The following is a 66,843-nucleotide window of genomic DNA, read 5'->3' as shown; positions in this document are numbered from 1 at the left end:
CCAGTCTATGCACACGAGACCTGTCTAAAAAAAGAAAAAAGAAAAGAAAGAAAGAAAACTGGAAACAATCCAAATATCCATCAACAGCAAAATGGATAATAACAGTATATTGATATAATTGGGCCAGGCACAGTGGCTCACACCTGTAATCCCGGCACATTGTGGGTGCATCACTTGAGCTCAGGAGTTCAAGACCAGCCTGAGCAACGTGACAAAACCCTGTCTCTTCAAAAATTACAAAAATTAGCCAGGCATGGTGGCGCAAGCCTGTAGTCCCAGCTTCTGGAGAGGCTGAGGTGAGAGGATCGCTTGAATCCAGGAGGCAGAGGTTGCAGTGAACCAAGACTCGCCACTGCACTCCAGCCTGGGTGACAGAGTGAGACCCTGTCTCAAAAAAACAAACAAACAAACAGTATGTTTATATAATTGACAACTATACAGCAATGAAAAGAGAATGAACTGCTGCTACACACTGCAACATGAATGAATTGCACAGACATAAAGTTGAATGAAAGAAGCACGCTGGAGAAGAGAGGATGGTATGATTCCAGCCCTGTAACATTCAGACCCAAGGAAAATTTTAATAAATGGTAATAAAACACACAGTGGTTAACTCTGGGAGGGTGGGGAATTATTGACTGAGGGGGGAAATGAGGAAAACGTGTGAGGTGTTGGAAAGGTTTTGTATCTTGATCTGAGTGGTGGTCACACAGGTATATACATGTGTAAAATTTCATTGAACTGCACATTTAAGACTTGTGCATTTTGCCAAGTGCAGTGGCTCACACCTGTAATCCCAGCACTTTGGGAGGCCAAAGTGGGCAGATCACCTGAGGTCAGGAGTTCGAGACCAGCCTGGCCAACATGGTGAAACCTCGTCTCCACTAAAAATAGAAAAATTCGCCAGATGTGGTGGTATGTGCCTATAGTCCCAGCCTCTCAGGAGGCTGAGGCAGGAGAATCACTTGAACCCAGAAGGAGGAGGTTGCAGTCAGCCAAGATTGTGCCTCTGCACTCCAGCCTGGGTGACAGAGTGAGACTCCATCTCAAAAAAAAAAAAAAAAAAGGGCCGGGCGCGGTGGCTCAAGCCTGTAATCCCAGCACTTTGGGAGGCCGAGGCGGGTGGATCACAAGGTCAGGAGATCGAGACTATCCTGGCTAACATGGTGAAACCCCGTCTCTACTAAAAATACAAAAAACTAGCCGGGCGCGGTAGCAGGCGCCTGTAGTCCCAGCTACTTGGGAGGCTGAGGCGGGAGAATGGCGTGAACCCGGGGGGCGGAGCTTGCAGTGAGCCGAGATCGCGCCACTGCACTCCAGCCTGGGAGACACAGTGAGACTCCGTCTCAAAAAAAAAAAAAAAAAAAAAAAAAAAAGACATGTATTTTTTACTGGACATTATGTCTCAATGAAAACATTTTTTCTTTTCCTTTATTAGTGGCTCAAAAAATAATGGAGTGTCTGGCTGGGCATGGTGGCTCACATCTGTAATCCCAAGACTTTGGGAGGCCGAGGTGGGCAGATCACGAGGTCAGGAGTTCGAGACCAGCCTGACCAACATGGCGAAACCCCGTCTCTACTAAGAATACAAACACTGACCAGGCATGGTGGCACATGCCTGTAATCCCAGCTACTCAGGAGACTGAGACGGGAGAATCACTTGAACCCAGGAGATGGAGGGTTGCAGTAAGCCGAGATCACGCCACTGCACTCCAGCCTGGGCGACAGAGTGAGACTCTGTCTCAAAAAAAAAAGGAAGGAACGAAGGAAGGAAGGAAGGAAGGAAGGAAGGAAGGAGAAAGAGAAAGAAAGAGAGAGAGAGAAAGAAAGAAAGAAACAAACAAACAAACAAACTAACTAACTAACTAACTAACTAACTTCCCTCATCTCTGTAGCTATTTGTGTAACTTCTCCTATCTGTGTAACTACCATTAACTGTGCAGCTGTGGGCATGTCTTTAGGAAAGCACGTGTAGCTTCTTTTGTCTCTGTAGTTGCAGTTATGTTTTAGGTAAGTCCCCCCATCCCCCTCCCTGTGCAAGTTCCCACAGAGCTCACCATTTACTTGCCTGAAAAGGGGAGGAAACATTTTCCCGGGAGCCCGCTGATTATGCAAAGAACAAAGACCTCTATCCTGGGCCTTGCTCCCTTATCTGTGCAGGTGCAGCTTGATTTTTCCCCAGGCTGCTCTATCTGTGCCTGTAGCTTTGATTTTTCAAAAGAATTTTACCAAGGACTAGCCTTAGCTGTCTGCCCAACTGCTTTTTTCCCTTTCTCCTCCCTCAACATCCTATAGGAGAAAGTCACCTTTGTCTGCAAATTCCTTGGTCCTGGTTTTGAAAATCCTGCTGGCACCTACTGCTGAAGGCTGTGGCTGGAGAATTCAGTGAGCTACTCTGATCTGGACAGGGTCTGATGGTCCTCACTTGACCTAAGCTGAGCTGTCCCAGGATGTGAGCATCCCCAAGGTCAGCCTGTGACTTTCACAGAAGTTCTGACTTCCAGAGCCTTCCCCCTGCTGTGGCCTTTGGGGTAGAGTGGGTTACATGGGCCAGCACCATCTGCCAAAGTCAGGGCCAGAAACCTACCCATGGGAGCCAGATTTAGCTTTTGGCTTGGGCTAGTATTGACTTTGGGCACATTCTCATCCCAGAAATAATAATATGGGGTGTGGGATTTCATGTTGTCTTTAGCACAGCCTTGAAAGCCACGTGTGCAGGGTGTTTTCTTGCTAAGATAGCAGTCGGGCTATATTTGAGCAGTCAAAGCAGTTTAAACTACAGAGGCATCTGGATATTGTCACAGTCTTGTCTGAAGTCAGTAGCTTGCAAGTGGTACGCTGAGAGTCATATTGGGGAGTCTGACCCTGTAATGACCCCCTCGTCACTATGATCAGAAATAATGACACCTGGAGTTGTATTTTTCAGCACAGATCGACTTTGAATAATAAATACGTAAGAATATTTCTCCAGTTACACACACACACACACAATTATGCCATTTCTCATCTTCCCTGAAGCACACATGGCCTTTTGGCCTCTCTTTTATTTTCATACTTTTTTTTTTTTTTTTTTTGAGATGAAGTCTGGCTCTGTCGCCCAGGCTGGAATGCAGTGGCACAATCTTGGCTCCCTGCAACCCCTCCTGGGTTCAAGCAATTCTCCTGCCTCAGCCTCCCAGGTATCTGGGATACAGGTGTGCATCACCACACCCAGCTAATTTTTGTATTTTTAGTGTGGATGGGGTTTCAACATGTTGGCCAGGCTGATCTTGAACTCCTGACTTCAGGTGATCCACCCACCTTGGCCTCTCAAAGTGCTAGGATTACAGCCATGAGCCACCATGCCCGGCCTGTCATACTTTCCTTCAGAAACAGAAGATTAGTTCTGTATTTCTTTTTTTTTTTTTTTTTGAGACGGGGTCTTGCTCTGTCACGCAGGCTGGAGTGCTGTGGCCGGATCTCAGCTCACTGCAAGCTCCGCCTCCCAGGTTTACGCCATTCTCCTGCCTCAGCTTCCCAAGTAGCTGGGACTACAGGCGCCTGCCACCTCGCCCGGCTAGTTTTTTGTTTTTTTTTTTTTAGTAGAGACGGGGTTTCACCGTGTTAGCCAGGATGGTCTCGATCACCTGACCTCGTGATCTGCCCGTCTCGGCCTCCCAAAGTGCTGGGATTACAGGCTTGAGCCATCACACCCGGCCTAGTTCTGTATTTCAACATTAACAATGACAACACTCTAACATTAACAATGACCACACTCTGACTCAATATTGGGGAAGTTTTGAAACTAACCCAATAGTCCCATAGACAGCTTTTTTGGATAAACATAGAAATCAACCCATCTGATCTTAAAGCTTGAAACTTACATTTGTTTTATCTGAGTTCCCCTCTCAGGAAAGGACCCCCAGTCCTCTCAAAAAGTATCAGAGAACTGAAACCCACCAGATCATCCCATCCAGACAATGAGACTCAAGGGCCTTCATTCATCATTATTTGCTTCCTTATCCCTTGCATTAATTTTCCCACACACAGTTACATTTCTTCCCTGCTATATAAACTCCTAATTTTAGTCCATTAGGGAGATGGATTTGAGACTGATCTCCCATCTCCTCACCTGCAGCACCCAATTAAAGCCTTCTTCCTTGGCAATAATTGTCTCAGTGATTGCCTTTCTGTGTGGTGAGCAGCAGGACCTAGACCAAACCTGTGGTATTTTAATAACAGTTTGAAGAGTGTGAGTTTCACCTGAAGGGAGAAGCCATTGATGGCAGGCAAAGATGTAGGTCCTGGTTTGCCGGAGCTTCAGACTTTTTTTTTTTTCTTTTGAGACGGACTCTCGCTCTGTCACCCAGGCTGGAGTACAGTGGCGCGATCACGGCTCACTGCAAGCTCTGCTTCCTGGGTTCATGCCATTCTCCCACCTCATCCTCCCAAGTAGCTGGGACTATAGGTGCCCACCACCACACCCGGATAATTTTTTGTATTTTTAGTAGAGAGGGAGTTTCACCATTCACAGGATGGTCTCGATCTCCTGACCTTGTGATCCGCCCGCCTCGGCCTCCCAAAGTGCTGGGATTACAGGTGTCAGCCACCACACCCGGCCAACTTTTTTTTTTTTTTTTTTTTAAGATGGAATCTCGCTCTGTCACCCAGGCTGGAGTACAGTGGCGCAATCTTGGCTCACTGCAACCTCCGCCTCCTGGGTTCAAGCAATTCTCCTGCCTCAGCCTCCTGAGTAGCTGGGATTACAGGCATGTGCCACCACACCAGCTAAGAGCTTCAGATTTTTAAAGAAGAGAGAAAACAGAACTTTTTATTTATTTATTTATTTTTTCGAGATGGAGTCTCACTCTGTCGCCCAGACTGGAGTGCAGTGGCACAATCTCGGCTCACTGCAAGCTCTGCCTCCCAGGTTCACGCCATTCTCCTGCCTCAGCCTCCCGAGTAGCTGGGACTACAGGTGTCTGCCACCATGCCCGGCTAATTTTTTGTATTTTTAGTAGAGACAGGGTTTCACTGTGTTAGCCAGGATGGTCTCGATCTTCTGACCTCATGAGCTGCCCACCTTGGCCTCCCAAAGTGCTGGGATTACAGGCGTTAGTCAAGAAAACAGAACTTTTAAATGATGTTTACATGTCTAGCTTCAGAAAATGCTATGCAGGTTGTTGGTTTCCCACTTCCAGGGTAACTGGATAGAATTTCGGCCTTCATGGTGGTTCCAGCCTGAAGTGCCTTGAGACCAGAAGTGAAGAGATCCTTCCTCCTGCAGCACTGCTAGGTTTCCTGGAGAAGATGGTCTATAGGCGGGGTTCCTAAAAGGTGGAGAGAGGAGGAAATTACTTTCTAAAGAGAAGGAAGATAGGGGGTAACTTAAGTGTGGTTTTTGCAGAATTGTTCATGACAGGAATCCTACAGGCCCTGCAGTTTCCAGCAGCACAGCTCCCAACCCCCACTGTCTCACACCCTTAGCTTCCTGGTTCTAGTCTCAAGAGATTCTGCTCACTTCTGTCCTCATTTTTTTCTCCCTGGGAACCAAGTAACAGCTGAAGAAGTCCCAGGAATCCTCCCATGTCCTCTCAGCAACCCAGGCTGGAGCCTACTCCCTGGTGTTGGCAAAGGGAACCATCTTTGAAGGTGAGGCCTTTTTTTTTTCTTTTTTTGAGATGGAGTCTCCCTCTGTTGCCCAGGCTGGAGTACAGTGGTGCAATCTCAGCTCACTGCAACCTCTGCCTCCCGGGTTCAAGCGATCCTCCTGCCTCAGCCTCCTGAGTAGCTGGGATTACAGATGCACACCACCATGCCCGGCTAAATTTTTTTTTGTATTTTTAGTAGAGACGGGGTTTCACCATGTTGGTCAGGCTGGCCTCGAACCCCTGATCTCATGATCAGACCTCCTGACCGTGCCCGGCCCAAAGCTGAGGTTTCTTACTGCTGTAATAAAGAGAAGAGAGGGCTGGGTGCAGTGGCTCACACCTGTAATCCCAGCACTTCAGGAAGCCAAGGTAGGCAGATGGCTTGAGGTCAGGAGTTCGAGAACAGCCTGGCCAACATGGTGAAACCCTGTCTCTACTAAAAATACAAAATAATTAGCCAGCTGGTGTCACACGCCTATAGTCCCAGCTATTCAGGAGGCCGAGGCAGGAGAATTGCTTGAATCCAGGAGGCAGAGGTTGCAGTAAGCCAAGATTACACCACTGCACTCCAGCCTGGGTGACAGAGCAAGACACCATCTCAAAAAAAAAAAAAAAAAAAAAAGGAGAAGAGAGGAGGGTCTGAAGACTTCCTGCTGGCTGAGTGTTATCTGCCTCAGGCTATCCTGACTTTTTCACTGTTTTTTACTTTTTTTTTTTTTTTTTTTTTTTTGAGATCGAAACTCACTGTGTAGCCCAGGCTGATGTGCATAACACAGCAGCCTTGAACTCCCTGGTTCAAGTAATCTTCCTACCTCAGCCTCCTGAATAGCTGAGACTACAGGCATGCACTACCTCTCCCAGCTCACTACTTTTCAGAAAGGGTAGACCAACTACAATAGCTTCCTGGACACCATACTTGGAGGAGAAGGGGAGGGGAGGCTGCACCGGATTCTGTCTTCTAAACTATGCTATCTTCTAGTTTCAACATTGTAAAGAGCACAGCAATCGTATACGATGGGCCTCCTGATGTGATGCAAAAATCACCAATGTAGTATTCTTGACAAAAGTATTTACCATGGATCCAATCTTGAAGAAGCAATCAGGTAAATCCAGAATATGATACTAGAAAACTGGCCTGGCCTGAACTCCTAAAAAGAAAATCAAAGACATGAAAAACAAACAGGCTGAGTGTGAGGCAGATGATACTCTTCTATATTAAAAGACAATAGAGAGACATAACTAAATCCAATTCATGAAACTTGTTTGGCTCCTGGACCAAAATAAGAATGCTAAAATGGGCTGGGCGTGATGGCTCACGCCTGTAATCCCAGCACTTTGGGAGGCTGAGGTGGGCGGATCACCTGAGGTTGGGAGTTTGAGACCAGCCTGAATAACATAGGAGAAATCCATGTCACAAAATAAAATAAGCTGGATGGTGGCAATCCCAAACTTCCTCAGAGAGCTAGAGAGCTGGGAGAATTGGCAACCAGGGCAAGACTGGTGTGAGCAGGATCATGGCCTTCAGCTGAGCCGCCAAAATTCATCTCAAAAAAAACAAACTCCAGGCTCATAAACAGGAATAAAAAAACAAGAGAGAACAGATGCACTTGGCCATTCTTAGAACAAAGTCAGGAGTTAAATGCTATAAGATTATTGGGTGTGGTGATAGATTGTTTTTCAGCTATGCTGTAAGCAACCTCTACTGTTAACATTTTGGTGAACTATTCTTTTTTTTCTTTCTTTCTTTCCTTTTCTTTCTTTTTTTTTTTTTTTTTGAAGCCGGGTGCCTCTCTATGCCCAGGCTGGAGTGCCCAGGCGGCGGGATCTGGCTGCCACAGCTCCGCCTCTGGGTTCCGCATGATCTCGGCTCCTGCTCAGAGACCACGGGCAGCCTCCTGCTTGAAGCAGTTTTGTGGCTTTTTACTAGTAGAGCGGGGTTTCTGTATTATGGATCAGTCTGGATCTCTGACCTGGGGCGTGATCCCCACCAGATCACAAACTCCCAAAATTTTTGGGTTACAGGCTTGTTGCTTCCTTCTTTCTTTCTTTCTTTCTTTCTTTCTTTGCTCTTTCTTTCTTTCTTTCTCTTTTTTTTTGGGGGCGGGATCTTTTCATGTTACTGAGCTGCAGGTATACAGTGGTTTGATAATCTCACCTTCCCATTCGGCGATCCTCCAAACTCAGCTTCCCGAGTAGCTTTGGGATACCGTTCCGTTGCCCTGGCTATTTTTTATGTTTTTGTAAGATGGGTCTCACTTTTTTGCTGGTGGTCTTGAACTCTTGCAAGGCACTGGTGGATTCTCCCAAAGTGTTGGGATTACCAGCAACCCCACGCCCAGGTAATTCTTTCTGGTGGGATGTTTAACAGCAGTTCTGGTCTCCACCCACTAGGTGTCAGGAGCTCCATACCTCTTTAGTTGCAACAACTAAAAATGTCAAATGTTTTCCAAATAGGTAGTGGTGATGGTTGCATAACATCGTGAATATACAAAAAGCCATTGTACTGTACCCTTTAAAATGGTTAAAATGGTGAATTTTAGGTTATGTAAATTTTCCCAATAAAAAATGTTATTAGGCCAGGTGCGGTGGCTCATACCTGTAATCCCAGCAGTTTGGGAGGCCAAGGCTGGCAGATCACTCAAGGTCAGGAGTTTGAGACGAGCCTGGCCAACATGGTGAAGCCCTGTCTCTACTAAAAATACAAAAATTAGCCAGGCGTGGTGGCATGTGCTTGGAATCACAGCTACTTGAGAGGCTAAGGCAGAAGACTCGCTTGAACTCAGGAGGCAGAGCTTGCAGTGAGCTGAGATCACACCATTGCACTCCAGCCTGGGTGACAAGAGCGAAACTCCATAAAAAAAAAAAAGAAATGAGTTTCCTCCTGCATAATCCCAGAGCCCCAGTGAGTCCCTGCTCTACAATGCTCACACCCATTGTGCTGTTACTGCAAGTCAATGAGAATGTTGGTGGACTTCTCTCCACTTCACAGAAGAATGAATGGAGGCCCAGAACAATGGCACTAACCTGTCGTTTCCTGGCCTTTTGGTTAAGATCAAGTGCAGTGGTGTGAACTGACCATAGTCATAGACAAACAAGAGGCAGAGACATTGTCTTAGTTTGAGTTCCCACTTCAGAAAACCTTGAGACAAACATTGTAGCATAGGAAGTTTATAAGAGGATACAAGCCAGGCATGGTGGCTCACGCCTGTAATCCCAACACTTTGGGAGACCAGGCTTACAGATTACCTGAGCCCAGGAGTTCGAAACCAGCCTGGGCAACATGGGGAAATCCTGTCTATAAAAAATACAAAATTTAGGCTGGGCGCAGTGGCTCAGGCCTGTAATCCCAGCACTCTGGGAGGCCGAGATGGCTGGATCACTTGAGGTCAGGAGTTTGAGATCAGCTTGGCCAAAATGGTGAATGAAACCCCATTTCTACTAAAAATACAAAGATTAACCAGGCATTGTGGTGTGCACCTGTAATCCCAGCTACTTGGGAGGCTGAGGCAGGAGGATCGCTTGCACCTGGGAGGCAGAGGTTGCAGAGAGCCGAGATCATGCCACTGCACCCAGCCTAGGTGACAGAGCGAGAGTCTGTCTCAAAAATAAAAAATAAAAAAAAAAATAGCCTGGCATAGTGGCACACACCTGCAGTCCCAGCTATTAGGGAGGCTGGGGTGGGAGGATTGCTTGAGCCTAGGAGGTCAAGACTGCAGTAAGCCATGAGCATGCCACTGCACTCAGTCTGGGCGACAGAGCAAGACCCTGTCTCAAAAATAAATAAGTAAATAAAAGAGGATACAAAGAACAAGTTACAAAAATACAGGGAGGGAAGACAGCCACTATAAAGTGGGTCATAAGCAGGGTTCCACCGGGGATGCCTGGTCCCCCCGGGATGTGGATGGGGAACTCTGGGCTGCAGTGCAGAATGCATGTCTCAGAGAAATTCCACCCGAGGCAGGAGGAAGGTGAGTAGATATACAGCAACCCCCTCTCAGTCCCTTGGAGGGTTGTTGGGGAAGAGTTAATTCCTGGCACTTCTGACCAACTTGTAGAGTGAGCTCAGAAAGCCCCAGGCACATCAGAGGCAGATACCAGCTGTGGACACCAAGAGTCTGTTCCAGGTGTGTCTAAACATGTTCATCCCCCAAAATTTGGCACCCACACCAATAGCATCAGCATAAGTTAGGAACTTGGGAGCATGTAAGTCTGGCTCTCCCCCAACATAATGAATCAGAAACTCCTGGGTAGGGCTCAGCTGCTAGAGTTTGTTTGTTTGTTTGTTTGTTTTGAGACGGAGTCTCACTCTGTCGCCCAGGCTGGAGTGCAGTGGCTCCATCTCGGCTCACTGCAACCTCCACCTCCCAGGGTCCAGTGATTCTCCTGCCTCAGCCTCCTGAGTAGCTGGAACTACAGGCACGTGCCACCACACCCAGCTAATTTTTGTGTTTTTTAGTAGAGACGAGCTTTCACTATATTGGCCAGGCTGGTCTCGAACTCCTGACCTTGTGATCTGCCTACCTCGGCCTCCCAAAGTGCTGGGATTACAGACGTGAGCCACTACACCCAGCCAGCTACTACAGTTTTAACAAACCCTTCAGGTGGCTCTGATGGGACTGAGCTTTGAGAATCTCTGCCCTAACCCACCGTTTCTAACTCCAAAGCCCAAGGCCTTTCTGGTACCAGATGATGGCTGAGGCCTGCAGCCAATGAGTTTCGGGGAAGGGCTGCTGGGGATGTTAGAGGCAGAAGAATTAGCAGCCTGACACTCAGCTCCGGGAACACCAAATAGGTAGTGGTCATTGGAACCCAGTGAGCAGGCATAGCTCATTCCTTTATTTTGAAATATGTCCTGAGCACCTACTGCATGCCAGGGCCTGGTACAGATACTTAGGGCCTACCCGGAACCTTGGGGTGGAGGGAGCAGGGTTGATGTGAAGGCTGGGGATTGAACACAAATAATTTGGATCTTTTGGGGCTCCTGTGGTCTGGTCCACTCCTCAGAGATACCCACTAGGAGACGACTCAGCCTTCCCAGCCTAGGAAGGCCCCCACTTCTTTTTCTGTGAGCCCAGCCATCACCTTATCACCTTCAGCATGTCCTGAGTGGATTTTGTCACTGTTGCTGGGGCCTTCTAAGCACACAGCCCTCGTGGTCCAGCTGAGACCACCTGGCCACAGGTCAGCCCACAGCCTTACTTGCAGGGTGAACCAAAGTCAGGGAGGGGTCCTGGGTCCGAATGCCACTCACCACTTGCCCATGCCAGGAGATGACACTTATGTGGACACCCCAGGGATTCCTATGGATTACTCCAACCCATCACCTTTTCTGGAGCACCCCTCCCTCCTCCCTCTGGAGTCCCCCACCTTTCCAGCACTGGCTTCCCAAGTTCCACTCTCTGCAGCCTCCATGTGTGGCCTGGACCCCAGGATCCAACCCCCTAAACTCCTTCTAGGCAACCATCTTGTGCAACTTCACCCAATGACAACCTATGCTCCTCCTGATATTGACAGCCCTGAAAAAATGGAGTTCAAGGTCATAGGCCCCATTGGACCTGATATCTTCACCAGGCTCCTGAGAACCCAACTGAGCAGCCCTGTCCTCAGATTCCAGCTGGGACATAACATCAGGGGTCAGAAAACTGATTCCCAAGGAACTGGCGTGTGGGTGCCAGCACACAGGATGGCTTCCTCACCATAGGCCAGAGTCTGGCAAATTCAGGGTGGCCTACAAGAAGAATGAGCTGGAAAGAGCTGTGACCAACCCAGGGAGGCCCCAAATACACCAAGTCCCAGGTCCTCCTGCTCTTGTCACCTTACTATAGTGGTAAGACAAGACACATTGTGTCTACAGTCCCAGCTCAGAACTTCTGTCAGGGAGCCTGCAGTACTGCAAAGGTTGAAGACAGTAGCTTACACCCAGCTCAGTTCTTTATTTATTTTCTTTCTCTCTCTCTCTTCCTCCTTCTTTCTCTTTCTCTTTTTTTCTCTCTCTCCTTCTTTCTTTTTTTTTTTGTTTTTGAGATGGAGTTTTGCTCTTGTTGCCCAGGCTGGAGTGCAATGGCACGATCTCGGCTCACTGCAACCTCCGCCTCCCGGATTCAAGCGATTCTCCTGCCTCAGCCTCCTGAGTAGCTGGGATTACAGGCGCGCACCACCATGTCCAGCTAATTTTGTATTTTTAGTACAGACGGGGTTTCACCGTGTTGGTCAGGCTGGTCTCAAACTCCTGATCTCAGGTGATCCACCTGCCTTAGCCTCCCAAAGTGCTGGGATTACATTTTTTTTTCTTTGTCATGTGTCTGTTGCCAAGGAAATAAGGTGGGGCAGGGGGATCAGGCAAGGGCCTGATTTTTATATATATATATACTTTTTTGATTTTTAATTTTTTTTTTTTTTTTTTTTTGAGACAGAGTCTTGCTCTGTGCCCCAGGCTGGAGTGCAGTGGCGCGATCTCAGCTCACTGCAAGCTCCGCCCCCCGGGTTCACGCCATTCTCCTGCCTCAGCCTCCCAAGTAGCCAGGACTACAGGCGCCCACCACCACGCCCGGCTAGTTTTTTGTATTTTTTTTTTTTAGTAGAGACGGGGTTTCACAGTGTTAGCCAGGGTGGTCTCGATCTCCTGACCTTGTGATCCGCCCGCCTCGTCCTCCCAAAGTGCTGGGATTACAGGCTTGAGCCACCGCGCCCGGCCTGATTTTTAATTTTTTTTAATTTAAGGACAGGGTCTTGCTATGTTGCCCAGGCTCTTGAACTCCTGGGCTCAAGTAATCCTTCTGCATCAGCCTTTCAAAGTGCTGGGATTACAGGCATGAGCCACTGCGCCTGGCCAAGCTCAGTTCTTTCTGGGGATGGGCTTGGGAAGCCTTCCTCAGCAGTGATCCAAAGGCCTAGGACAGAGGAGAGGGGGTGCAGACAAGAAGGAACAAGGCCTCAGCCTCCTATTCTTGGCAAATCTAAACCTGACAACCAAGCTGATGATATTCTCATTTCACAAAAAGTCTACTTTTCTCAGCTGGGGAGCAGGTGTCAGGAGCACTGGAGCCTGACTCTCTCCCCAACCCGGACCTGCTCATTTTCCCCCCTTGCCTGAGGACCCTGGGGATGGAGGAAGAGCATCAGACCAGGGGCAGGGTCTATTCTGGGCCAGCACGTGGAGCGGAGGCAGAGTTGGCCTCAGGCCCTTGCCTGATCCTCCCTCCCCTTATCCCCTTGGCAGCAGACACATGACATAGAAATCACTGGTTCCACCAAATACTGCATAGCCCAGATGCTGCTGGCCTGATCGGGGCCAAGCTGAGTCACCACTTTAGGGTACGATTCTGCTTTGTGGACTATGAATGTACCCTCATCACCCCATGCTCAACCCCCAACTGAAGGCTGAGGTTACAGCAGATCCGTGGATATCACAGGGTAATGAGGCACTAGACCACCTGCTGCCTATTCCCTGGCACTTCATTCTTCTGATAATGGAGTATGAGAGAGAATGGGACATGAGGTGGACCCCGATCAGGCATGTCATAGACAGGAGGGACATATACTATCACTGGGCATGGCACCCTAGATATTGACCCAGAGGGAGGTTGTAAGTCTCGGCCCTGGGGTGCAGCCTGATGAGGAAAGGCAAGAAAAAAAGAAGGGGCCAGGCGCAGTGGCTCATGCCTGTAATCCCAGCACTTTGGGAGGCCAAGGCGGGCAGATCACTTGAGGTCAGTAGTTGGAGACCAGCCTGGCCAACATGGTGGTGAAACCCTTATAAATATATGTATATATATATATATATATATATATATATATATATATATATATATAGCCACACTGAGTCCCATCCTTGGAAAGTCAGAAAAGCCCTAAGATCTCTAGGCTCCAGCATAAGGCATGTCCCCAGTACAATGACTGACTCTTCTTTCTCCCTTTTCTCTCTTTTTTATTTATTTATTTTTTTGAGACAGAGTATTGCTGTTGTTGCCCAGGCTGGAGTGCAATGGCACAATCTCAGCTCATCGCAACCTCTGCCTCTCGGGTTCAAGTGATTCTTCTGCCCTAGCCTCCTGAGTAGCTGGGATTACAGGTGCCTGCCACCATGCCCAGCCAATTTCTGTATTTTTAATAGAGACGGGGTTTCACCATGTGGGTCAGGCTGGCATCCAACTCCTGACTTCAGGTGATCTACCCACCTCGGCCTCCCAAAGTGCTGGGATTACAGGTGTGAGCCACCGTGCCCGGCTTACTTTCTTCTTTTCACATGATAGGTATGCACTGGTAATAGAATAAAATAGGCCAGGTGCAACGACACACATCTGTAATCCCAGCACTTTGGGAGGCTGAGGCAGGCGAATCACCTGAGGTCAGGAGTTCAAGACCAGCCTGGCCAACATGGCAAGACCACATCTCTACTAAAAATACAAAACTTAGCTGTACATGGTGGCACATGCCTGTAATCCCAGCTATTCAGAGGCTGAGGCACAAAAATTGCTTGAACCCAGGAGGCAGAGGCTGCAGTGAGCCGAGATTGCGCCACTGTACTCCAGCCTGGGGGACAGAGTAAGACTCTGTCTCAAAAATAAAATAAAGTAAAATAAAATAATACAATATAAATTGTCACTGTATGATGATACAGTTGGCCCTCAAACTTATCAAGTTGTGGCCAGGCGCAGTGACTCATGCCTGTAATCCCAGCATTTTGGGAGGCCAACGCTGGTGGATCACTTGAGGTCAGGAGTTTGAGACCAGCCTGGCCAACATGGCGAAACCTCGTCTCTACTAAAAATACAAAAATTAGCTGGGCATGATGGCACACACCTGAAATCCCAGCTACTTGGGAGGCTGAGGCAGGAGAATGGCTTGAACATGGGAGGTGAAGGTTGCAGTGAGCTGAGATCATACCACTGCACTCCAGCCTGGGCAACAGAGCGAAATTCCATCTCAAACAACAACAACAACAACAACACGATCAAGTTGTAACTGCAAAACTGAAATTTATTTATTTATTTTGAGACGGAGTCTCACTCTGTTGCCCAGGCTGTAGTGCAATGGCGTGATCTCAGCTCACTGCAACCTCTGCCTCCCGGGTTCAAGCGATTCTCCTGCCTCAGCCTCCCAAATAGCTGGAATTACAGGCCCCCGCCACCACGCCCAACTAATTTTTGTATTTTTAGTAGAGACAGGTTTTCACCATGCTGGCCAGGTTGGTCTCAAACTCCTGACCTCGGGTGATTCATCTGCTTTGGCCTCCCAAAGTGCTGGGATTACAGGTGTGAGCCACCACGCCCAGCCCAAAACTGCAATTTATAGTGCACTGAGCTGCAAAGCAAAGTGACAGAGCACCACTTACGATCTCTGTTCCAACAACTCGACTCTGCTGTTGGAGCCCAAAAGCAGACACAGGCACCATGTAACAGATGAACCTGGCTACGTTTCAATAAAACTCCATGTCTGCACACTGAAATTAGAATTTTAGATAACTTTAATGTGTCACAAAATAGTCTCCATTTGATTTTTTTTTCGTGGTGGTTCACGCCTGTAATCCTGGCCCTTTGGGAGGCCAAGGCAGGCAGATGACTTAAGCCCAAGAGTTAGGGACGCAGTCTGGGCAACATCAGGAGACCCTATCTCTACAAAAAAATGTTTTAATTAGCTGAGTGTGGTGGTGTGCACCTGTAGTCCCTACCTTTTGGGAGGCTGAGGCAGGAGAATCGTTTGAGCCCAGGAGCTCACTACACTCCAGCCTGGACAAGAGAGAGACCATGTCTTGGAAAGAGAGATAGAGAGAGAGAGAGATGGAGGGAGAGGGAGAGAAATATAAAAACTTCAGAAAAACTTCAGTGATTCTTAGTAGGTTAAAAAAAAAAAAAAAAAAAAAAACTCCTTGGGAGGCTGAGGCTGGAGGATTACTTGAGCCCAGGAGGTTGAGGCTGCAGTGAGCTGTGATCCCACTACTGCACTCAGCCTGCATGACAGAATGAAACCCTGTCTCAATAAATAAATAAATAAATAAATAAATAAATAAATAAATAAGGCCGGGCGCAGTGGCTCATATCTGTAATCCCAGCGCTTTGGGAGGCCAAGGTGGATGGATAATTTGAGGTCAGGAGTTCAAGACCAGCTTGACCTACATAGTGAAACCCTGTCTTTACTAAAATACAAAAATTAGCCAGGTGTGGTGGCAGGTGCCTGTAATCCCAGCTACTCAGGAGACTGAGGCAGGAAAATTGCTTGAACCCAGGAGGTGGAGATTGCAGTGAGCCGAGATCATGCCACTGCACTCCAGCCTGGGAGACACAGCAAGACTCCCTCTGAAAGAAAGAAAAGAAAGAAAGAAAGTGAGAAAGAGAGAGAGAAGGAAGGAAGGAAGGAAGGAAGGAAGGAAGGAAGGAAGGAAGGAAGGTTCTTGACTTGTGGGTTATACAAAAACAGGCAGGGTTCCACTCCTGACACTAGGTTTGTTATTCTTTCCCTCTGTTCAGGGTTATGCCACACAGGGAGTAGGAGGGGCATTGGTCCATGGTTATGTGTGCTCACAGATGACCACTGAGAAGGCCACCATGCCTGGTCGTCACAACTCTAGGCCCAGTAATTTGCTGAAACCTCTGCAATGCTGGGGACCCAGGCATCTTTGTGAGGCTGTCCACACCCTATCTGCCTGTGAGGCCTGGGCAGTCCATCTGGGGGTCTGGCTGCCTCTCCTGCATGCTGCTGGGAGGCTGGGCCTGACTGTCGTTGCTCTATGGCCACATCCCCAGCCACACTCTTCTTTTTCTTCTTTCAGCCAGAGGGAGCCCTGAATTGATGCAGAGGAGTTACTCTACCTTCCATCTGCTTCTGCATATCATCTTGTCTACTTACATGCCCCTCCTTCCGGATTTATAGAACAGTATGCATAATATGACCCCAACTGCATTCCAAAAAATAGATGTAGATGTAAGTTAGAGATGCAAAGAAACTTTTTGAGAGAGTTCACTATGCTTCTCTCTGGTGGTGACACAGTTCAAGGAGGTTCTATGGGGTGTCATGTTTACCTTTCTCTTTTATCCCTCTGATCATTGAAACGATGCTTTGTGTGTGTGAACATGTATTATTTTTATAATTAAAATAGAAAAATTAATTTCAATGGTACAAATGCTTGAAGTCAAAGTCGCCTGTTATAACTGCTGTCACTAATAGGGCAACTGTTTGAAAATGCTGCAGAAATATGAGAAATGTTCATGAAGTGACCCTGTGGAGGCTTCCGGTCACAGGATCATGTGAGTGCCATGATCACCCCAGGGGTGGAGCAGATGCTAAGTGTTCACCACACCCAATTCTCTTCCTGGACACATAGGAAGATGACATTTCCCAGGCCCTTTGCAGTTAAACTGAGGTCTAGTGACAGAGGTCTGGCCAATAAATATGGACAGTAGTGACATGCCCACCTCTAGGCCCTAGTCTTTTTTTTGTTCAAGGGTCTGAGTCTCGTTCTGTCACCCAGGCTGGAGTGCCGTGCTGTGATCATGACTCACTGCAGCCTCAACCTCCTGGGCTCAAACACCTCAGCCTCCATAATAGCTGACGTTATAGACATGAGCCAGTGTGCCTGGCTCAGGCCCTACCCTTAAAAGCATCCCACCTGATTCACCAGCCCCCTTCTCCTCTCTCTCTGTAAACTTGGAAACCACACATTCCAGATGGTATAATTTACAGCATGATGGAAAAAGCCAGCTCTCCATGGGAAGCTGGCCAGTCTTCACTGGAGTACATTTTTATCACATGAAGCCAATGAGACTTGAACATTAGCAGAAGCAAATATTGTTTAACTCTGTGGTTTCCAAAGTGCGATCCTTTCAAAGTATCCATAAAGTCTACACTAGGTTCACAGCAATATTAAGAAGTTATTTGTCAGCCGGGCGTGGTGGCTCACACCTGTAATCTCAGCACTTTGGGAGGCCGAGGCAAACGGATCATGAGGTCAGGAGTTTGAGACCAGCCTGGCCAACATGGTGAAACCTAATCTTTACTAAAAATACAAAAATTACCTGGGTGATACATGCCTGTAACCCCAGCTACTGGGGAGGCTGAGGCAGGAGAATCGCTTGAACCCAGGAGGTAGAGGTTGCAGTGAGCTGAAATCTCACCACTGCACTCCAGCCTGGGTGATGGAGCAAGATACCATCTCCAAAAAAAAAAAAAAAAAAAAGAGATATTATTTGTCTTTCATGAGTGTACAGTGGGATTTTCCAGAGGATACGTGACATGTGATTTTTTGTTTTGTTTTTATAGAGACAGAGGGGTCTTGTTTATGTTGCCCAGACTGGTCTTCCAACTCCTGGCCTCAAGTGATCCTCCCGTCTTGACCTCCCAAGTGCTGGGATTATAGGTGTGAGCCACTGCGCCTAGCTGTTTGTGATATGTGATGTTGAAACAGGTTGAGTGTAGAAGCAGATATGGGAATTAAACCAGAATATTAAACCAGACATTGAAGAGATTTGCAAAAAATACAAAACAATACCACTGTTTTCACCTTCGTTTTGGTTTGGAAAAATGTAGTTATTTTTCATTAAAAATATGTTGTGTTGGCTGGGCACAGTGGCTCATGCCTGTAATCTCAACACTGGGAGACTGAGATGGGAGGATCACTTGAGATCAGGCGTTTGAGACCAGACTGACCAACATAGTGAAACCCCATCTCTACTCACAATACAAAAATTAGCTGGGCGTGGTGGCACGCGCCTATAATCCCAGCTACTTGAGAGGCTGAAGCAGAAGAATTGCTTGTACCTGGGAGGTACACATCACAGTGAGCCGAGATCGCACCACTGCACTCCAGCCTGGGAAACGGAGCGAGACACCTTCTCAAAAAAAAAAAAGTTGTGTTAACATGTAATGGTTTTACGATATTATTTTAAATAAATTAATTAATAAATGTGTAAACATTTTCTCTATTTTAATTTCTCACATGGTAGATATTAATGGTGTGAACCAAAAGGTGATTGAGGCATCTCAGTCGATTTAGAGGTTTATCTTGCCAAGGTTGAGGACACACCCAGGGAAAAAGAGACACAAGTCACAGTATGATCTGTGTCCTGTGCTTTTTCCAAAGAGGAAAGAGGCGGCAGGAGGGGAGGGAGGAAAGGGGAAAAAAGCGGGCAGGAGGGTAGGCAGGGCGGCAAGTGGTGACATTGTTGTGAGGCTCTGATTAGCAGCTCGGTGACTCTACATTTTATATGTGAAAAGGGATCGGGGGGGGGGGGGGGAGTCAATTATGCATTGTCTCGGGCTTAGTAGATCTACATTTTACATAACTAAGCCTGTGAAATTACAGCTGTCCGTTTGGGAAAGGAAGGCAGTTTTTGTGGTTCCCAAGCTTAACTTTCCCTTTGACATAATGAGTTTGGGGTCCCAAGATTTTATTTTCCTTTCATAATAGATATAACCAACATGAACAAAATTCTTTAGAATCCTAAAAAATACTGAAGAGTGAAAAGAGGTTATGAGACCAAAAGGTTTGAGATCCTTTGCTCTGTGACAGCTAGCCATCCTGGGACAGTCCATTACAATCTGGAAAACACACACACAGTACCTCAGTTATAGGAAATTCTCTCTCTCTCTCTTTTTTTTTTCTTTTTTCTTTTTCTTTTTTTTTTTTTTTTGAGACGGAGTCTTGCTCTGTCGCCCAGGCTGGAGTGTAGTGGCCGGATCTCAGCTCACTGCAAGCTCCGCCTCCCGGGTTCACGCCATTCTCATGCTTCAGCCTCCCGAGTAGCTGGGACTACAGGCGCCCGCCACCTCGCCTGGCTAGTTTTTTGTATTTTTTTAGTAGAGACGAGGTTTCACCGTGTTAGCCAGGATGGTCTCGATCTCCTGACCTCGTGATCCGCCCGTCTTGGCCTCCCAAAGTGCTGGGATTACAGGCTTGAGCCACCGCGCCCGGCCTTTTTTTTTCTTTTGAGATGAAGTCTCGCTCCATCACCCAGGCTGGAGTGCAGTGGCGCAATCTTGGCTCACTGCAACCTCCGCCTCCTGCGTTCAAGCGAATCTCCCACCTCAGCCTCCTGAGTAGCTGAGATTACAGATGTGCACCACCACATCTAGCTAATTTTTGTATTTTTAGTAGAGACGGGGTTTCACCATGTTGACCAGGCTGGTCTCGAACTCCTGACCTCAAGTAATCCTCTCACCTCAGCCTCCCAAAGTGCTGGGATTACAGGCGTGAGCACGGCACCTGGTCCCTTTTACTTTACATTTTCCATTACTGTCATTTTGCTCTACTTCCTGGAGATTTCTTCAACTCTATTTCCAACCCTTATATTGAGTTTCTCACTTCTGCTATCATAAGTTTCATTTTTCAAGAGCTTTAACATTGCTTTCTGGAATTTCTTTTCTTCCCCCCTTTTTTTCCTGAGGCATGCTGTTCTTGCTTTATGGATGTAATGTCTTCTCTAATATCTCTGAGAATATTAATGCAGAATGCACATTTCCTCTGATTTGTTATTGTTGCTTTCATCTCCGCTTACCACGTTACTTTCATTTCTCTGATAGCTGCTGATTATTGGTTGTCTCCTTATACAGAAGAGTCAGGCCCTAGAAAACTGATTGGCAGTAGGAGGCATTGAGTGGGGCTTGTCCACAGTTTCAGTGTTGTATAATCTGAGTGGTCATTTCCTTTAGAACCTCCTTTCCCACTCTGTTTGATGTCAATGTCAATGTGTTTATTATTTTCTCTTGAGGTCTCTGCCAGTCTCCTGCCTGCAGGTATACTCTGGCTGTAAGCATTCTAGATCCTTCCTAAAGAAGAAGCGCGGTGCTTACATATTCAGTATATAAACTTATCTGTAATCATTCTGCTTTTCAGATGATAATCTGACTCTTAACTGCCTGGTGTTCCCCAGTCTAGAGACACTCTCTTCTCTATCATCTGCTGGTATGGGAGAAGGGCAGCACCATTTGGATTGAGTTGAGGAAGGGATATGGGGTTCAGCCACTTCTTCTTTCTTTAAAGTAGTTTTTTTAAACTGTGGTTTTAAAAAACATAACAGGGCCGGGCGCGGTGGCTCACGCCTGTAATCCCAGCACTTTGCGAGTCCGAGGCGGGTGGATCATGAGGTCAGGAGACCGAGACCGTCCTGGCTAACACGTTGAAACCGCGACCGTCCTGGCTAACACGCTGAAACCGCGTCTCTACTAAAAATACAAAAAATTAGCCGGCTGTGTTGGCGGGCGCCTGTAGTCCCAGCTACTCGGGAGGCTGAGGCGGGAGAACTGCGTGAACCCGGGAGGCGGAGCTTGCAGTGAGCCGAGATTGCGCCACTGCACTCTAGCCTGGGCGACAGAGCAAGACTCCGTCTCAAAAACAAAACAAAACAAAACAAAACTTACCATTTAACCATTTTTAGGCATATGTCAGTAGCATTAAGTACATTCATAATGTTGTACACCCATCGCCACTATCTACTTCCAGACCTTAAGATGGAGTCTCCTTCTGTTGCCCAGGCTGGAGTGCAATGGCACAAACTCCAATGGTACAATCTCGGCTCTATGCAACCTTCATCTCCCAGGTTCAAGCAGTTCTCCTGCCCCAGTCTCCCAAGTAGCTGGGATTACAGGTGCCCACCACCAGGCCTGGCTAATTTTTGTATTTTTAGTAGAGACGGGATTTCACCATGTTGGCCAGGCTGGTCTCAAACTCCTGACCTCAAGTGATCTGCCTACCTTGGCCTCCCAAAGTGCTGGGATTAAAGACATGAGTCACTGTCCGCAGTCCTTTTTTTTTTTAAGACAGGATTTCTAATGCCTGGTGTAGTGGCTCATGCCTGTAATTCCAGCACTTTGGGAGGCTGAGGCGGGCAGATTAAGAGCTCAGGAGTTCAAGACCAGCCTGGCCAACATGGTGAAACTCCGTCTCTACTAAAACTACAAAAATTAGCCAGGTGTGGTGGTGGGTGCCTGTAATCCCAGCTACTCAGGAGGCTGAGGGAGGAGAACTGCTTGAACCTGGGAGGCAGAGGCTGCAGTGAGCCGAGAAAGATCATGCCACTGCACTTCAGCTTGGGTGACAAAGTGAGACTCCATCTCAAAAAAAAAAAAAGACAGGATCTCGTTCTGTCACCCTGGCTGGAGTGCAGTGGCACTATCATGGCTCACTGCAGCCTTGACCTTCTGGATTCACGCGATCCCCCTACCTCAGCCTCCCAAGTAGCTGGGACCACAGGCTCACGCCACCATGCCTGGTTAATTTTTTTTTTTTTTTTTTTTTTTTTAGGAAATGGTGTCTCAATATGTTGCTCAGGCTGCTCTCAAACTCCTGGCCTCAAGCAATGCTTGGATGCTCCCACCTCAGCCTCTCAAAGTGCTGGGATTACAGGCATGAGCCACCATGCCCAGCCAGTCCTCAACTTTTTGACCAACTGTTCTCTCCAAAAGGATGGCAGATGGCCAAGCAGACAGTGTCTCACACCTGTAATCCCAGCACTTTGGGAGGTTGAGATGGGAAGATCACTTGAGGGTTGAGAGTTCAAGACCAAGACCAGCCTGGCCAACATGGCGAAACCATCTCAAAACAGCAAGACTCCATCTCAAGACGACAACAACAAAAAAGAAGTCTAGTAGTCTTAAATTATTTTAGTGAATTATTTTACTTAAACATCCTCCACCTTTTTTTTCTTTTTTTTCTTTTTTTTTGAGATGGTGTCTCACTCTGTTTGTTGCTCAGGCTGGAGTGCAGAGGCATGATCTCAGCTCACTACAAGCTCTGCCGCCTAAGTTCACGCCATTCTCCTGCCTCAGCCTCCTGAGTAGCTGCAACTACAGGCCCCAGCCACCATACCCGGCTATCTTGGCTCACTGCAAGGTCTGCCTCCCGGGTTCACGCCTTTCTCCTGCCTCAGCCTCCCAAGTAGCTGGGACTACAGGCGCCCTCCACCACGCCTGGCTAATTTTTTGTATCTTTATTAGAGACCGGGTTTCACCGTGTTAGCCATGATGGTCTCGATCTTCTGATCTCATTATCTGCCTGCCTCGGCCTCCCAAACTACTGGGATTACAGGCGAGAGCCACCGTGCCTGGCCCATACCTGGCTAATTTTTTGTATTTTTAGTAGAGACAGGGTTTCACCGTGTTAGCCAGGATGGTCTCAATCTCCTGACCTCGTGATCCGCCCGCCTCGGCCTCCCAAAGTGCTGGGATTACAGGCGTGAGCTACAGCACCCGGCCAAAGGAAAAATCATGTGCAGAATAATATTTTGTGATATGTGAAAATTATCTAAAACTCAAATTTCAGTGTGCAGAAATAAAGTTTGTTTGTTTGTTTGTTTTTGAGACGGAGTCTCTGTCGCCCTGGCTGGAGTGCAGTGGCGCGATCTCAGCTCACTGCAAGCTCCTCCTCCTGGGTTCACGCCATTCTCCTGCCTCAGCCTCCCAAGGAGCTGGGACTACAGGTGCCCGCCACCACACCCGGCTAATTTTCTTTTCTTTTCTTTTCTTTTTTTTTTTTTGTATTTTTACTAGAGACGGAGTTTCACTGTGTTAGCCAGGATGGTCTTGATCTTCTGACCTCGTGATCCGCCCACCTTGGCCTCCCAAAGTGCTGGGATTACAGGCATGAGCCACCGCACCCAGTTAGACAGCGAGAAATAAAGTTTTATTGTAACAGAGCCAGGCTCACTCGTTTATGTATCCTTTATGTCTTCTTTGGTTCTATAAATGCAGAGTTGAATAATTGGGACAGAGATCATGAGTGGTGCTCTCACCACTTCCCACTGCTGCTAAGTGCATTAAAATTACTCTTTTGGGGGTGGGCATGTTGGCTCATGCCTGTAATTCCAGCACTCTGAAAGGCTGAGGTGGGTGGATCACTTGAGGTCGGGAGTGGTGACAGAGCCAGACTCCGTCTCAAGAAAAGGAAAAAAGAAAAAAAAGACTGGGCGCCGTGGCTCATGCCTGTAATCCCAGCACTTTGGGAGGCTGAGGTGGGCGGATCATGAGGTCAGGAGATGGAGACCATCCTGGCTAATACAGTGAAACCCCATCTCTACTAAAAACACACAAAAAATAGCCCGGCATGGTGGCAGGCACCTGTAGTCCCAGCTACTCGGGAGGCTAAGGCAAGAGAATGGCGTGAACCTGGGAGGCGGAGCTTGCAGTGAGCAGAGATCGCATCACTGCACTCCAACCTGGGCGACAGAGCGAGACTCTGTATCAAAAAAAAAAAAAAGTTCTTGGCTGGGCACAGTGGCTCACACCTGTAATCCCAGCACTTTGGGAGGCAGGAAGGTTGCTTGAGAGACCAGCCTAAGACCCTTATCTCTATTGAAAAATTTAAAAATTAGCCTGGTGTGGTGGCTCACACCTGTAGAACCAACTACTTGGGAGGCTGAGGTGGAAGGATTACCTGAACCCAGGCGACTGAGTCTGCAGTGAGCCGTGATCACACTACTACACTAGCCTGGGTGACAGAGTGAGATCCTGTCTCAAAGAAAACAAAACAAAACAAAACAAAAAAAGCCAACATTCTTAGCTCAGGAGCTGCACAAAAACTAGAAGTGGGCTAGATTTGGCTATGAGCCAATCCCTCTACCCCAGACTATTGGCAAAGATCAAGAAGTATGATAGCCGAGGAGAAACACTTGAACTCCTCTTGGTGGGATGTCACTGGCACAACAAGGAGTGGGAGTGGACAGTGGGTGGCATGGCTCAACACAGCTGAAGCAGTGTCCACTCCCTCACCACATCCAGAACAGTGGCAAGACCTCAGTGGGGAGCGAGTACGAAGTGTACCCAGCAAGGCTGAACCCTAAGAATTAGGCACCAGTTGACTGGGGGCAGTGGCTCACGCCTATAATCCCAGCACTTTGGGAGGCTGAGGCAGGCAGATGGTGAGGTCAGGAGATGGAGACCATCCTGGCCAATATGGTGAAACCCCATCTCTATTAAAAATACAAAAATTAGATGGGTGTGGTGGTGCATGCCTGTAGTCCCCGCTACTCAGGAGGCTGAGGCAGGAGAATTGCTTGAACCGAGGAGGCGGAGATTGCAGTAAGCCTGGCAACAGAGTGAGACTCTATTTGCACTCCAGCCTGGCAACAGAGTGAGATTCCATTTCAAAAAATAAATAAATAAGAAAAAGAATTAGGCATCAGTCTTGACTAAGGTCCTTGAGTCCTATCTGAGCTGCCCCTTCTAGGGCCTTGTGAGTGTGGAGAGTGACAGACCCTCAGTTGTAGGCCAAAAAGGACACAAGGCCAAAGCTCTGCTCCAAGCAAGACCCGGGTCGTTTCTCAGCCAGGGGAGGGAAGGGGACCCCAACAGGGTCATGCACAGGGTAATGACGATTTGATCAACAGTGGACTGCATATATGACAGTGGTCGCATAAGATCATAATACTGTATTATGAACCTTCTCTATGTTTAGATGTTTACATGAACAGATATTAGCTGTTGTGGTACAACTGCCTACAGTATTCAGCACAGTAACATGCTGTGCAGGTTTGTAGCCTAGGCGTGTATAAGTTGTATAAGTACAGTCTGTGATGTTCACACAATGATAAAATAGAACTTATTTCTCAGAACGTGTTACCATTGTTAAGTGCTGCATGACTGTAATCACTTGACAGAAGGGAATTCAGATTCAGATTGATGTTTCTTGCACAAAGGTGGTATTTGGAACAATTATTATTATTATTTTTTTTTGAGATGGAGTCTCGCTCTGTCTCCCAGGCTAGAGTGCAGTGGCATGATCTCAGCTCACTGCAACCTCCACCTCTCAGGTTCAAGCGATTCTCCTGCCTCAGCACCACTCCCAGCTAATTTTTTTTTTTTTTTTTTTTGAGATGGAGTCTCGCTGTGTGGCCCAGGCTGGAGTGCAGTGGCCCGATCTCGGCTCACTGCAAGCTCCACCTCCCGGGTTCATGCCATTCTCCCGCCTCAGCCTCCAAGTAGCTGGGACTACAGGCACCTGCCACCACGCCCGGCTAGTTTTTTGTATTTTTAGTAGAGACGGGGTTTCACCGTGTTAGCCAGGATGGTCTCGATCTCCTGACCTTGTGATCCACCCACCTCAGCCTCCCAAAGTGCTGGGATTACAGGCTTGAGCCACCGCGCGCGGCCTTTTTTTTTTTTTTTTTTTTAAGATGGAATCTCGCTCTGTCACCCAGGCTGGAGTGCAGTGGCGCGATCTTGGCTCACTGCAAGCTCCACCTCCTGGATTCACTCCATTCTCCTGCCTCAGCCTCCCAAGTAGCTGGGACTGCAGCGCCCACCACTATGCCCGGCTAATTTTTTTTTTCCAGTAGAAACAGGGTTTCAGCATGTTAGCCAGGATGGTATTGATCTCCTGACCTCATGATCCGCCCTCCTTGGCCTTCCAAAGTGCTGGAATTACAGGTGTGAGCCACTGTGCCTGACCACTCCCGGCTAGTTTTTTTTTTTTGTATTTTTAGTAGAGACGGGGTTTCACCATGTTGGCCAGGCTGGTCTTGAACTCCTGACCTCAAATGATCCGCCTGCCTTGGCCTCCCAAAGTGCTGGGATTACAGGTGTGAGCCACTGCCCCGATCTTTTTTTTTTTTTTTTTTGAGACAAAGGTCTCGCTCTGTCACCCAGACTGGAGTGCAATGGTGCAATCTCAGCTCACTGCAGCCTCCGCCTCCCAGGTTCAAGCGATTCTCATTCCTCAGCCACCCAAGTAGCTGGGATTACAGGCACATGCCACCCTGCCTGGCTGATTTTTGTATTATTATTATTTGTTTTTTGGAGAGGGAGTCTTGCTTTGTTGCCCAGGCTGGTGTGCTCTCAGCTTACTGCAACATCCACTTCCCAGGTTCAAGCAATTGTCCTGCCTCAGCCTCCTGAGTAGCTGGGACTACAGGCGCATGCCGCCACGCCCGGCTAATTTTTTGTATTTTTTTAGTAGAGACAGGGTTTCACCGTGTTGCCAAGGCTGGTCTCAAACTCCTGAGCTTAGGCAATTTGCCAGCCTCGGCCTCCCAAAGTGCTAGGATTACAAGCATGAGCCACCTCACCCGGCCGTGATTTTTGTATTTTTAGCAGAGACAGGTTTTAGCCATGTTGGCCAGGCTGGTCTTGAACTCCTGGCCTGAAGCGATCCACCCGCCTTGGCCTCCCAAAGTGCTGGGACTACAGGCATGAGTAACTGTGCCTGGTCTGGAGCAAAAATTATATCCACATTGCATAGGGGTTTTTTTAAACCATTGTAGTTATGCCGACTTTCTGAACTAATCTGGAGGGGGTCCACCTGCCCAGAGCTCTCCATCTCACTCTCAGGTGACAGGGGAGGCAAAATTAGAACCCTACTACGAGGGTGACTGTACGCAGCCCTGGGGCAGCAAGCTCTCTGGTGAAGCCTCAGTGATGGGATAGGAAGGTGGCTTTTGTGAATGTATCTTTGAGGTCATTCCGTCATCATTTTGACAAGTAAAAAGAGGCAAGATATTTTGCCAGAGGTGCAGGAACCTGAAGCTGGCCTGCTGTTGAACCTTTGTGCAGGAGGGAGTCAGGCAGATGACGGGAATGACAGGACAGGCTGGTGGCCAGCCGTGAACCCCAGGGAGGAGAAGGAAGGGGAAGTCAGGTGAGGCTGGGCTGCATTTATGTTACTTAGATTGATCTCGAACTCCTAGGCTCAAGCAATCCTACCACCTCAAGTGGAAAGTGCTGGGATTACGGGTGTGAGTCCCCAGCACACCCGGCCTATCACCTTTAAAATATTTTATGTTGTGTTGTGTTGTGATGTGATGTGATGTGATGTGATGTGATGTGATGTGATGTGATGTGATGTTATTATGTTGCCCAGCCTGGGAAACATAGGAAGAGATCCCATCTCTACAGAATATTTAAAAATTAACCAGGAGTGGTGCCATGCACCTGTTGGCCCAGCTACTCGGGAGGCTGAGGTGGGAGGATCCCTTGAGCCCACGAGTTCAAGGCTGCAGGGAGCTATGATCATGCCACTAAACTTCAGCCTGGGCAACAGAGTGAGATGCTGTCTCAAAAAAAAAAACAAAAAAAAAGGTTAAAAAATAATTTAAAAAGAAAAGACTGACCAAGTGCCGTGGCTCACGCCTGTAATCCCAGTACTTTGGGAGGCCGAGACAGATGGATCACAAGGTCAGGAGATCAAGACCATCCTGGCTAATACGGTGAAACCCTATCTCAACTAAAAATACACACACACACACACACGCACACACGCACACACACACACACATTAACCGGGCGTGGTGGTGGGAGCCGGTAGTCCCAGCTACTCGAGAGGCTGAGGCAGGAGAATGGTGTGAACCCGGGAGGCGGAGCTTGCAGTGAGCCGAGATCATGCCACTGCACTCCAGCCTGGGCGACAGAGCAAGACTCTGTCTCAAAATAAACAAATAAATAAAGAAAGAAAAATAAAAAGAAAAGACTAGGCTGGGTGTGGCGGCTCACGCCTGTAATCCCAGCACTTTGGGAGGCCGAGGTGGGTGGATCACGAGGTTAAGAGATCAAGACCATCCTGGCCAACACGGTGAAACCCTGTCTCTACTAAAAATACAAAAATTAGCTGGGCGTGATGGCACATGCCTTTAGTCCCAGCTACTTGGGAGGCTGAGGTGGGAGAATTGCTTGAACCCGGGGGCTGGAGGTTGCAGTGAGCCAAGATTGCCCCCGCAGGTGGAGCTCTTGAGCGTCAGAGTGGGAGACCAGCCTAGGCAACATAGTCAGACCACGTCTTACAAAAAAATACAAAACTTAGCTAGGTGTGGTGGCACATGCCTGTGATCCCAGCTACTTTGGAGGCTAAGATGGGAGGATCACTTGAGTACAACAAGTTGAGGCTGCAGTGAGCCATGATCACGTCACTGCACTCCAGTCTGAGTGACAGAGCAAGACCTTGTCTCAAAAAAAAAAAAAAAAACCATTAAAATTAAAAAATAAAATTGGCCAGGTATGGTGGCACGAACCTGTGGTCCTAGCTACTTAGAAGACTGAGGCTGGAGGATCACTTGAGTTCAGGAGTTGGAGGTTACAGTGAACTGTGATTGCACCATTGCACACCAGACCAAGAGGCTAACTCAAAAAAAAAATTGTTTTTAATCGAAGGACAGTAAATGCACGCCCCCTTGTGGGTGCATGTTTACACTTGCTCTCCTTTTGGGACTTCCCAGGAACTTATCACTTGGTCTTCTCTGTTCACGGGGGTTATGGCCCTACAGCTCTGTTTTCGCTCCGATCTATTGATTAGACTCCCAGAAAGCCCCAGCCCTGTGCTGAATTCCCCAAGCTGATGCATAGCTCTGCATCCCAGAGTCTGACTTGATTGCAATAAAAGAGATTCCTCCACAGGTGGTCGACATCAGTCAGAAACATCCAGACACAGAACCCACAACATTAACCATACACACACACACACACACACACACACACACACGCACTGAGGGTAGTCAATCAATAGCAGTCACACTGTACGGGTAGAGCCCCCAGATGAGTGCACAGCTGACTTCCATGAGGGCAGATGGTACCCTGGGACAAGTGTGTAGAATCTTTCCACTCAAGGTCACATTAGCCACCTGGGTATAATTCAGTGGTGAAAGTAGGGCTGGCTTCATGGGCCTGAAATTTGTGCCGTCATGCAGGGCTCCATGCTCAAAAGTGTCCCATGACTGCTTTTATGCTCTGCTGTCATCATCTTGAAATTCATAATAAGATTGAATAAGGCACTCTGCATTTTCATTTTGCACTAAGTCCCACAATGTATGTCCTGGGTAAAATGTTCCAAGCCCATGGCAGAGCAGAAGACCCTCAGGGGATGAGACAGCCTTGGCTTGCATGAGCCATGATACTCAAGTTTGTGTGGAGGAGGGCGTGACAGTTGTGTCTGACAGTTTGGTTTTTTTTTTTGAGATGGAGTCTCGCTCTGTCGCCCAGGCTGGAGTGCAGTGGCGCGATCTCCGCTCATTGCAAGCTCCGGCTCCCAGGTTCACCCCATTCTCCTGCCTCAGCCTGCCGAGTAGCTGGGACTACAGGCCCCCGCCACCTCTCCCGGCTAATTTTTTTTTTTTTTTTGCATTCTTAGTAGAGACGGGGTTTCACCGTGTTAGCCAGGATGGTCACATATTAACCCCTCAAAAACAATGGCTATTACTACTGTGTGTCATTGATGATGATGATAAGAGTTGGCGAACTGCTCCAAAGCTGTTTTTCAAACTTCATCGCAGCCTGGTTAATTCAGGATCCACATGCCATCATTGTGCTTTGTTTCACTGGTGCATTTGCAAAGCATTTTTTTATTCAAGCAGTCCCTTTGGCAACCCTCAGGAAACTCAACACGTACACCCAGCCTTTCTTTTTTCTTTTCTTTTCTTTTTTTTTTTTTTTTTGAGACAGAGTTTCGCTATTGTTGCCCTGGCTAGAGTGCAGTGGCATGATCTCAGCTCACTGAAGCCTCTGCCTCCTGGGTTCAAGTGATTCTCCAGCCTCAGCCTCCTGAGTAGCTGGGATTACAGGCGCCCGCCACCCCACCCAGCTAATTTTTTGGCATTCTTTTTTTTTGTTGTTGTTGTTTTGTTTTGTTTTTGAGACAAAGTTTTACTTTTATCGCCCAGGCTGGAGTGCAATGGCGCGATCTCGGCTCATTGCAACTGCAACCTCTGCCTCCCAGGTTCAAGTGATTCTCCTACCTCAGCCTCCCAAGTAGCTGGGATCTCAGGCGCCTGCCACCACACCAAACTAATTTTTGTATTTTTAGTAGAGATGGGGTTTTGCCATGTTGGCCAGGCTGGTCTCAAACTCCTGACCTCTGGTAATCCGCCCACCTCAGCCTCCCAAAGTGCTGGGATTACAGGCATGAGCCACCGGGCCTGGCCCACACACCCAGTCTTTCAAACACCCACAGAGACCGGGCGCAGTGGCTTATGCCTGTAGTCCTAGCTATTCAGGAGGCTGAGGAGGGAGAATCTCTTGAGCCCAGAAGTTTGGGGTTGCAGTGAGCTATGATGTTGTCACTGTACTCCAGCCTGGGTAACAGCAAGACTCTGTCTCAAAACAACACAAAACAAAACAAAACATGCTGAGATGTTATATACTGATATGGTTTAGCTCTGTGTCCCCACCCAAATCTCATCTTGAATTGTACTCCCATAATTTCCACATGTTGTTGAGGGGACCCAGTGGGAGATAATTTGAATCATGGGGTTGGCTTTCCCCATACTGTTCTCATGGTAGTGAATAAGCCTCATGAGATCTGATGGTTTTATGAGGGGTTTCTGCTTCTGTGGAAACTTCTTCATTTTATCTTGCTGCCAGCAGGTAAGAAGCGCCCTTTGCCTCCCACCATAATTCTGAGGCCTCCCCAGCCATGTGGAACTGTAAATCCAATTAAACCTCTTTTTCTTCCCAGTCTTGGGTATGTCTTTATCAGCAGCATGAAAACAGACTAATATATATATCCTCATCCAGATATTACCGCCATTCCCCAGTTGCATCAACAGTTCATAAAGTCCTACTCCATCCCCCACCCAGCTGCCACAGATTCTCTCAAAGTTCACACAGACACACACCCTCAGGTCATCTGGCTGAGTGTGGGCAATATCTGCATGATCCCATCTGCCATATTGAAACTGGCCCAACTGTCCCCTAGAATTGACATTTATGGCTTATTTGAATAAACATAGGAATTGATCCTCCCATTCTTAAAACTTGAGAAAGTTACATTTGTCTTATCTGAGTTTTCCTGTCTTATCTCAGGAAACCAACCATCAGGCCTCCCAGGTAGTATCAAGGAGCTGAAACTTACCAGATCACTGCATCTGGACAATATGTTATCAGACACCATACCCATCATAACTGCCTAATCAGGCTGGGCACAGTGGCTCACATCTGTAATCCCAGCGCTTTGGGAGACTGAGGCAGGAGGATCACTTGAGGTCAGGAGTTTGAGACCAGCCTGGCCAACATGGTAAAACCCCATCTCCTAAAAATACAAAAATTAGCCAGGCGTGGTGGCATGCCTGTAATCCCAGCTACTTGAGAGGCTGAGGCACAAGAATCACTTGAACCCAGGAGACAGAGGTTTCAGTAAGCCGAGATCACACCACTGCACTCCAGCCTGGGTGACAAAGTAAGACTGTCTCTAAATAAATAAATAAATAACTGCCTAACCAGCCACCTGCTTCCTATCAACCAACTCCTCTTCCTTGCCCTTCCTTAATTCCTGTTTTCCTATACAAGGTCACACTTCTCCCTGCTATATAACCCCCTAATTTTTTTTTTTTTTTTTGAGACAGAGTTTCGCTCTTGTTGCCCAGGCTGGAGTGCAGTGGCACGATCTCGGCTCACTGCAACCTCTGCTTCCCAGGTTCAAGCAATTCTCCCACCTCAGCCTCCCGAATAGCTGGGATTACAGGCACCTGCCACCACGCCTGGCTAATTTTTTGTATTTTTAGTAGAGATGGGGTTTCATCGTGTTGGCCAGGCTGGTCTCGAACTCCTGATCTCAGATGATCTGCCTGCCTTGGCCTCCCAAAGTGCTGGGATTACAGGCGTGAGCCACCACGCCTGGTCTCTTTTTTTGGATACAAAGTCTGGCTCTGTAGCCTGGAGTGCAGTGGCACCATCTTGGCTCACTGCAACCTCCGCCTCCTGGGTTCAGTGATTCTCCTGCATCAGCCTCCTGAGTAGCTGGGATTATCGGCGCACACCATCACGCCTGGCTGATTTTTGTATTTTTAGTAGAGACGGGGTTTTGCCATGTTGGCCAGGCTGGTCTCAAACTCCTGACCTCGTGATCTGCCCCCCTCGGCCTCCCAAAGTGCTGGGATTACAGGCATGAGCCACCACACCTGGCCTAAACCCCTAATTTCGTTCAAAGAGACAGATTTGAGACTGATCTCTCATCTCAGCTGCAATACATGAATAAAGCCTTCTTTCCTGGCAATGCTCGTTTCAGTGATTAGCTTTCTGTGTGGCGAGCAGTAGGACCTAGACCAAACCCCTAGGTCATTTCAGTCACAACATAAACACTGACTATGTTCAGGTTGTGGACTCTATATTTTTCATTTGAGCTTTTAGATTATTACAAATTAGGAATTGTACTTGTGTGTATGTGTGATTTCTGGGTAACTAGAAAGGTAAGAAGGGTTGGCATTTTGAAAGTACATTAGAAATAATCCAGTGGCTTTCTAGATTTCCAGTGAGAGCCAGTTGTTGTCATTATGTGGAAACTTAGCGAGGAAATACAGGTGATTTTGTGTCTTTGTAAGGTTTGGAGGTTGGGGGCCTTGGAAGCTCTACGAAGGCCCTGGGATGAGCGCCTAGGGGTATAGGGCCATGGTGTAATGAGGGCTGCCTAAATCAAAGGAAAACTAACAATTCCACTGCCTCTTATGATTCAACAAATCTGGAGTTTTAGATAAGTAAATTCAGAGACAAGAGGGGGCAGGCGGAATGAAAAATGATGTCACCTGCCACTCTCAGTTTTCCTACAAGAAATCCCAGTGGAGAAGTGAATCCTGGCTCAGTAAATGAGTCACTGGCTTTATAAGCCAAGAAAGATGAAAAGCAGATTCCAGGAACTAAGCAAGGAGGAATCTTGGGGAAAGTGTTTCGTTTTAGTGTGAAACTGTCAAGTCGCTTGCTCCAGTGGAAACTCAGGGAGAGAAAAAACAGTGAGAAAGACTAGCGAAATAGCAAGGAACCAGACAGCTTGCCTGAGAGAGTCTGTGCCTCCGGGCAATTTATTAATAGAAGACTGAGATGCACCTACTATGCAAAAAACAAAACAAAACAAAACAAAAAAAACTAGGCAGCTCCAGAGAGGAAGACAATATCCCAGTTTCCAAGGCCCCCTGCCATTCGTAATCCAACAGACGGTCATTGAGCATCCATCCAGTTCCTGTGGAAGGAGTGCACATGGATTGATGAATGAGGCACCACCATCCCCGGCCCCACAGAGCTCACAGCCATTGAGCAAGTCATCGCACTTGTGTTAAGTGAGAAGGAGGAAGGTTTGGGATGGGGGTCCTAGAAGGCTTCTCCAACACCTAGGGGAGGATCGTTCAGATATAAAGGTCAAGCTGAGGCTGGGCATGGTGGCTTACATCTGTAATCTCAACACTTTGAGAGGCTGAGGTGGGAGCATTGCTTGAGTGCAGTAGTTCAAGACTAGCCTGGGCAAAATAGTGAGACCTTGTCTTTACAAAAAAAAAATTTTTAGAGAAATTAGCTGAGCATGCTGGCACACACCTATAGTTCCAGCTACTCAGGAAGCTGAGGCAGGAAGATCACTTAAACCCAGGAGTTCAAAGTTGCAGTGAGCCATGATCATGACACTGCACTCCAGCCTGGGTGAAAAAGTGAGACCCTTACTCAAATAATAAGGCTGAGCACAGTGGCTCATGGCTGTAATCCCAACACTTTTGGAGGCCAAGGTGGGTGGATTGCTTGAGCTCAGGAGTTCGAGATCAGCCCAGGCAACATGGTGAAACCTCATTTACGTATATATATTGCTTGGGTTCCTGGGTTCAAGTGACTCTTCTGCCTCAGCTTCCCTAGTAGCTGGGATTATAGGTATGCACCACCATGCCCAACTAATTTTTGTATTTTTAGTAGAGATGATGGGGTTTTACCATGTTGGCCAGGCTAGTCTCAAACTCCTGAGCTGGTCTCAAACTCCTGATCTCAAGTGATCCGCCAGCCTCGGCCTTCCAAAGTGCTGGGATTACAGGCATGAGCCACCACACTCACCCGTCTGTATATATTTAATTTTTTTAATGAAAAATAATAATAATTAATTAAGGTCAGGCTGAATTTCCGGCAGAGGCCTGGGCCAGAGAGAACAGGCTGCTCTGGAGACCTAAAAGGAGAAGCTGTTTGGGGAGCAGAGGTACAAGAAAAGTCTAGATGAGTTCTTTCTATTTTAGGTTATTTGTTTGATTAGCAAATTTGGTGGGGCGGAGAGGGACCATCTCCCAAGTGACAGGCAGGCTTGTTTGGCACTTTTTGTTTATTTACAAAGCAATGCAATTCCTCGGTGTTCAGGAGCTCCCTGAGAAATGGGCCAGGCTCAACTCTGAGACAGGCAGAGGGCACAGCATTAGCAAAGGCCCAGAGGGACCTCACAGAGCAGCCTCTGGGAAGATCCAGGAGTCCCTAGGGCTGGGGAAGCGAGAGGGCGTTGAGGCCTGAAGGAAGACTGGGCTGATCTTCAGACTTCAGTCTAGTGGGGGGCAGGGTGAGTCCTGGAGAGACAGTGCCCCATGCAGCCAAGGCAGGGTGAGGGAGGTCACACCTCAGCACATTCTCTTCTGTGTGACGTTGGAGATCATTAACCTGCAGACCCTAACAGCTGCCACCACCACCTTCAGGAATTCAGGCCCTCCCTGCCTGGCATATTGGCCAGCACTCCCACAGCCCAGCCCTGTTGGAGAAGGAGGCAACTCATTAGATGTGCTGACACTGGCCCTCTTGGCTTTCTGGGACAGCCCTCGCCAGCATCCTGGGCTCTCAAGAGCCTGGGCTGGTGGTTGCCATCCACCCAGGACAGGAGCCCATCAAGTCCCTTCTGGTTGAGGCCCCTTGGGCCCTCAAGGATCCCAACTCTGCTCACGATGGCATCTGGGGGAGCACGGGAGCCCTGGAAGGGAAGGTAAGAGTCTTGGGTCCCAGACCAGCCTGGCCACTAACTCACTGTGGCGACCCTCAAGCATGGCCTTGCTCCCTCTGGAACTCAGTGACCTTTGAGATCTGGGACCCCTGAATCTGGGAATTGGGCACAGAGTCAGGTGACTCAACCTGTACCTGGTCTTGGGGTATGGAACCCTGAGCAGAGCAGGTGGCCCTCTTGGAAGGGGAGGCAGACAAGGGCAGAGAAGGGGGTTGCACAGGGCTTTATAAGAGTGAAGGAGAGGTTCCAGACTCAGCCTGTGGTTCAGGAAGCTGTCTCAAAGGAAGTGGTGTCTTGGCTGACACATCAAGGGTGAGCAGGAGTTAGGCAGGTGAAGGAAAGAGGAAAAGGCATTCAACTGCATGGCCCAGGCCAGGCACAGTGGCTCATGCCTGTAATCCCAGTACTTTGGGAGGCCGAGGTGGGTGGATCACACGAGGTCAGGAGTTTGAGACCAGCCTGGCCAACATGGTGAAACCCAGCCTCTACTAAAAATGTAAAAAGAATTAGCCGTGTAGTGATGCATACTTGTAGTCCCAGCTTCTCAGGATGCTGAGGCACGAGAATTGCTTGAACCTGGGAGGTGGAGGTTGCAGTGAGTGGAGATTGTGCCACTGCACTCTACCTGGGCAACAGAGCAAGACTCTGTCTCAAAAAAAAAAAAAAAAAAAAAAAGAGGCCGGGCGCGGTGGCTCATGCCTGTAATCCCAGCACTTTGGGAGGCCAAGGCAGGTGGATCATGAGGTCAGGAGATCAAGACCATCCTGGCTAACATGGTGAAACCCCGTCTCTACTAAAGATAGAAAAAATTAGCCAGGTGTGGTGGTGCGCGCCTGTAATCTCAGCTACTCAGGAGGCTGAGGCACGAGAATTGCTTGAACCTGGGAGGTGGAGGTTACAGTGAGCTGAGATCGTGCCACTGCACTCCAGCCTAGGCGACAGAGTGAGACTCCGTATCAAAAAAAAAAAAAAAAAATGAGGGAAGGGGGCTGAGCTCCTGGAGGAGCCCACTGAGGTGCATGAAGGGAGATAGCCAGAGAAGCAGCTAGAAATCCTTCTCTTGGATCACAGAAGCCAAAGGACACTTCAGAAGATGGAGAGGACCAGCTGTGCCCAACACGCCTGGAAAGGTTAAAGGAGGAGAGGACGGAGAAGTGGAGGGACAGGGAGCATTTCTCCCTCTTGAAGAAGCTTTGGCGTATGGCGTTTAATGGTAGCGGTGGGGTTCCCAAGATCCGTGATCAGGTCTGAGTGTCAGCAGAGCTGTCACACAGAACCAAACAGGTTGTGCACTGCACAGTGACTGTTGGTTCTTGAACCCAGGACTGGCCGCCAGGGGCACCTCCTTGAGCTGGCGGTATTTTGCCAAGTCCGACACTGCAGTGTAGACACTTCCCATACGGTGACGCCAAAGAAAAACTCTACTTCTTGGGAGCAGAGCCGGGCTCCGCTTGGGGATTCTCAGCCCCAGGTCGTCATCTGATGGGATCGGGGGATTTCCAGATGCCCGGTGGCCGGGTCTCTCCTACCGCAACACCCTGCAAGTCTCTGTCAGAGCAGTTCACCTAGCATTAGCAACTCACAGAAATAAACTATGCACCACACACTGCAGCCTTTGTCAGGGGGCCTGGGCTGACAGGGTCCCAGGGGAGCAGTTCATCCCTTGAGCTGGGAGAGACAAAGACGTCCCTCCCACTTGTCCCTTAGGAGAAAGGAGTCAGGAAGGAAGGAAGGACGCCCAGCCCAGACCGCGAGACACACAGTCAGTCGCCCCACCCCTTGCTCAAACCAGCAGAGCACCGCCCAGCTCACAGCTCCCCCTGGAGTCTGAGGCTGGACTAGTGGGGACAATGACAGCGACACCAGCCAGCCTCAGACAGTGTCCCCAGGGAAGAGATTGCCAAGCCTAGAAATTTACACCTCCTCAGTGCAGAGGCCAGCCTGGAGATGCCCCAATAAGTAATGGCCATGTTGCTTTTGAAAACGATGCCATGTTCATTGCAAACCATTATTGGTATGAATAAATACAAAGAATCAAATAAACCAAGTGAAAGTACAACACCTGGAGATGATGAGCATTGTGGCCCTCAGGACCCATGGATGTAGTTCTCACCTGAGGAGATTCCTGCTATGCAGGCTCTTCTGGAACTTTCTCCACTCCACCATGTTTGCTGTTGTTGTTGTTGTTGTTGTTTGAGACAGAGTCTCGCTCTGTCGCCAGACTGAAGTGCAGTGGTGCGATCTCAGCTCACTGCAACCTCTGCCTCCCGGATTCAAGCTATTTTCCTGCCTCAGTCTCCCAAGTAGCTGAGACTACAGGTGCGTGACACCACACCCAGATAATTTTTTTTTTTTTGAGACAGAGTCTTGCTCTGTCCCCCAGGCTGGAGTGCAGTGGCGCGATCTTGGCTCACTGCAACCTCTGCCTCCCAGGTTCGAGCAATTCTCCTGCCTCAGCCTCCTGGGTAGCTGGGATTACAGGCACGCATCACCATGCCTGGCTTATTTCGTATTTTTAGTAGAGACAGCGTTTCCCCATGTTGGCCAGGCTGGTCTTGAACTCCTGACCTCAGGTGATCTGTCTGCCTCAGCCTCCCAAAGTGCTGGGATCATAGGCGTGAGCCACCGTGCCTGGCCAATTTTTGTATTTTTAGTAGAGACAGGGTTTCACCATGTTGGCCAGGATGGTCTCAATCTCTTGACCTCGTGATTTGCCCGCCTCAGCCTCCCAAAGTGTTAGGATTACAGGCATGAGCCACCGCGCCCAGCATCCACCATGCTTATTATATTGAACACCTTTCCATGTTCAGTCCCTCCCACGTCCCTCACTCCCTACCCTGCCCTCACCCCACTCTCCTCTCAGACCTCACCTCCTGACCTCTCCTCTAGCCCACATGACTCAACCACCGTTGGCTCATTCTCACCTCCTACCCTCCCCCCACACCCCACCTTTGCTGTTCCCTCTGCCCAGGACACTATTCCTCTGTGTTGTTCAGTGACTATTTCTTTCCTGTCATTCAGGTCTCAGCTCCAATGTCACTGCCTCAAAGAGGCCTTCCCTGACCAACCTGACTAAAGCAGCCCCTCAGACCCACCACGCCAAACCACATCACCTGGTTTGGCTTCTTCACAGCTCTCCTCTCTCCCTCTCTCTGAAATCATCTTGTTTATATGTTAACTCATTTGTTGTCAGTCTCCTTTGGCAGAGTGCAAACTCCTTGAGAGTGGGGACCTTGCCGAACTGGTCTGTCACTGTGTCCCCAGCATCCAGAATGATGCCAGGCACACAGCACATGCTCAATCCATGCCTGACATCCGTTTGCAGTGGCTATGGAGCATCTCAGGGCACTGTGCACCTCCATTAGCCCTCCATCTTGCACTGAGGGACTATGTCATCCCTCTATCCCCGATTAAACAAGCCAGTACTTTGGGAGGCCGAGGCAGGCAGATCACCTGAGGTCAGGAATTCAAGACCAGCCTGGCCAACATGGTGAAACCCCATCTCTACTAAAAATACAAAAATTAGCTGGGCATGGTGGCATGCGCCTGTAATCCCAGCTACTCGGGAGGCTGAGGCTTGAGAATCGCTTGAACCCGGGAGGCAGAGGTTGCAGTGAGCCGAGATTGCACCACTGCACTCCAGCCTGGCGACAGAGAGACAAAGCTAGGCTCCGTCAAAAAAAAAAAAAAAAACCCGGTAGTCAACATCTTTTGGCACAGATATTTTCCTGCGTGAACAGCTATTTCTTTGGGGTAAATTTGCTGAAATTTGGTGAAAGGGAGGTTTGCACTTGCCATCCTGATACATTCTGAAAAAACTACCCTTAAACTTTTTTTTTTTTTTTTTTTGTGAGACAGGGTCTGGCTTTGTTGCCCAGGCTGGAGTGCAGTGGCGCAATCACGGCTCACTATAGCCTCAACCTCCGGGACTGAAGCGATTCTCCCACCTCAGTCTCGAGCTGGGATTACACGCATGTGCCACCATGACGTGCTCATTTTTGTGTTTTTAGTAGAGACTGAGTTTTACTATGTTGCCCAGGCTGGTCTCTAACTCCTGGCTGAAGCCATCCTCCCACCTGACCTCCCGAAGTGCTGAGATTACGGGTGTGAGCCACTACCACACCCAGCCTACCCTTAAACATTTAAACCAATTCCTACTCTCTTGAGTGTCCACTCACACATCATGTTCATCACTGCCCATCTCAGAGGCAAAAAAAAAAAAAAAAACCCAGTGTCTCCTGTTGTTTGTGTTTGCATTGTGTTGATTATTAACGAGATGCAGCACTTCTTCAAATTGCAATGTTAACGATTAAATGGATGGGTGCACTTAAAGCATCAGAAAGAAGTGGCTCTAGCAGGAGCCTGATGAGAGCGGTAAAGCCAGGACTTGAATGTGGGGCAGCATCTCTGGCTCTTGTCTTTTGACACACACAAAGGAAAGTAGAGTCCAGGCTGGCGCTGGAGGGGTGTGGAGGCTGGTGGTGGGTCAAGTATACCCGCAAGCCTCATACCTACCTCCTCCAAGCCTGCCTTTGCCCCACCATGCACTGAAGTGCTCCAGCAGGCCATGGTGCTTTGGGCCTTTCCTCACTTGATCTCTTGGTGACCCAGTCGACCACTGTTCCCCTCAGAAGATGTCTCCAGCTCAGACCCCTCTCTCCTCTCCCTGACTGTCCAGCTGCCTTCTGGACACTTCCTCCTCGGTGGTCCCTAGATCCCTCAGATGCCACCTGCCCAAACTGACCATATCACCTTCCCCTTAACCAGATCCTCTAGGCCTCCCCACCTCATTAAAAAACACCACTATCCCACTATCCACCCATCACCCAGGCCCAAAGTCGCTGCCTCATCTGGGATGTCTCCCTTTCTCCAGACTCCACATCCCTTCAGTCACCAAGCTCTGCATTCTGCCTCCTGAACATCTCTTAAATGTCTCCTTCTCTCCATCCCCACTGCCCTCACTCTGGCCCAGGCTACCATCCACTGGGCTGGAATGGCACCAGCCTCCTTAAGGCCTCCTGCCTCCCCTCATACACACACACAGTGCCTGAGTGACGTTTGCAAAGCGCAGATATGACCACAAAATCCCCCAGCCTAAAGCCCAGGCTCCCTATCACCCCAAGGGTAAAATCCTTGTTCCCCAGCCTGCCCCAAGGCCCTGCACGCAATTCTCCAGCTTTTGCTCTGGTCCAGCAAAAGAGGCTGCTCCTTCCTCCTGTGGCTTAAACTCTGTTGCTCTCCCAGCCTCAGCTGCTCCTCCCAGGACCTACCCACTGTCTGCCTAGGGAGCCCCAACAACTAGTCACACTAAGGGCCCCTTCTCTGCAAAGCCCTTCCTTTTTTTTTTTTTTTTTTTTTTTTTTTTTTTGAGACAGAGTCCCGCTCTGTCACCCAGGCTGGAGTGCAGTGGCTGGATCTCGGCTCACTGCAAGCTCCGCCTCCCGGGTTTACGCCATTCTCCTGCCTCAGCCTCCCGAGTAGCTGGGACTACAGGCTCCCGCCACCTCGCCCGGCTAGTTTTTTTTTGGTATTTTTTAGTAGAGACGGGGTTTCACTGTGTTAGCCAGGATGGTCTCGATCTCCTGACCTCGTGATCCGCCCGTCTCGACCTCCCAAAGTGCTGGGATTACAGGCTTGAGCCACTGCGCCCGGCCACAAAGCTCTTCCTAACCAGCACACATGTGCACACAGACATAGTCCCACACACTCACATACACACACTCTCTTAGCATCTGGGGACTCGGGAGGTGCAGAGACTTGGACATACCTGTTCTTTTTGACTGTGAGCCCTGTGGGAAGGGACTAGGGAGATCTCACCTCTGGTCCCCTCAGGGTGGCCCAGGCACAACCGACATTCCACAAATGCTTGCTGTATATCTGGCAAATGAATGAATGATGTGGCCCTAGGCACAGTCCAGGGCAAGCTTCTATTCTATCTGTTCACAGAAAGCTGGGATGGGGGGGGGGCGTTGCATAGCAGAGAGTTGTCATTCAAGGGGGCTGGAGGGTGGGGGAAGCCGCAGTTTTTCTGGGGTTTTGGACTTGAACTGCATTCCTTCCAAAAATGGAACTAGCAGCGCCATGTGTGAGGACTGGGGGTTCACTGCGGCTCTCACCACCCTCTGCTGTCTGTCCCAGGGATTTTTCTCAGGCCTGAGTCCACCCCTCTGAGAATGTGATCTCCCAGTGGTTAGAAGTGCTAATTCCCTTCTACACACACCACAGCTCCCAGGTGAGTCCCAGGCAGAGGACGGGGCTCAGGAAATGATGCCTGATTCAAACAGGGCCAAACTGACCACGACCCAGGGAGCCAAGTTGGAGCTCAGAGTCTGCCCTTCCCAACAATGTGACAGTTTCTGTGGGAAGTTCTTGCCTTCCCTGAGCTTCAGGTGTCTTCTCTGTGAAGTGGGTTTCAAGTTGTGTCCTCCCTGTGCTTAGCTCACCAAATTTTTAGGGAGAGGCCTTGAAGGCCACCAGCATCCTGTGACCCTTGGAGGGATGCTGCCCTTACCTTGAGGCCCCTTGGATGTGGGGGAAGAGCCAGGTGAACTCCCAGGTGTTCCATTTAATCACTGCAGCCCCATCTGTGCCTGGCCTGGTGGTCACAGGCCTGGCCATGGACAAGGACAATAGGCAATGATGGGTGCTCAGAGGACACAGGTTCCCTGGAGGAGGGGACATCTGAGCTGTTTTCCAAGTGAATGAGGGGGAGAAGCATCCCAGGCAGAAGGCAAGCTGGGAAAAAAAGGCAGAGGCCAGAGGGTAGAGGCTGCATCCAAGGAGCTGCAGGCTGGGAGTGTAGTAGAAGCCAGATCACAGGGGCCGCAGAATAAGTGCAAGATAAGGAGTTGAGGTCATCTGAGGCCAGATCTCCTGGGCCTCAGAGGCCCCACCACAAAGTATGGACTATCCACTGGAGTGGGTGGGCATGGTATTAGGAGGGAATTAATTCAAAAGATGTTAAGGAGAAAGAAGCAAGAGGGCTGGGCTGCTGAAGGAAGGTGAGGGCAGGAGAGGGGGATGCCAAGGGCTCACGCATTTACACGTTCAGTTATTTGCTCATTCGACAAATATTTCTTGAACTCCCACCGTGAGCCAGGGACCGTGATGATAAGGACTTCTGTGGTTCCTACCCCTATACTACTTAGAGACAACACAGTCAGGCAGGCTCAGGCCCATGAGCACACATGGTGTGCACGCTGCTGCCTGGCCATGGTGAGCAGTATGAAGGGAGTCAATAAGAGGCTGGAACAGAGGGTGTCTGCAAAGAAGGTACTCAGAGGATGCCTGGCTGAGAGGTGACTTTAGAGGGGCAGGGGCCAATTGGTGCCAGCTTTGAGAATTCCAAAGAACCCCAGTCTCTGGCTTAAATGGATGCCTGGGTAGACTGACACTTTGCAGGTATGGGGACAATCATGAGGACTGGTGAGTCAACCAGAGAGCAGCCAAGGGCTCTGGAACAGGAGAGGGCTCTGGGCACAGAGGGAAGCTTGGGACGGTCAGCAGTGAATGGATGGGAGCCCTGAGACTGGATGATATTTTAGGGTAGAGGGAATAAAGAGAAGAACTCAGCCCCTGGAAGTCATGTCCAGGTTTAAGGACTTCAGAGAAAAGGGCACTGACCGGCACAGTGGTTCATGCCTGTAATCGCAGCACTTTGAGAGGCTGAGGCGGGTGGATCACTTGAGGCCAGGAGTTGGTCAGCCTGGTCAACATGGTAAAATATACCATCTGTACCAAAAATATAAAAATTAGCCGGGCCATCTCTAGCAAAAATATAAAAATTAGAAGGTGGAGGTTGCAGTGAGTCGACTAAAATCGCGTCACTGTACTCCAGCCTGGGCAACAGAGGGAGACTCCGTCCCCACCCCCTAAAAAGAAAAACAAAAAAGAAAGAAAGAAAAGGGCACTACAAAGGAAGCCCAAGAGGAGGGGCTGGAGAATGGAGAACTGTGAGGCAGAGGTGGCTCAAGACTGTAATCCCAGCACTTTGGGAGGCTGAGGTGGGAGGATCGCTTGAGCCCAGTTAGAGACCAGTCTGAGCAACATGAAGAAACCCCATCTCTAAAAAACTGACCAAACAGGCCGGGCGCGGTGGCTCATGCCTGTAATCCCAGCACTTTGGGAGGCCGAGGCGGGCGGGTCACTAGGTCAGGAGATCAAGACCATCCTGGCTAACATGGTGAAACCCTGTCTCTACTAAAAATACAAAAAAATTAGCTGGGCGTGGTGCGGATGCCTGTAGTCCCAGCTACTCAGCAGGTTGAAGCAGGAGAATGGCATGAACCTGGGAGGTGGAGCTTGCAGTGAGCCACTGCACTACAGCCTGGGCAACAGCGAGACTCCATCTCAGAAAAAAAAAAAAAACACAAACCACCAAACAAAACCAACCAAACAAAACACACAAAGAAACAGCCCTCAGGACACTGGTAGCGGCGGGGTACAGATATTTAGGAACCTCTTACTGTCCCTGAAACCATTCCTGGGTAGGTCTGACATACATGAGGGGCTGTGGGAGTGCAAGGCCTGGAGAAGCCTCAGGGGTGTCCAGGTTGGAAAGGGCCAGGGGTGTCTGATTGATGGGAGGGGTGGGGAAGTGGAATTGGCCCTTTGACCCCAACATGGGGTCGACTCTCAGCCCCACCTTTACCCACTGTGTGGAGGGCCAGCATTCCAGCCCCGGCTTTGGAAAGGACTGGGTTGGCCAACACATGGCCCTGTACCTGGACCCTGCCAGCGTCCCCACCCCAAGACTGCCTGGAAACCAGTACCCAATAAGTGGGGAATGCATGACCCGGCTATGAGCCTGGACTTACCAGCCAGACAGTGGCAGAAAGGGCGGCCTGCCTCTACAGTGGAGAGGCTGAGGCTGGCTGAAATGGCAGGGCTGAAGGGCAGCGTCTGGACCCAGAAGGTGTCAGGAGGCTTCTGGACTCCCCAAGGCCTTCACCGAAACAGTCCTGGATCCTTTCCATCAACCAACCTAAGCCAGCAGTAGCAGCTCCAGGACCTGTTTCAGGTGGCCACAGACAGGGGGCCCGCAAGGTCTCCAGAGCCCGAGGGATCTGGGGAGGGGACAAGCAGGCGGGGCTCCCTGGCGCTCCCCGTTTTAGGGTCTGCGTGAGGTTCCCAGAAAGCCGCCCTCACGTCCCCAGGGTCTGCCCTCCCTGCAAGCTGGTGGGCTGCATGGGCCACCGGCCTGCCCCGTTACCCGAGAGGGCGGAGCGAGCCCTGGGCGTCTCCAGGGGTGCGGGAGCCGCGGGAGCGCAGAGGGGTGGGGCCCGGCGGGCCAGGGGAGGGGCAGCGGGGCGGCGGGCGGAGGGAGGGGCCGGCGCCGGCGGCAGCGACAGCGGCAGCTGCGGTGCGACCAGGCCGGGCACCTCCGAGCGCAAGGACAGCGCGAGGTCCGCGCAGCCCAGCGCAGCCATGTGAGTGTCCGCACCGTTTCCGGGGCTGCAAGCCGGGCGGGGGGCAGGCGCGGAGGTTCTGGTGCCTCCCCTGTTGGCGCCGCCCGGTGGGTCCGGGATCTGCGGCTCTGTCCCGCCTCACCCCATCCATCCGACCCCCACCGCGCCGTGTCTTTCCTGCCTTCCCCGGGCGCGGAGAACTTCTCCCACAAAAGCCGCCGCCTCCGGGCCTGCAGCGCCTGGCGCTGCCGCCTTCCTCCCACGGCAAGGCCCTGGCAGCCGGTGCCCCAGGGCGCTGGGGTGGGCCAGGCCTGAGGGCGGGCTCAAGGCTCCGGCCTGGGCCCTGGCACGCGCGCTCCCCGGGAGCCTTTGCTGCCTTCGCCGCAGGGGAGGCTGGGCTGGAAATGGGGAGGGGGCGACGAAGGGTGCGGGCAGGCCTACGAGCTCAGCTAATCCTCCTAGCTCTAGGGGCCGGCCTAAGCGGCTTTGTGGCCGGCCGCGAGGTGACCGAGCCTGGGCTGGAGCCGGGTTCTCCGCCCAAACCTGGCGTAGCCGAAGCCGGAGAGGATTGTCCTGGTGGGGGAATAGAGCTTTTCCCTGGAAATGGAGGCTGGTGCGAGGTCCCTGCAACAGCCGGGCCTGGGCACTCTGCAGAACTGGTTTGGGCAAGGGGCTGCTCACCAGGGCTAGAGGTCGGATTCAATCCAGCTTCAGCACCCTTTGTCCTCCTCTCCAGGGTGAGGCCTGAGTCCCACCTCCCCTACCGACCCTCCCCAGCCAGTTCTAACGCGTGTCCAGGCTGGCCGCCCCAGCACCTACTGTGCGCAGCCTCATGTAACAATCCTTGTGCCCTGGCTGCCATCTGCGGGGCCGCGCCCTGGGCCTGCCGCTTTCGGCCAAGGCACAGCTTCTGAGGAGGGTTATGACCATCTGGCAGATGCAGAAACAGGCCCAGAGAGGTTAGTAGTATTCTCAAGGTCACACAGCTGGTTTGGGAGAAGCGGGGATTAGATTTGAGTCCTTGCCCCTGCGACACCCACCTCCGTGGTATTAGAAGGACGGGAGGGATGTTAATTGGGGACTGAGGTACAAAATACTCCAGCGGGACAAGGAGGACTGGCATAGCTCCTTCTTCCATCCCCCTCCCCGGCTTGGGTCCTGTGACTGCGGCAGGAGAGAGGAGCAAGGTGAGCAGTCCCAGGGATCTGGGTTTGGGTGTGGGTGAGGGGAGGACTCAGGACTCCGGGCTGGGTCCTGCTGGGGAGAAGCGGGCGGGGAGGGCGCGGGTGAGTCACGGCGGCCCCTCTGCCACCGCTGCTCGGACTCAGCCCTGACCCGGCCCGGCCCGGGGGAGGCCGCCCGGCTCCCAGCACACGGCCAGGGAATGTAACCAGCTGACCAGGGAGGGGGCCGGCAGGAAGTGAGGCCACCCAACAGCCTCCGCCCGGTTCCGGGGTGGGGGGTCCGGGGCTGCCCCGCTCCCTCTCCCTCCTATACGATTGGGCAGCTGTGAGATGACGTCAGCCGCCAGGTTTGGGGGCAGTTGCCATGGAGACAGGGGCAGGCTCAGAGGGGACCCCCTTCTCCCTTGCAGCCCCCCTTGCCCAGGTTATTTTTAGCCTCTGTTTACCTCGGTCGGGGCGGCCCCGGGGCGGAGCGGGGCTAGACCTGGGGACTCCCAGAGAGGCGGCTGGCCTGGCACAGTGCTGAGCTGGGCAGCCCAGGTGGTGGGATATTCCCCTGCATCCAGGTGTGCCAGGCTTGGCGTGTAGGAAGTATAGTGGGGCTGCAGGATCTGGGGCCATGCGCACAGGTCAGGACTCTACTCACAGCCATCCTGACCTGGCTGTGCTGCAAGCCCCTTTGGAACCTTGGATCTGGGTTATTTCCCATCTTGGGAACAGACTTATAGGGCTGACATGAGCCCAGAGAGTCCCCTGGCTCTTATCAGCCAGTCCCCCACCAGTTGAGGTGGCCCTTCTGCCTTAGCTCAAGGGGTTCAGTTCTTTCCCTACCCAGCAAGGGCAGTCCTGCCCACCCATCTCCCGAAGCGGTCACTCAGATGGACATTCTGAGGGTCATTTGTACCAACAGTTAGACATCCTGGTTCCTATGGGACTCGGGGGATGGTGGCAGCAGAGGGCCAACCAGAGAGAGAAAACTGATGGAACAGTCAGCCTTTTCCAAGTCCAGAATCCCAGGGGACCCCCACGGTGCACCATCCCAGGGAGCAGAGCCCCACTTGCTGATGGTATATGATACCATCAGTCAGTGGGAAGGGAGACTGACTGTTTGTGGGGTAGGGGAGTTGGGGTGGACACAGACTTGAAATCCTCCCCACGAACAAACAGCTCAGGACTTGCTGTTCCTGTGTCTAGGCAGCCCAGTTTCCCCCACTGCTCCCCCTCCTTCATCTCCCAGGTGCTACAGGGCCTCCAGAGTGCTATAGTGAGCCAAGCAGATATGCCCCAGGCCTCACAAGGTTCAGTCTGGTGGGAAGACAGGCCCTAAAGGAGAACTGACAACTGGGTTATGTGGTTTTGGGGTTCAGAGGGAGGAAGCCAAAAAGGGGGAACCAACCCAGGGCCTGCTTACTGGAGGAAGAAGTCATAGGGTAGACTTGAGGAAGGAGAGGGACTTGGGGCTGAGTAGTGGGAAGAAGGAATAGGAGTGATGGGGGCTGCTGGTCACAGTCTGAAGAACTTTGCAGATACTGAGAGAGGGTCTCAGTTGCTGGAACAGAGAAAGCAGGGGACTGGGAGGGGAGGAGTGGTTGAAAGAATGTGAGGGACAGGACATATCCTGAAGGGCCTTGTGGGTCATGTTAGAGAGTCCAGTCTTTCTCCCTGGGACAAGAGTGGCTGTGGCTATTTCACATCAGTCTGCATAGAGTGATATTAAAGATTTAGAGTCCTGGGGTCAGACAGCCTGGGTTTGAATCACGGTCTTGCCACTTACTAGCTGTGTGACTGTTAAAAATAACCGGTTAGTATTTGTTGTGTGTTCACAGTGAGATGTTAGCTAAGCATGGTGGTATATGCCTGTGGTTCCAGCTACTTGGGAGGCTAAGGCAGTAAGATCGCTTGAGCCTAGGAGTTTAAGGCTGCAGTGAGCTATGAATGCACCACTGCACTGAGACCTAGGTGACAGAGTGAGACCTTGCCTAAAAAAAAAAAAAGAAAAAGGCCGGGCGCAGTGGCTCAAGCCTGTAATCCCAGCACTTTGGGAGGCCGAGATGGGCAGATCACGAGGTCAGGAGATCGAGACCATCCTGGCTAACACGGTGAAACCCCGTCTCTACTAAAAAATACAAAAAAACTAGCCGGGTGCGGTGGTGGGTGCCTTGCAGTAAGCTGAGATCCAGCCACTACACTCCAGCCTGGGTGACAGAGAGAGACTCCATCTCAAAAAAAAAAAAAGTTAGGTAGTGAGTCTACCTCAACATCCCTACCCCACATACAATTCTCCCTTCCCCAAACACTTCCTATAGAGGGACATTCTCATGAGAGGAGATCTCATTTCATCCTCCCAGCAGCCTTGGGAAATAGCTGTTGTTATTATTATTATTGTCCTCTTTTTACAGACGGGTGTCTGAAGCCCAAAAGGCTGAATAAGTGTCTTGCCCAAGGTCACACAGTTAACCTCAGGTTTCTCAAATGTGAAGTGGGGCTAATAGGACTTACCCCCATAAGGCTGTTGCCAGGATTAAATGAGATGATGTTTGCCAAGCTCAATGCCTGGCATATAGAATGCTCTCAATAAAGGACGGTTTTTGGCACTGCCAAGTGGCTAGAATTTTAAGGTCAGTGTTGTTACTGAATAACGAATGGATGATTGCAGGTTAGAGTGGAGACAGGGAGCCCCTCCGGAAGGTTCTAACTCATCAGAGGCCCAGCTGTAGGGCTCGAGGGGAGAGTTGGTGATGGCTTGGACCTGAATTATGGCTATAGGGGTAGAGGTGAGGTGGCAGATTGCAGAGAGATTTAAGAGCCAGACCTGGCAGGAGGGGATGACTGAGTGGCCAAGGAGGCTAACTGAGACATCCAGGATGACTCCTAGTTTCTGTCTTGAACAACGGGGTACATAGATGGTGAGGTGTCATGGAGAAGTTGAGACTGAGAAGAGTCAGGTGGAAAGTGGTGAATTTGGTTTGGGAACCTGAAACCCAGCATGCACTGTGACAGTGCACTCAGCATCTGGGGAGGCAGCAAGCGGGCAGTTGGATACAGAGGCCTGGTGCTCAGAAGAGTGGCTTGGGTGAAGGAGAGATAAGGAAGCTGGCAACATTTAGATGGCATTGAGCTGCAGAAGCTGTGCACAGCCCAAGGGCAGGGAGGATAAGGCCCTTTCAGGGATGCGGGGAGAGAAGGGGCCTCTGTGGGAAAGTAAGATATGCAGCCAGAGAGGTAGGTAGAAAACCAGTGTATTGCCTGTTGAAATTCAGGGGAAGGAAGGGCTTAAAGAAGAGGAGAGGAGCCACGAAGTCCAAAGTTTTGCTGAGATCAAGCAGGATAAGGATGAAACATGGGCACTGGGTTCAGCAAAAGGGAGGTCACTGGTGACCTTGTCCAGACTAGTCAGGGGAATGGTGGGTACAAAAACTGGACCAGGGTGGGAAGAGGAGCAGGCGGGTGTAGTGAGAAAATGCAGGTAGACATCTCTTCAAGACACTTGGCTTTGAAAGGAGAGGAGAGAGATGGAATAAGGAATTCGGTAGCTGGAGAAAGACAGAAGGTCCACAGGGCAGCCTTTTTTTTTTTTTTTTTTTTGAGACAGAGTTTTGCTCTTGTCTCCCAGGCTGGAGTGCAATGGTGCCATCTTGGCTCACTGCAACCTCCACCTCCCGGGTTCAAGCAATTCTCCTGCCTCAGCCGTCTGAGTAATTGGGATTATAGTCATGCACTACCATGCTGGTTAATTTTTTTTTTTTTTTTTTTTTAAGTAGAGACGGGGTTTCACCAAGTTGGTCAGGCTGGTCTCGAATTCCTTACTTCAGGTGATCCACCTGCCTCGGCCTCCCAAAGTACTAGGATTATAGGCATGAGTCGCTGCACTGGGCTGAGTCATTTCTTTTTTGTAATTTTTTTTTTTTTAAGAAAGAATCTTGCTCTGGCACCCAGGTTGTAGTACAGTGCGATCTTGGCTCACTAAAACCTCTGCCTCCTGGGTTCAGCAATTCTCATGCCTCAGCCTCCCGAGTAGCTGGGACTACAGGCCGTGCCACCACGCCTGGCTAATTTTTGTATTTTTAATAGAGTCAGGGTTTCACCATGTTGGCCAGGCTGGTCTCAAACTCCTAGCCTCGAGTGATCCACCTGCCTCAGCCTCCCAAAGTGCTGGGATTACAGGCGTGAGCCACCGCACTGGCCCAACATTTTGTAATTATTTAGAACCAATTTTACATTGAAATATAATAGGCACACAAAAAGTGTGTATGTCTTAAGTGTACAACTCTGTACATTTTCATAAGAGAACACACTCATATAGGATCAGGAAATTTAACCCAGAGCAGGAAATAGGACATTACCAGCATCCTGGAAGACTCATTGTGGCCCCTTCAGTCACAACACCTGGAGGGAGACTCCCAGGCTAACTTCTATCACGATAGATTAGTTTGCTTGCTTTTGAACTTCATTATCAAGGGGATCATACATTCGTCCTCTCTTGGGTTTGCTCTCAGATTCACCCATATTGTTGCATGTCACCGTGTATTTTTCATTCTTTTTGCTGTGTGGTAATTCCATTATTCATTGACAGGTATCTGGACAGTTTCCAGGGTTTTCTTTTTTTCTTTTTTGAGACAGACTCTCGCTCTGTCACCCAGCCTGGAGTGCAGTGGCACAATATCAGCTCTATGCAGCCTCTGCATCCCAGGTTCAAGCGATTCTCCTGCCTCAGCCTCCCAGGTAGCTGGCACTATAGGTGCGCACAACCACACCCAGCTAATTTTTGTATTTTTAGCAGAGATGGGGTTTCACCATGTTGGCCAAGCTGGTCTCAAACTCCTGACCTCAAGTGATCCACCTGCCTCTGCCTCCCAAAGTGTTGGGATTACAGGCATGAGCCACTGCACCCAGCCCATTTTTATTTTTCATGTGGGAGTGACTTGAGCTTGTCTGAGACTTGTGGAGAAAGTCTGAAACACCCCAAAAGGAGAAAGAAGACTAGAGTCACACTTGAGGATTTGCCAGGTGGGTGGTGAGGGCCTGGCCAAGGTTGAGGATTGCTCTGTGATTCCAGCCAGGCTGCTGTGCCAAGACCTCTGGCAACTCCTGCCAACCTGTGTGCAGGTGTAGAGAAGACCAGGAGTTGGGTTCCCCAGGGCTGGTTTCTACCAGCTGGGAGAAAGGCAGGCAGTGCTGAGGATACTTGCAGCAGGCGAGTGATGGGATGGTGGCTGTGAATCCAGGCTGGGGAGGAGGCTATGCAGGGAAGGTAGGGAAGAGAAGGTAGGAGGGAGCTGGCAGAAAAAAAGAAAGCAGAGGCGGACTGTGTGAGCTCTGCACAGGGTGGTGTCTGTGAAATTCTGGGCTGTATCTCCAGTGACTGGCACATGCTTGGCACAGGGTTGCCCTTCAGTGAACAGGTGAATAAATGAGCGAGAGCTCGAGGGGCCAGAGGTCTCAGGTAAAAGGCAGCTGAGGTGGGGGTGATGGAAAGCCTGAGGGTTGTATCAGTGTGGTTGTGGTTTAGGAAAGGGGCATTCCAAAGGCAGGTGATAAGGCTGGGGATGGCTGAAGGGAGCAGAGAGGCCAGTTTTAAGCAGGCAATCCATGGAAATGCACAGGTCACCAGTGTAGGGTGCAGGGTACCCAGGCTTCGGCTTCAAGGAGGAGGGGAGAATAACATGTCTCAAACTGAGGTCCCTGGACCTCTTGCACCTGAATATGTCGGGGGGAGGGGGAACTTGTGGAAATGCAGACCCCTGGGCCCAACCCAGACTCTTGGGGAGAAAGTAAGCACAGTATGGGAGAATTGAGCCTCAAGGAGGAAGAGTGTTTATGGGATGGGGGAGCATCCAGCCCCTCCAAGGTCAGGGGAGGGATGGGCATGGTGGCATCTATCCAGGCTAGAGGTGGACATGGGATATTCAAAGAAGAGATAGGCTGGGCGTGGTGGCTCATGCCTGTAATCCCAGCACTTTGGGAGAATGAGGCAGGCTGATCACTTGAGGTCAGGAGTTCGAGACCAGACTGGCCAACATGGTGAAACCCAGTCTCTACTAAAAATACAAACATTAGCCGGGCATAGTGGTGGGTGCTTGTAATACCAGCTACTTGGGAGCCTGAGGCAGGAGAACCGTTTAAATCTGAGAGGCGGAGGTTGCAGTGAGCCGAGATCGTGCCACTGCACTACAGTCTGGGTGATAGCACCAGACTCTGTCTCCAAAAAAAACCAAAGAGGCACTGGGGATGGGGATCAGGATGGGAACGCAGAAGCTGAGAGGCCCATGTGAGCTGGGGGCAGTAAGGATGGGACATTAGCCTAGGATGCAGCTTGACTAGGGAGGAGGCCCTGGCTGGCAGCCGGACCTGATCCTTTCCCCTGGGTCCTGGGAGGAGGGGAGTGCTCAAACTGAGCACTCACTCTGTGGGAGTAGGGGTGGGGTGGTGCATGGGGCTGTGGGACTCTGCATCCAGTTCCTTCTCTGCATCCCTCTTGGCGCAGCAGCACACACTATGGGGTGGATCTAGTCCCACACTTTCAGCCTCTCTTCTCAGCCTCCCAGTCCCCTGGTGATCAGTGTCCTAACTCTCCTCCCTCCTTTGGCACAGCCCCTCCAATCAGCACCCTTGGCCCATCCTTCCACTCTTCAGCCCCCTACTATCCATCTTCGCACACTTAGAACCCCAGCTCTCAGCCCTCTGTGTGTTCAGCCTTAGCACTGCTCAACAGCAACTCTTTTTTTGGGGGGGGGATGGAGTATTGCTCTGTCGCCCAGGCTGGAGTGCAGTGGCGCCACCTCCCGGGTTCAAGCGATTCTCCTGCCTCAGCCTCCTGAGTAGCTGAGATTACAGGCACCCGCCACCACACCCAGCTAATTTTTGTATTTTTAGTAGGGATGGGGGTTTGTCATGTTGGCCAGGCTGGTCTCGAACTCCTGAACTCGTGATCCGCCCGCCTCAGCCTCCCAAAGTGCTGGGATTACAGGCGTGAGCCACTGCGCCTGGCCTCAACAGCGACTCTTTAAGGCCCCTATTCTAATGTCCGATACTTCCTCCACTTAGCGCCTTCATTCTATGCCTCCATATTCATCCCCATGCTCAAATCCCTTTACGCACATTACTGACCCCAGCCGAGAAGACCCCCCACTCCCCCGTCGGTCCCCTCCCCGAGGGGAACCCCAGTCACCGGTTCCGCCCCATCCAGGCGGGCTGAGTCAGGCGGCAGGAACTGGGCGGGGGGCGGCGCCGGGAGGAGCCGAAGCCGAGCCAGAGCCGCTGGGAGCGAGCCGGGAGCCCAGCCGGGGGGCTCCAAGTGGCCAGGACTGCAGGGTCCGCGGTGGGCGAGCGCGGGTCGGGGGCCGTCCCGGACCCACCATGAACACCAAGAAGAGAGGTAGGACCCGGCTCGGGGCTTCGAAAGCTTCAGGGACTGGCCCCAGGGGGCGCAGGCCGGGTTCGGGGCCCAGGAGTGCGTGTTTCGCCGAAGCGGGGTGGGGGTCTGCCGAGGAGCTCTCCCCGCCGAGGCCGGGGTGGAGGCGCACGTCCGTGACTCAGTTTCCAGGTGGGAGCCGCATGAAAGAGGAGGGGGCGGGGCCCTTCTCGGCATCGCGCCCAGCTCTGGGAATCCCCCGGCCGGGAGGGCGCCGGGACGCCGGGGCCGGTGGGGGCTGGGGGGAGCAGGTCACGCTGGCGGGCAGGGGGCAGGCAACAAACCCGCACCGGCTGGGCCTGTCGGGCAGCTCCGCAGAGCTCCGAGCGTGCGCCCTGCCCCGCCCCGTGACCTCCTCGGCCTCCGGGGGTGGGGGCGCCCGAGCTCCGGGTGCCCGGGGGGGGGGGCGTCGGGGGCAGGGCTGGGGAGGCCGCCCCGCCCCCGGGTAAACAGGCGCTTCCGCACATTCTTCCCGCGAGCCGCCTCTTTCCTGCCCCTTCCCAGCCAGAGGAGGGTCCCCGCGCGACCCCCCTTCCTGCCCCGCGGCGGGCGGAGCCCGCACCTCGGCAGGAAGTGGGGGCCGAGCCGAGGCCACGCTGAGTCCGAGACCGAGTCGCCTGCGGCTGGCCTGTCATTAGCGCCCGGGTCGGCGGGACTAGGAGGACCCGGCCGGAGCCCGCTGGGAAAGCTGTGCCTAGCGACAGGAAAGACCTGCGCCAGCCCTGGATTCCAGCTGTGGGGAGAGGGCTTCGGGGATCCGACTGGTACTGGACACCCCCCCTCGATCCCCCGCAGGGAGCCCCGCGCGGACTCACTCTATGATGTCCCTGTCGGTGCGGCCGCAGCGCCGCCTGCTCAGCGCCCGGGTCAGTAGGAGCCAGTCCTTCGCAGGCGTCCTCGGCAGCCACGAGCGGGGGCCCAGGTACGCGGCCTCGCAGGGTTGGTGGGGTCAAAGGGCGTCAGATGGGGCTGGGACTGGGCGCTAGTGAGGATCTGGGGGTGCGTAGTGAGGGTCTGGGGGGACTTCTGCTCTCCTCTTTCTGAGGACAGCCTCTCCTTCAGGAGCTTCCCGGTCTTCAGCCCGCCGGGGCCCCCACGGAAGCCCCCCGCACTCTCCCGAGTGTCCAGGATGTTTTCCGTGGCTCATCCAGCAGCCAAGGTGCCGCAACCCGAGCGGCTGGACCTGGTGTATGCGGCGCTGAAGCGGGGCCTGACGTGAGCAGCTCCTCTCTTCCCAGCCCTGTCCCGGGATCCCTCCCCAAGTCCGCCTCCTGCTAGCGGGAACCTTCTCCAGCCCCATGCCCTCTCCCTGCTGTCTGCACCCTGGGCAGCATGAGGCTGGAGAACCGAGTTCATTCTTGTGGTCACCCCTTTCCTCAGGGCCTACTTGGAAGTGCACCAGCAGGAGCAGGAGAAACTCCAGGGGCAGATAAGGGAGTCCAAGAGGAATTCCCGCTTGGTGAGTGGCGGGAGGTAGGGATGCCCTTTGCCTCTTTGGTGTGGAGGGCTGGGCAATGCCAGCCCTGGGTGATATCTGGGTTATTTTCTGAAGTGATCTGGTTCAGGTGTGAGTAGAAAAGGGGATATCAAGAAAGGCTGAGGGCTTTTCTATCCCCAAACTTTGCTGTGCATACTTTCTGCTTGGGGCTCAGTACCTGCTCCAGGAGCTTCCAGTGGGGTAGGTGGGACCCCTACAGACATGGACAGCAGGAGATTCTGCTGCCATTGGTATTGAGCAGTGGTACTGCTGCATGGGGCTTCTTGGGAAGATGGGCTTCCCGGAGGAGGGAACACTTCTGCTGGGTCTTGATGGGAGTTCCCCTGCAGAGGGAACCTTGCCCAAGGAAGCACAGAGCTCTCTCCAGGGGCCTGCAGGAAAAGGAATCCCAGGGAAGAGGTGTGGGGAGAGGTCCTGGAGGGGGTTGAAGGGACCAGGTCTGTGCTACCAGCATCCACCAAGGGCTAGGCCAGCATGAAGGGGCATCAGTTGCTACTGTGATGGGAGTGCTTGTGGACTGTGGTGTGAGAGAGGGGAGCTGTGATGAGTCTGCTGGAGTCCTCCTCATCCCTCCTAAATATTTGCCCCTTCTCCCCACTCCCTGCAGGGCTTCCTGTATGATCTGGACAAGGTGAGTATGCTTGGAATGGTACTGGAAGGGGTTGGCTCACAGGGAGGGTAAGGGCCCTGGGCCTCAGGCCCCTCCTGACCCACCTCTTCTCCAGCAAGTCAAGTCCATTGAACGCTTCCTGCGACGACTGGAGTTCCATGCCAGCAAGGTACGAGTGCAGCATGTGTGCAGGGTGGGTGGGGGGTTGGATATCATAGGGAGAAGAGGGGCAGTGCCAGGCCCAGGGTGAGCAACCCCAAAGGTGAGTAAACCCAGAGGTGAGTCTCAGTCCCCCTACTGTCACGCCACTCACCTTCCCAGATCGACGAGCTGTATGAGGCATACTGTGTCCAGCGGCGTCTCCGGGATGGTGCCTACAACATGGTCCGTGCCTACACCACTGGGTCCCCGGGGAGCCGAGAGGCCCGGGACAGCCTAGCAGAGGCCACTCGGGGGCATCGCGAGTACACGGAGGTGAGGGATGGATGCCCACAAAGCAGAGGCACAGGGTGTGGCAGGGCTAGTGGCTGGCTCTTGACCCCCTCCTGTCCCTGCCCCTCCCTCCCAGAGCATGTGTCTGCTGGAGAGCGAGCTGGAGGCACAGCTGGGCGAGTTTCATCTCCGAATGAAAGGTACTGAGTTGTGGGGGCAGGCGGGGGGCCGGAGGGAGTATGCTGAAGACCCCCAATATGGCTCACCAACTTCTCCCCTTCTCCACCAACTCCCAGGGCTGGCTGGCTTTGCCAGGCTGTGTGTAGGCGATCAATATGAGGTATGAGAATGTACAGGGAAAGGCTGGGTTGGTAGGGTCCTAACACCTAGGCTGCCTCATCCTGCCTGTTCCCCCAGATCTGCATGAAATATGGGCGTCAGCGCTGGAAACTACGGGGCCGAATTGAGGGTAGTGGAAAGCAGGTGTGGGACAGTGAAGAAACCATCTTTCTCCCACTGCTCACGGAATTTCTGTCTATCAAGGTGATGTCTCTGCCCAGGACAACAGGCCACCATGATCCTGTGAACCCCTTGTGACCCCCATTACCCTGAGTCCCTTACTCCTGTAATCCCCTCATGGCTCCATAGCCCTGGGAAGATATCCCATGACCTTCGTGATCTCTGTGGCCCTGAGAGGAACAATCTTTGTGACTCTTAGGACATCATGGCCTCCTGACCCTGTGACCTCCTCATGATCTTCTGACCCTGTGAATATTTGGCCTCCTAAGCTCCCATGAGGCTGTGACCTCCATGACCTCAGTGACCCTACCATGCAGACCTCTGTGATTCCCCTGCTCCCAGGCTGCTTCAAGCATCAATGGCTCCATGAGCATCTATCTATCTATCTATCTATCTATCTATCTATCTATCTATCTCACTCTGTCACCCAGGCTGGAGTGCAGCAGTGCAATCATACCTCACTGCAGTCTCAAACTCCTGGGCTCAACCCATCTTCCCACTTCAGCCTCCCAAGTAGCTGGGACTACAGGTGCACCACCATGCCTGGCTGAATTTTTTTTTTTTTTTTTTTTTTGAGACAGTCTTGCCATGTTGCCCAGGCTGGTTTTGAACTCCTGGCCTTAAGTGATCCTCCCGCCTCAGCCTCCCATGACCATTTTATAAGTTCTATGCAAATTCAGACCTCAGATTGCCCATGATCTCATAGCCCCTGCACCCTTGTGACCCCACCATACACTCTTGGCTACAGGTGACAGAACTGAAGGGCCTGGCCAACCATGTGGTTGTGGGCAGTGTCTCCTGTGAGACCAAGGACCTGTTTGCCGCCCTGCCCCAGGTTGTGGCTGTGGATATCAATGACCTTGGCACCATCAAACTCAGCCTGGAAGTCACATGGAGGTTGGTGGGGCTGAGGGGCTTGGGGGAGGGCCAGGAGGGCTGTGGCACCTGCCAACAGCCTCTTCCCTTCCCAGCCCCTTCGACAAGGATGACCAGCCCTCAGCCGCTTCTTCTGTCAACAAGGCCTCCACAGTCACCAAGCGCTTCTCCACCTATAGCCAGAGCCCACCGGACACACCCTCACTTCGGGAACAGGCCTTCTATGTGAGTCATAGCCCAGGTCCAGGCCTTGCCATCCCCCAGAGGCTCCCTGGGGGTGGTTCTGACACGCCCTTTCCTCTTTCTCAGAACATGCTGCGACGGCAGGAGGAGCTGGAGAATGGGACAGCATGGTCCCTGTCATCCGAATCTTCAGACGACTCATCCAGCCCACAGCTCTCAGGCACTGCCCGCCACTCATCAGCCCCTAGGCCCCTGGTGCAGCAGCCTGAACTCCTTCCCATCCAAGTTGCCTTCTGTAGGCCTGAGACCCCCAGCTCTGGTCCCCTGGATGAGGAGGGGGCCGTGGGCCCAGTCCTGGCAAATGGGCATGCACCCTACAGTCGGACTCTTAGCCACATCAGTGAGGCTAGTGTAGACGCTGCCTTGGCTGAGGCTTCAGTGGAGGCCATTGGCCCAGAAAGCCTAGCCTGGGGACCTAGCCCACCTACACACCCAGCTCCCACCCATGGAGAGCACCCCAGCCCTGTTCCTCCGACCCTGGACCCTGGCCACTCTGCCACAAGCTCCACCTTCGGTACAACAGGCTCTGTCCCCACATCTACAGACCCTGCCCCATCTGCACACCTAGACTCAGTTCATAAGGCCACAGACTCTGGCCCTTCAGAACTGCCAGGCCCCTCTCACACCACTACAGGCTCCACCTGTAGTGCCATTCAAAGCCCCCTCACTGACACTACTACAGGCTCCACCCACAAGCCCATAATCTCTACCCTTACTACTACAGGCCCTACCGTCAACGTCATAGGCCCAGTCCAGACTACCACAAGCCACACCCATACCATGCCAAGCCCCACCCATACCCCCACAAGTCCCACCCATAAAACCAGGATGTCAACTCCTACCACTATAAGTCCCGCCCATACCCCCACAAGTCCCACCCATAAAACCAGGATGTCACCTCCCACCACTACAAGTCCTAACCCCAGTGCTATGGGCCTAGTCCAGACTGCCACAAGCCCCACCCTTATAAATGTAAGTCCTTCTACTTCTCCAGAACTTGCTACCCTCTCCAGCCCCTCCAAACACTCAGACCCCACCCTCCCAGCCACCGACTCCCTTCCCTGTAGTCCCCCAGCCTCCAATTCCTGCACTCAGGCAGACCCTATAGCCCCCAGCACCTCCCACCCAAGTCCTGCCCATTCCAGTAGGAAACCCCTCACAAGCCCTGCCCCAGATCTCCCAGAGTCTATGGTTCAGAGTCTAAGCCCCGCTCCCTCACCCCCAACCCCTGCACCCCAGCATTCAGACCTTAGCCTGGCCATGGCTGTCCAGACCCCAGTCCCAGGGGCAGCCGGAGGGTCTGGGGACAAGATCCTGGAGGAGGCACTGGGGGCCCTAATGGCTGCCCTGGATGACTACCGTGGCCAGTTTCCTGAGCTGCAGGGCCTGGAGCAGGAGGTGACCCGACTAGAGAGTCTGCTCATGGTGAGGAGGGCTGGGCTGGGCTAGGGCAACCAGGGAGGGCAGCCAGGGGGCGGCAGCTGCTCTGACGCCCTTCACAACCTCAGCAGAGACAAGGTCTGACTCGCAGCCGGGCCTCCAGTCTCAGCATCACCGTGGAGCATGCCTTGGAGAGCTTCAGCTTCCTCAATGAAGACGAAGATGAAGACAATGATGTTCCTGGGGACAGGTGAGGGGGCTAGGCAAGATGGGTGTGAGACTCAGTGAGAGGGAAAAGGTGAGGTAGGACCAGGGGAAGGTGGAACAGGTGAATTGGGAGAAAGTCAAAGGGGAGGAGAGGTGAGGCAGGGTCAAGTGGAGCACATGAGGACTGAGTTGCTGGCAGGTGCACCTGTGTCCACCCCTCCCATGTCCTTCATGCGCATGTCTCCAACCCTACGTATCCCCCCAGTGCTTCTGACCGCCCTCCTCATCTCTGCAATGTCTGCCTCCTCTTCCAGGCCCCATCAGCTTGGGTGCCTCCAGCCCCTCCTCTTCCCCTTGGCCTCACCTTGGACCTGCCCTTTGAAGAAGCTCTCTCAATGCCTCGCAGTTCACCCTGGGACCCCAGCACTGCCCCACTCCTTCTTGACCCCAACTCTCCCAGAGGCCCTCGCCCCTCAACTGTCAGTCCCGGAGTGGCCTTTGCTGGTTCCCAGTTGAGAGTTGTGCCAGGTCCCTCCTCCCTCTGCTGTTGCCCAGGCTACAGCACCATGCCCTGCACCCTTTGCAGTCCATTTGTCATAAACCATCCCGCCTGCAGCCTACTCCTACCCATGCCATCCCCAGTGGTCCCAGCTGGAGGTAGCATGGAGCAGACTGACTCCAGAAATCCCTTCTACCACCAGCTGATCCCAGCCCCTTCCTCCTTCTAGAAATCCTCCACGAACTTACCCCACTGTCTGCTGTCAGTGCATCATCATCTTCCTTTCTGGGATGGGGGAAGCTTAATAAAAATAAACGCTGGTGACCAGGTGGGGATGTGTGCCTCCTGGTGACCAGGTGGTGATGTGTGCCTCTGGGGTGGTTGACCCCATTTTTCCCTCAGGCCTCCAAGCAGCCCAGAGGCTGGGGCTGAGGACAGCATAGACTCACCCAGTGCCCGCCCCCTCAGCACGGGGTGTCCAGCTCTGGACGCTGCCTTGGTCCGGCACCTGTACCACTGCAGTCGCCTCCTGCTGGTGAGGCTGATGGTGTTCCCCCACCCTTCCCTTGTAACCCCTAACCCCAGGGAGTCCTGTCCTTCAATCCTGGTCCTCTATACCTCCTCTGAGTGCCACACCCAGTGCCCCAGGGCCCTTGCTGAGTGGAGTATCTTCCAACTCTGTAGCCCCAACCTCCCCCAGTGGGGAGGGACTTGTCCCTGAGCACGATCCTCCCAAGCCCTACCCTGATGCCTGAGCTACTTGGCCATCCATATTCTCCAGAAACTGGGCACATTTGGGCCTCTGCGATGCCAGGAGGCATGGGCCCTGGAGCGGCTGCTGCGGGAAGCCCGAGTGCTGGAGGCAGTATGCGAGTTCAGCAGGCGGTGGGAGATCCCGGCCAGCTCTGCCCAAGAAGGTAAAGGCCCAGTGGGTTGGGGCTCTGCCATCTGCCTTGAAGCTCCTACCTCAGCCTACCACCACGTGCATGCTCTCTACTCACCCGCCTGCTCTATTGCTGACAGTTTCCCTCACGCCCTCACAGTGGTGCAGTTCTCGGCCTCTCGGCCTGGCTTCTTGACCTTCTGGGACCAGTGCACAGAGAGACTCAGCTGCTTCCTCTGCCCAGTGGAGCGGGTGCTTCTCACCTTCTGCAACCAGTATGGTGCCCGCCTCTCCCTGCGCCAGCCAGGCTTGGCTGAGGCTGGTGAGTGGGCTGCCTCCTCCTTCCACCCTTGCTCAGATTCCCAGTGACAGGAAGCTCGGGGAAGGCAGGTCAGTCCACGCAGAACTGGGCACCGAGGAGACCAGCAAAGACTTGGGCCTTAAAGCAGAAGGACCCAGATGGGTGGGGTTTGAACAGAGGGCCCCTAGACCTGAGCCTGGGATAGGAGCATCTCTCCCCTCTAAAAACCTGTGTTCACCCAAACTCTGAGGCCCATGCTATTGCCTTCTGCAGTTTGTGTGAAGTTCCTGGAGGATGCCCTGGGGCAGAAGCTGCCCAGAAGGCCCCAGCCAGGGCCTGGAGAGCAGCTCACGGTCTTCCAGTTCTGGAGTTTTGTGGAAACCTTAGACAGCCCCACCATGGAGGCCTACGTGACCGAGACTGCCGAGGAGGGTGAGGCGGTGGCCCTGATCACAAAGTGGCCTGACTCTTTGGATCTGAGGACATGAGTCCACCCTCGGGAGCTCCTCACCCTGCCACCTTGCCCATCCACCCACCATATCCCCTTTTTTCAGTGCTACTGGTGCGGAATCTGAACTCAGATGACCAGGCTGTTGTGCTGAAGGCCCTGAGATTGGCGCCCGAGGGGCGTCTGCGAAGGGATGGGCTGCGGGCCCTCAGCTCCCTGCTCGTCCATGGCAACAACAAGGTGATGGCTGCTGTCAGCACCCAGCTCCGGAGCCTGTCACTGGGCCCTGCCTTCCGGGAGAGGGTGAGTCGGACAGGGCTCCCTTGAGGGCGAGGGCTGGAGTCCTGGGCTCCCAGCATCTGGCTAAGTCTGTCCCCCCACCCTTCCACAGGCCCTCCTGTGCTTTCTGGACCAGCTGGAGGATGAGGACGTGCAGACTCGAGTGGCTGGCTGCCTGGCCCTAGGCTGCATCAAGGTGACCCCTGCCAACCCTCCCACCCTTCTGTCCCCTTCTGGCACCCCCACCCCTGAGCCCCTCCCATCTGCTCCCCTGGGCCCACCTCAATGCTCCCTCCCCTGACAGGCTCCCGAGGGCATTGAGCCCCTGGTGTACCTCTGCCAAACTGACACAGAAGCTGTGAGGGAAGCTGCCCGGCAGAGCCTACAGCAGTGTGGTGAGGCTGGGGGGTAGGAGAGATGGGTGGAGTTCTGGAACATCTTGGCTGATGGGGGTAGGAGAGATGGCGCCAGGGATGGGAGAGTGGGATGGGGCTAGGGCCACCCCTGACACCATCCTCACTCATTACAGGAGAAGAGGGACAGTCTGCCCATCGACGGCTAGAGGAGTCCCTGGACGCCCTGCCCCGCATCTTTGGGCCTGGCAGCATGGCGAGCACAGCATTCTAAACTATTCACCCACGGGTTCCTGGCGCCCCTTCCCTGTACTTTCAGGGCTCACCAGGCACTGGCAGGGAGGGTAAGGGCTGGCTCCAGATACCCCTCCCCCACAGATTCCTAGCAATGCAAATCTAATATATTCTTCTGTTGCCCCTGGGGTTGGAGAGTCAGTGCCTGCAGTCAAGTGCCTCCCAGCCTAGGCTCAGCACATCCCTTGCCACAAATCAGTGTCCAGGGCTTGGCCACCCTGCCTCTGCCCAGCCACATCCCTTGATTTTGTATTTTATTTACAGAGTTTTACAGAAAATAAAAAAGCAAAATGCCTTTCCTACATGGCCTGGTACACTCCTGATCCTCTGCTCCAACACCCTCTGGCTGCGGCCCTGCCTGACACTGGTGTGTCCACACTGCAGCTGTGACAGTGCCATGTGCACTTGCCCTGGAAATCCAGGTGGAAGAAAGCCCAGAGACTGGAACTGGGCTTGGAGAAGAGAGCAGGGGAAAAGGGTGGTTCAGCCGACAGGTGGGGCCTACCCTGGGCCTGGGAACTATGGCCCAAGGTGGAGCTAAACTGGAGTTGGCCTAGAAAACACCAAAGGGTGCCAATCCCAGGCTGTGGCCTGGGAGCAAAGGGGAAGGGAAAGGAAAAACAGGAAGGGAAAGGAGGCACGGGGTGGCTGGAGCTTCTGCCCACCAGGGGGCAGCAGATCTGCATCAGCAGATGCCAGGTTTGGGTCTTCTGCAGCTTGGGCAGCTTTCTGCAGAGGGGGCTGAAGGAGCTCCTTGAGGCTGGGTGGCAGGGGAGAGGAGCTCCTTGCAGAGGGGAAGAGCTGGGACCTGGGAGGCAGAAGAGCTGGATGGCTACCCTGTGACCCAAGACAGCAAGTCCCTTCCCTCCCCAGCTGTCTCCCCCTCTGTAATAACAAACCTGCCTGAACTCTGTGATCCCCAACAGCCAGTCAACCTGTGCTGCTTCAGGAAGCAGAGATCCCAGGGGAGGGCTTGCCTTTGCCCTGCCTCACCTCGCCCCAGAGCTGCCTGGCCAGTGAATGTGTTAATCCCAGAAGGCTGAGTCCTGTGTGAGGAACTGGAGGGTGGGGTGGGACTTCAGGATGGCAGGACTGTTCTAAGGAGGGGCTGAGGGAGGCCCACACCCGTGGCTAGAGAAACAGGCTCTCCACCCTTCCCCTCTCCCTCAGCACTTCCAGTATCCAGGGGCAAGGAGATGATGCACAGGCAGCACCTCCCCAACTCATTGAGGCCACTCTGATGTCCCAGTGCTTGTGGCAGCAGCTTGGCCTGTGCAGGACATGTCACGTTGGGGAGCCTGCCCCTCAGGAAGAGCCAGTGAAGTGCCAACAGTCCCCTGGAGGGTGACCCAGATCCCCGGGGAGCCCTGCCCCCAAGTGTTTTAGAGCTAGATATGAAGAGGTTTGGCTGGGGCCTTAACCACCTGCTGGGGAAGCCAAGCTGAGCAGAAAAAACGGCAACAGGAAGGAGCACAGGAAACACCTGTGTGGATGCAGGTGGCTCATTCCAGATGCTAGGGCGAGGGTGGGCAGGGGCAGGCAGGCAGCCCTCTGCACACTGGCGCAGCTCTTTGCTCCCTGGGTAACGAAGGATGGCACGGGATGGTGCAGCTCAGTATTTGGGGTGGTCAGCTGGAGCAGCATGGGGCAGAGGAGGCAAACAAATGATGGAGACCAGCCAGCACCCAAGGCTGGCCACAGCTGGGGCCTGCCCCAGAGGTCCATGCAGGAGGTCGGCAATCCCAGAACTGCCCCTAGCAGCCCTCAGTCCTGAGGACCCCACAGAGGCCCTCTTGTGGTACAGCAGGGCTGTCCACCTGCATCAAAAGCATAGCCTGTCATGGGGGGAAAGAGGAAGTGAACAGTGGTTGACCAGGTCCTGGGAAAGTGCAGATTGGGGTGACTGAGCCAGCACAAGCTCACAGCTCAGTACACAGGAGAGGGCAGGGCTTGGGCAAGAAATGGAGGATGGAAAAATATCATCCCAGCCAAGGGGTCCACTGGGGTTGTCACTGAGAATCCCTGCTCTCCAATGCTGGGAAGGGACAGACCCCTGACTCTCTGTGCTCTGCAAGTCCTGAGGCCAGAGCCTAATATTCAGCTCTAGCCAGGGGTGGGTGTGAGGATCGGAAGGGGACAGGAGCTGGAATGAGGGCACTGTGAGCACAGCCAGGTGAAGCCCATGATGCCTATCTGACTCAGAGCAGCATGGATCAACCCCAAAACAGCCACTCGGCCTCTCTCCATCAGTGGCTTGAAGGCAGGCTGGATGGCCTCCTATACCCAGGCCCATGCCCAGGTTCCTCAGATGGTAGAGGGGCAGGGAGAACCCTTGTCCTCCCACCTCTATATCTCTCCTGACGCCCTCTGCCTCACAGGGGACTCCCACAGGGCAAACCTGCCCATTGCACTCTCCCGCCCCCTGCCCTGCTGTCATGTGGGTCAGGGAGGCACATGTTCCTGCTGTCTGGGACTGAGGACAGTTGGGAGCCCCCTGCCCCAGGTGATGGGCGGTTGATGATACCATCACGAGTCAAAGGTATCAGGGCAGGGAAAGCCTCTGCCCAGCCTCTGAGGGGACAGATGGAAGTGGGCCTCCAAGGCCTGTGACACACTGAGAAGTGCCCTATCAGTTAAGTCCATTGAGGCCACAGTCATGTCTTGGCCATCATCTCTGAGACTGCCCAGAGGAAAGTGATCCACGCACACTGCAAAACAGGGGCCAGGCTGAAGTAGTCCATGATACAGTTTATTGTGTTGGCAATCGATGGAGTGTACCCTCTACTCCCCTCTTTCCTCTTGCCCTCTCCCAACCTTACCTTTCCTCCTGTCTCTCACTCTTCTTCCTCATGTATTCCAAGCTGCAGGGGACCAAAAAAGAAAGAAAAACGGCACATTTGTGAAGGCAAAGAAGCAGATGGGTTAGCACGTGGGAAGAGGACTGCTGCTTTGTCTCGCCCACAGAGCAGGGGTGCCTTCCTTGTATGTTTCTGTGCCTGGTATGTGGGTACAATTTGCTGAACCCCAGACATATGACATGACCCTCCTTTTCCTCCATACCCCCCTCCCCACCCCAAACACTCCTGGAGTGTCCCCTTCAGGCCATCCATCTCCCATGGACAGAAGGCTCTTGGCTTGGCTGCAAGGCCTGGCTTTTCTGGGCCTGGGTAATACAGGAGGGTGAGCTTGGGAAGGACTCCCAAGCCTCATATAAACTGCTAATGAAGCACAATCTATCATTTAGAAAATAAGACTGACATTGGCCTACGAGAAAGGGGTCTCTTGTTTCAGAAGGTTGATGGCAGTTGGGTGATGGCCACTACTCTGAGTTTAATGTCAAGGGTCAAGTCTCACTTGTCTCACTTGTCTCCGGATACACACAGGGCATATGGACACTCAGTGAATGCTGACTGAGAGCAGCTGAATTGCTATATGCAACACCTAGATTTCTAGCTGTCTCCTCTTAATCTCCTTACAACCTTCTCCTCCTCCTCAGGCATGTCTTAAACATCACCTCACAGGGTTCCATTCTAGGCCCTTTTCTCCTCTCTCAAAACACACCCCTAGATGACCTCCCCATTCCACTGACTTCCATCCACATGCTGAGGCTGCATGCCAATCATTCACGTGGTTCTTACCTTGCTTCCAGACCCCCACATCCGACTGCTCACGGGACACTTCCTTTTGAACATCTGGGGCATTTCAAACTCAACATGCTCAAAATCAGACTCAGTATCTTCTCAAAACTTGTTTCTCCTCCAACAGCTCTAGGGGTTACCAATTACCCAGGTATCCAAGCCATACAACAGAGCCTCACCCTTCCTCTTTCCTCTGTACCCACATCCTAGCCATCAGAATCCTCCCAATTAAATGCCCTAAATATATATATTTTTTATATCGAGTCTTGTGCTGTTGCCCAGGCTGAGTGCCGTTGTGTGATCTCGGCTCACTGTAATTTCTGCCTCCCGGGTTCAAGCGATTCTTGTGCCTCAGCCTCTGGAGTTGCTGGGATTACAGATGCCTGCCACCACGCCCAGCTAATTTTTGTATTTTTAGTAGAGACGACATTTCACCTTGTTGGCCAGGCTGGTCTCTAACTCCTAACCCCAAGTGACCCACCCGCCTCAGCCTCCCAAAGTGCTGGGATTACAGGAGTGAGTCATGGCACCTGGCCCATGTATTTCTTTAGGAAGCTGCATGCCCACCTGCTCTTGTCACAGGAGCCTGCATTTTCCCTTCTGTAAGACTAATCACACTTCATTGCAATTGCTTACTTTTTTTATTTTTTATTTTTTTGAGATGGAGTTTCACTCTTGTTGTCCAGGCTGGAGTGCAATGGCACGATCTCGGCTCACCGCAACCTCCGCCTCCTGAGTTCAAGTGATTGTCCTGCCTCAGCCTCCCGAGTAGCTGGGATTACAGGCATATGCCCTCATACCTGGCTAATTTTGTATTTTTAGTAGAGACGGGGTTTCTCCATATTGGTCAGGCTAGTCTCGAACTCCTTACCTCAGGTGATCCAACCACCTCAGCCTCCCAAAGTGTTGGGATTACAGGCGTGAGCCACTGCACCTGGCCTGCAATTGCTTATTTAGTTTGTACCCTCTGGAACATACATTCGTAATATACGCTGACAATTTTACTGGGTAACCACCCAGGTCTGAGGTGGGTGCCTTCCCTCTGGAACTTGGTCCAAGTGTTTTGTTTTGTTTTTGAGACGGGGTCTTGCTCTGTTGTCCTTGCTGGAGTGCAGTGGTATGATCATA

At 51.9% G+C, this 66,843-nt stretch overlaps 1 protein-coding gene and 1 long non-coding RNA gene across 5 annotated transcripts; one reads left to right on the top strand and one right to left on the bottom strand.

Moving 5' to 3' along the window:
- Positions 1-33,298: 33,298 nt before the first annotated feature.
- On the bottom strand, positions 33,299-44,540 carry LOC101017722. 2 transcript variants are annotated; one of them, XR_002519395.2, is made up of 2 exons: positions 44,070-44,540; positions 33,299-33,483 (listed from the first exon to the last, which is right to left on the bottom strand). It is a non-coding gene; the product is annotated as an uncharacterized LOC101017722 (long non-coding RNA). The 2 variants fall into 2 exon arrangements; XR_002519396.2 differs by lacking the exon at positions 33,299-33,483 and adding an exon at positions 34,344-35,007.
- A 24-nt stretch (positions 44,541-44,564) lies between these two features.
- Positions 44,565-62,379, top strand: RIPOR1 (RHO family interacting cell polarization regulator 1). 3 transcript variants are annotated; one of them, XM_009196685.4, is made up of 22 exons: positions 44,565-44,681; positions 54,051-54,177; positions 54,318-54,470; positions 54,636-54,714; positions 55,361-55,384; positions 55,479-55,532; positions 55,685-55,837; positions 55,932-55,995; positions 56,092-56,135; positions 56,213-56,338; positions 57,063-57,211; positions 57,286-57,415; positions 57,500-58,858; positions 58,942-59,063; positions 59,922-60,054; positions 60,301-60,436; positions 60,563-60,724; positions 60,977-61,135; positions 61,258-61,454; positions 61,543-61,626; positions 61,735-61,825; positions 61,960-62,379. In XM_009196685.4, exons 2-22 carry the CDS (start codon positions 54,074-54,076, stop codon positions 62,055-62,057), a joined length of 3,621 nt encoding a protein of 1,206 aa, XP_009194949.1. In that variant the 5' UTR covers positions 44,565-44,681; positions 54,051-54,073; the 3' UTR covers positions 62,058-62,379. The 3 variants fall into 3 exon arrangements, with proteins under 3 accessions (XP_009194949.1, XP_009194948.2, XP_003917093.2); XM_009196684.4 differs by lacking the exon at positions 44,565-44,681 and adding an exon at positions 52,816-53,219 and having other exon boundaries at positions 58,945-59,063; XM_003917044.5 differs by lacking the exon at positions 44,565-44,681 and adding an exon at positions 52,818-53,219.
- The last annotated feature ends 4,464 nt before the right edge of the window (positions 62,380-66,843 follow it).

Source organism: Papio anubis, chromosome 18 (genome assembly GCF_008728515.1).
Source record: "Papio anubis isolate 15944 chromosome 18, Panubis1.0, whole genome shotgun sequence".
Lineage (NCBI taxonomy): Eukaryota > Metazoa > Chordata > Mammalia > Primates > Cercopithecidae > Papio > Papio anubis.
Note: the sequence above shows the minus strand (reverse complement) of the source record. Positions and strands in the feature narration are given on the sequence as shown.

Bases quoted from the DNA above. Each gene is read 5' to 3' on its own strand.
- RIPOR1 (XM_003917044.5), top strand. From the start codon at position 52,901: ATGCCTCCATATTCATCCCCATGCTCAAATCCCTTTACGCACATTACT. The intron at 57,212-57,285 runs GTTGGTGGGGCT...TTCCCTTCCCAG, and splicing joins AGCCTGGAAGTCACATGGAG to CCCCTTCGACAAGGATGACC. The intron at 57,416-57,499 runs GTGAGTCATAGC...CCTCTTTCTCAG, and splicing joins TTCGGGAACAGGCCTTCTAT to AACATGCTGCGACGGCAGGA.